This window comes from Haemaphysalis longicornis, unplaced genomic scaffold (genome assembly GCF_048455015.1).
Source record: "Haemaphysalis longicornis isolate Haplotype H1 unplaced genomic scaffold, Haemaphysalis longicornis Haplotype H1 scaffold_2, whole genome shotgun sequence".
NCBI classification, from domain to species: Eukaryota; Metazoa; Arthropoda; class Arachnida; order Ixodida; family Ixodidae; genus Haemaphysalis; species Haemaphysalis longicornis.
Genome location: NW_027526295.1, coordinates 66,086,142 through 66,158,029, shown reverse-complemented (window position 1 = coordinate 66,158,029; position 71,888 = coordinate 66,086,142). Strand labels below are relative to the sequence as shown.

General features: G+C 49.1%; 2 protein-coding genes across 2 annotated transcripts; both read right to left on the bottom strand.

Moving 5' to 3' along the window:
• Nucleotides 1-3,250: 3,250 nt before the first annotated feature.
• LOC144167156 (endothelin-converting enzyme homolog) lies at nt 3,251-28,204 on the bottom strand. Its single transcript, XM_077696517.1, has 5 exons — nt 27,823-28,204; nt 21,245-21,529; nt 13,523-13,827; nt 9,322-9,667; nt 3,251-4,778 (listed from the first exon to the last, which is right to left on the bottom strand). Exons 1-5 carry the CDS (start codon nt 28,084-28,086, stop codon nt 3,801-3,803), a joined length of 2,178 nt encoding a protein of 725 aa, XP_077552643.1. The 5' UTR covers nt 28,087-28,204; the 3' UTR covers nt 3,251-3,800.
• A 10,050-nt stretch (nt 28,205-38,254) lies between these two features.
• LOC144168027 (transmembrane protein 237-like) lies at nt 38,255-70,624 on the bottom strand. The gene is made up of 5 exons (XM_077697119.1): nt 70,352-70,624; nt 67,046-67,363; nt 63,979-64,297; nt 50,435-50,570; nt 38,255-38,392 (listed from the first exon to the last, which is right to left on the bottom strand). The coding sequence occupies exons 1-5, from the start codon at nt 70,560-70,562 to the stop codon at nt 38,255-38,257; spliced, it is 1,122 nt and encodes a 373-aa protein (XP_077553245.1). The 5' UTR covers nt 70,563-70,624.
• Nucleotides 70,625-71,888: the final 1,264 nt, after the last annotated feature.

Genomic DNA, 71,888 nt, shown 5'->3' with positions numbered 1-71,888 from the left:
AGTGTTTCGTTTGAGACAAACGGTAATAAAGAAAAAAGGCCCATCTTCCCGCGAGGGGGACTCGAGTAAATGCGTCGCATAGGGGGTGGGTGTATTGCGTTAACGTTTAGTGTTTGGGGAGTTGGTGGTAGTGAATGCGTTGTATCAGCAGCTTGTTGACGTAGTTTGAATGAGTCAAGGATATAAGGCGCGTTCGTAGCGTTCCATTCTGTGTCGGCTTTTTGCCGCGGTGGGTAGAGCACCATGTACCTTGCGTTCCGCCCTCTGGGTCGTGGGATCGAAACCAGGCGCCGGTATTTTTTTTATATATAGTGTAGGGGGAGGGGTGCGGACCTGTTGTTGAGAGCGAGGAGGGTAGCGTGATGCGGAAGAGGAGGAGTGGGGGAGAGGGCGCACCTGGAACGGCTGTTGCGGACGCCGAGGCACGCCGACAACGCTGGGTGACATCGTGAGTTAAAGAAATGCTCTGCATTTAAAAAAAAGCATGTGGCCGAGTGGTCTGAAGCGCTAGGTATGTTATTGCAAGGGTTTTGCAACTAACGAGTTCGAATCCCCGAGGGTACATTCTTTTTTTTTCTAAGTTAACTTTTTCGTTTTTCGCCGATGTTTTCTAAACTGAGTTCACCTTTTTTTGGGCCGCAACGTTCATTGCTCCACGAACTAGATCACAGAACGGGCGCAGGCTGACACTGGCGCGCTAGCGAGTTCTCGTTGGCGTGCTGTTGCCATAAGCACCGACTGCTTGCGGGCAGTGGGCACAAGCCAGAATCAACAGACCCTTGGCCTGGTGCTAACACGCTTTTTACGATATAGGCATGAGTGAGGCAAGCTCCAAATACGGGGGTAAAGCGCATGGCATTTGAGCGTCTGCGGGGACGCGGAGGGCGTTGATCCACTCCGTAGGCCTCGGCTAGTGATTGCTACGATTCCAAGCCGTCCTGGGAGGCTTATCTTATGCATTTTACAGCCGACAACATGGCAGAAGCGCGGTACGACGATTACTGAGATATTGAGAATGCCCATCGAACGATGCCGTCGGATGTCAACCATGTTGTTTTAGAGAACCGAAACCGAAACATGTTTGGTTGCTAACCTTGGGCATCGTCCAATCACGGTGCATCTCCTCCCGTCGTCACAGCCTTTAGTTGGTGCGGCCGCCGCAAACCGCGCATGGTAGTTTTTAGATGCGACGCTGAGAGCATCTCTTGTCGGCGGCCCTGTCCTTCCTGCTTGCGTCCGTCGTCGTCGGCGTCCGCACTGTCCTCCGCTCACCCCCTCTCCTCTCCGATAGCGAACACTCTCTCGCGAGGGTCATTGGATTGGATTCGATTGGATTGGCTTGGCTTGGCTTGAATTGCATTGGATTTGGATTGGATTAAAGTGGATTGTGTTGGATTGTGTTGCGTCATAGCCTCGGCAGACGCACTGGCGCCGGCGCGTGCCCAGGTTACAGCGAACATTCTCTCTCAACATCTGCGGGTGTGCGGCCCAGCGTGCTCTCACTCCGCCGGTGGGCGGCGCTGCGCGCGGTGCTGCGCATGTGCAGTACTCTCTCCGCGGTCTTCTCTCCTTCGGGCGCGCTGCCGGTGTGCCGCTCTCCGGCGGCCTTTCGGTCGACGGTTGCTCTCCGCTTGCGCTTGAACCCCCCTCAGCGTCGCATCACACCAGGGTTCCCGCGAGAGGAGGTGGGCGTAATTTTTCTTTTTTCGCGCTTTGTAAAATAATTACCGACTTGTCAACCGGATGAACAATGAAAAGTGTGCTAATTTGAGCCAGTCTACGCAGTGCAAGCAAAAACGGGAGCTCGACAAATTCACTTCAGTGTCCCTTTAAAAAAAGGTCATGACAATAGGCAGTTTTAGCATATCGTTACTGTGTTTACGTTACCGTTTACCGTGTTTGCGGGAGTAGACTGCGCAGCGCGAGAGTTACCGCGAACGGTAACTTACCGGCACAGGCTTCACCGTCGCCAGCGCTTCCGGTAACACGGTAAACGGTAACGCAAACACGGTAACGATATGCTAAAACTGCCTACTAACAGAACACTAACCGGTTACTTGTCCCAGTATAAACTAGGTACTTCGTGCTGTTACTAACTGGTCATGCATAAACCATTAAAAAGCTGCACGTGACAATTTTGATCTGCTGAGCGCGCAGCACGACGCAGACAACCAACAAATAAATTGAGAAAGAAAACCAACGAGATGCACGAGGAGAGCGAGAGCAATTTAGGTAACTTAGACATACATCTTCTCTTCTTGCTTTTATAGCCAGCAGCGGAAAGTCCTCTGATGGAGTCGGTGGTCTTGTTGCAAAAATAAAAAATTTTAGCGATACCTTTAGAATTGTGCATTTTTATGTGAGCATTAGCAAAAACTTTCAAATCGTGATTTGGAGTGGGAAAAGTGCTGTAGTTATTATGTATAATAATTCATAAATTTTTGTAACATCAGTGAATGTTATTATCTAACAAGCAGCAGTTACCAAGTGCACGGCCTTCACTAGTAACGGTTCCACACTTAGTGGCAGGACCTACGTATCGTTCGGGGGGGTAGTAAGGTTCGTAAGGAGTTAATACAGCCGTTACTACCATTTTACCAGCTTTTTTGTTAAGAATGAAGCTTCGCGTGAAAAACTGTACTGGTGCATTCAAGACATTATTTCCGAGGTGTACGATTCACGAACGTTGATACTTTTACGAACACCCTGAAATGGTCTGATCATATTTCCGATATGTGTGTCTCTGCGATGCGTAATATTTATTTTCTTCACGGGATACTAAGGCGTGCTCCAGTCAACAAGATTTTGACGCACAGCATTCTGTGTATGAATTAAGGTATGCGGAAGTTACGTGACCCTCACACATACGAAAAAGATGTGCTACTGGCACGACGGGATTGTGAAGCCATAAAGTTTGTACTTTGAAAGTACAGAAGGGTTAACTTCTGGCGCAAAAGTTAACTCCTGGTTTAATTGTATATTAGGAACCCACAGAAAAATTATTCGTATTGCCTTCTCTATAACTCCGTATTAGGAAAAATTAAATCGAAGCAACGCGAACATGCCAAAGCTTCTACGACGAGGACTCATCGTTAACAACATTATTACCGTTTATTTTCGGAAAAGCCAATAGCTATATAGAACTGTTTTCCACCTCAAACCATTCAAAATGGAAATTCGCTTCGTACCAAATTATTTTTGTGTTGTGATTTCATTACTACATTAAAAAAAATACTTGCCTCTGAGTTTAGTTCGGGGACAAATGTCCATTTCTTTTTTACTATACCTGCGTGTTTTTTTTTTTCACTTTCAAATGCGTGTTGTAGGCTATTTTCGTCTATACACACTCCTGTTTGGGCCGAAGTATTGACCTAGCACCATGGTCAAATAAAATATTCGTGCGCGCTAAAATTCACGATACTATTCTACGTCATCAGTATACTAGCACGTGATCGTTTACCAAACTTTACGTGAAAGAGAAAAATATAGCAAAAAAGTAAAATAATCACGCGAGCTCTTGTGGCCAAGCCATGCGCCGGGCGTAGCAGCCATGCACACTACACTCGCAAAGCCTTCCATACACATGATGAAGCCTTGTAAACATGCAGTGCAATTTGAAAGTATTCGTCACGTACTTATGACAAGACGTGCTATTAAAGAGTCCTCAATGCCACTATAGTCAACGTCCCATTCTGAATTCGTTCTATTAAAATTAATAAAATAATCTTTACACTATTCCGCAGGGACCAGCTCGGGAGGCGACAGCCGGCGAATTTCGCCTCCTCGCCGGCTTGTCTGCGCTACAACAATGTCACGTTCTGCGCCATGCAGCTGGCCCCGGCCGCCATCTTGACCATCTTGCTGTCTGGCTTGCAGCCGAACGCAGTGGAGAAGGCGCTTCCTCCGCCCAGCATGGCTACCGGCACGTTGCAGCGCAGCCTCGGAGGCGTGTAGCCGAGCGACGTCTTGGACAGGCCGTCGGGAGTCGCGGCGCACCATTTGAAGCACGACGCGACGAAGAAGTAATGGCTAGCCGTAAAGCCCATGACGTCGGTCGCGTTGCCGGCGTCCTCGGAAGGAGCCGACCCGTTGCCCTCACGGAAGACGGCGTAAGCAGCCTCGAGGCCTACGACGTCCGCCACGTTCTCGGAAGCCCCCTTAGCGGCCTGCTCACTGCTGGCTCCAGCGTTCTTGTAAATGCCAGCGACGCACTTGTGTCTTGCCAGCTGCTCCTCTTCCATAGTGACGTCAGACTGGGGCGCTATGCCCAGCGGCCTCTCGGCAAGGGCCGCGTGCCACAGCTCGTGCGCTGCCAAGTGGCCGAAGGCGCCCATGCCGAACGCCTCGCTGGTGTTCACGAGCAGCGGTTCGAGGAGGGCGCTGGGGGAGACCAGGATGCTCGCGTACCAGGGGCTGTAGCGGACCATGGGCCGCAGGCCGGGAAAAGGACTGTCCTCTTCCCGCACTGTCTTGGTCCCGGCTCCCGCGGTTCGGTCTAGCAGCTGGGCCTTCTCCCGGTTCCGGATGGCGGCCATTGCGTCGATGTATATCTCGACGTAGTAGCCGCGGAAGTCCGGCAGGTGCGCCAGGAACTGGTCCACAGAATCTCCCGAGCTGTTCAGTCGGGACGGCCAAGCGACCAGGCTGCTCAGGGCCCCGAGGCGCTCCTCCACAAGGCTGGGCTGGCCGGTCCAAGAGCTCGCCGCAGAGCCCGTTTTGTTCTTGAGCGCCTTGAGTTTGTTGTATGCCGCTTCAATACGACTCTGTGGAACTATATCCTGCAAAAGATCCAAGAGGCGGCGTGAGGCTCCGAAGATTCAGCCACTGTTTAAAAAAACATCGCCCATTCAAGATGTCCTGTGGACGTGGGATAGCACCTATAGTAAATAGGCGGCCCCCGCCCCTATTGTTCAATGCGAAAACATACGGATGTAGAAGATTGATTCACTGTGTAACCTAACGTGCCAAAGCTGAACCTGGGCTTTTGACGTGCGCCCGAAATGTCGACATACGGGAACTTCCGCTTTTCGCCTCGATCTGACAGGCGGTCACTGCGGCCGGGATCAAACCCGCGTCTTTGGGCTCAGCAGCACAACGCCTTAGCGATTGAGCCACAGCGGGCGGTAACGGATGGAGGAGGAGCAATAACGCCACAGACAAAGATTGCGAAGTAGATGGGCAGTGTAGATAAGAAAAGCTAAGGAGAACGCGACGGCTGCCTGCATGGCTGGTTATGGACGTGGTTCTGCATCATAACGGCGCTCATTGTTTGAAATTTCTAGCGCAAGCTACGCTACGCTACCTCGGGCAGTCTGCGCGAGGTGATTAGTTTTGCCCTTGAGCGCTGGAGGTCAAACCACACCCCTTCCGCAAGCGCCCGACACGGAGCAGCGGCCCGATAACGGGAAGAGGTAGGCGAGGAGGGAAAGGAGACGTGCGCGGAACCCGTGCGCAGGATGTGTCAGAGGAAGGAGAGGAAGCCGCCGCCGCGGCGATAAGCGCGCGCTATGATGGAAGGCCATGAGGCAACATGCGGCGCAGAACCATGTGCGATAGAGGAAGACGAGCATCCAGCGTTCGTCTCTCGTACAGCGCCGAGGTTTAAACAGTGCCGTGAGGCGAAAAAGAGGATTGATTGATTGATTGATTGATTGATTGATTGATTGATTGATTGATTGATTGATTGATTGATTGATTGATTGATTGATTGATTGATTGATTGATTGATTGATTGATTGATTGATTGATTGATTGATTGATTGATTGATTGAAGGGTTTAACGCGCCGACGCAACGCAGGCGATGAGGTGCGCCGTAGTGGGGGGCTCCTGAATAATTTTGACCACCTGGGGATCTTTAACGTGCGCCGAAATCTCGTACACACGGGCGTTTTTGCTTTTCGCCTCAATCAGACGAAAATAAGGAAACACGCGCTACTGTAGCGCACAGCTTCGCTACTTTCAAGTCTTACATTAGTGTGAGCTTCCTTCATTTTTCATACCCACAACGGTTTCTCCAAAAAAACGTCTCTATTGCATCCGTACACAAACTTTTCCCCTGTGTGTCGGTATTTTAAGCTTACTGCGATGGCAACATCTTACCCGTATGAAAGAATTAAACCTGTCAGAATTCGCAATTCCCCTCTTTCTCACGTTTAACATGAGGAGCACTGATTGTTCGTGCCTTCTCGTCTACAGTAATCTTTAATCAAAGCTGTGCAATGGAGCGGTTGCGAAAGAGTCGTTTCTGGCTCGGCTTGTACAATTTTTTTTTTACTGCGTCTGTAGCGCCTCCACTCCTCTGTGGATGAATGTTGAATATTTAGAAAAAAAAGCAATTGAAATTAGCCGAGAAGCAACAGAGGAACTCGACTGAGTTCGATAGAGTTTCAGCACGCCAAATAGCGCTGACTCAAGTGTCACTAGGAACTCTCCGCGTAGCATTGATATCAGCAATCGATTCACTGCACGGCAATGCCCATAGAGAAAGAAAAACCTTTAATGAAAGCTGAGGATGTCAGCTCCATTAACGTTAGGGCTTGCTGCTCCAGATAGGGTTGAATACAGTGAAATGACAGGGGGAAATAGAGGGAAAAAATTGTGGTTGATACGCCTGTCATAGGAATCGGTAAAACATTAAAGTGAAATGCGCAGCGAAATCTGCAGCTGAGCATGATTTGCTGATTTGACGTCAGTGCAATCTTGGTGTATCCCGGCATAAAACACTTTCGTGTTAAAATATAAAACCCGAAAACGAACAACCCTAAGTATAACGTACTCTTTGGTCCTAAAGGTTGCTTCGCCGCAAGAAGACCCTGTGTGCAGGAGTGCCCCATTTACAGGCCGCTTGCTTCGTTGTACTGGCGTCATTTCCGTGACGGATATGACGTCACTCGTATCCCGATATAAAACACGTTCGTGCTAAAAAAAATTACGCCCATCTTCCCGCGAGGGAGCCCTGGTGTGATGCGACGCATCGGGGGGTTCAACGAAGTAGTCAAAGCAAGGTCACGTCAGTGCGAGAGCGAGCGCTTGGCTGAACCGCCGCGGCGCGATACCCGCTTTATATTCACAGGGATTGAAGGAGAGGAGACAACGGAGGAGTGTCGCGCATGCGCGAACTTGCGCGCACCGGAGCAGTTGGTAACGCAGCGAAGCGCGCGCCAAACAAGCGCGCCAGCTGTGGTATGGTAATGAGCCGGAGTGAGAGTGTTGCACACAGCTGTGGGAGAGAAGAACGGAGGAGGGATGCGGACGGACGCCGCGACGACGACGCAGGAGGGACAAGCCCGAGAGCAAGAGATGCGTCGCATCTAAAAGGGGGAAATGTACACATATATAAAGCGTATATGTTCAGAGGGTTCACAGGACCTCTTCAATCCCTGCTTCCGCAAGAAAAGTACGCAGAGTCTTTGTTCCCAGCACTGCCTCGTCACGATTTCGCCAGGGTCCAAGGAAGTGTGTGAGACTTCTAGAGCACCTCCACGTCGGAGTCGCACAAGTGCCTTCGATGCTGTTGTCCGTTGACTAGCATATCGTGGGCAGCGGCTTAAAATGTGTGTAATGTTGTCAGTAGTAGAGCACTCGACACCACGGCTACTCTACCCAGCCCAGCTTAAATAAGAAGCTTCGGGTGTATGTAACGTTAAGATGCAGCCGGTGTAGCACGCCTTCAGTGCGCTTGGGCAGACCCCGAGGATGCCGGAAACAGCAGTTGGGGTCTATCGCATGGAGAGGCGCATACCTTCTCAGAGGATCCTTCCAAGCCAACAGCTGGAGTTTTCATCCTAGGTCAGATGCACCTGCTTTGCAATGCCCAAAGACTTGAGCTGTACCTTATGCGGTATAATTAAGCAGTCAGTTCAGCGCATTAAAATACCAAGCCGTAAACCTACCTGAGGTAAGAAATTCATTGATCGTAGGGTTTAACGCGCCGATGCAACGCAGGCGATGAGACGCGCCGTAGTGCAGGGCTCTTGATTAATTTTTGACCACCTGGGGATCCTTAACGTGCGCCGAAATCTCGTGCACACGGGCGTCTTTGCTTTTCGCCTCCATCAGAAAAGCGGCCGCCGCGGCCGGGTATTGAACCTCTGTCCTAGTGCTCAGCAGTACAACGCCTGAAGTAACAATTAGACGGGCAGTTTTACTCTCAATTATTGAGCGCTTCGTATCGATACACAACATGAAGATCCAAGTATTGGTCATAACAATCTTCTTGGAGCAGACGATAACCGCCAGTATGGAGGGATAACCGCTACTTTCTGTTATATACGATATGTTATTCTTGCTGTCTTTGCCACTCCCATCTACAAGCGGCCATCCATAGTTTTGAAAAACTAGAGCGCCTCCCACTGCGTGAAGAGGGGAGACCAGCGAAGATGTTTGTTTTGCTGATCACTACTTTGAGGTATTTTTTTTAATTTCTGTATTGACTGAATAGAGACACGTACACAAATTTCGTTGTTAATTTGTCGTTTATTTATATACGTGTTAAAAATTTGATCATTGGTTTATGGTCGCTACGGCAAACTGCAGTCGGTTGCACTTGGATTTTGGAATGGATATGTTCTTTGCTTTGGAAAATCATAGGTCTAAAATTGAGGGACAAGAAGAGAGAAGAGTGGGTCAGGGAACAAACTCGTGTTAAGGACAAACGCGTGTTAAGTAGAAATTAAGAAGAAGAAATGGACGTGGGCAGGGCATGTAATGTGAAGACAAGATAACCGTTGATCATTAAGGGTAACAGAGCGGATCCCTAGAAAAGGCAAGCGTGGCAGGGGGCGACAGGAAGTTAGATGGGCAGAAGAGAGCAATAACATTGCGGGGATAAATTGGTCGCAGTTAACGCAGGACCGGGGTAATTGGAGATTAATGGGAGAGGCCTTTGGCCTGCAGTGGGCGTAGATAGGCTGGTAATGATGATGGTGATGATGATGTTCTTTGCACACACAAGGGAGGCTTTCGCATACATTCGCCCCGGCATTCCTCCTATTCGGAGCGAACGACCTGGGCCCTAGCTACTAATAAGCTAGTCCAAGGATGAACTGATAAGGCGCTTCAGCGGCCGCTCGGCTACCGAGCGCGAAGCCCACTGCGCCACCAATTTTACCTGTTTTGACGCTAACGCTAACGCACTTCGGCTCGAGCTATAACATTATACCGTATACCATCCATTTTTAACACTTACACCCAGCTGTACACGGTTAACGTGCACGGACGCATTGTTTCCCCCAGAACCTATAGCCGTAGGCAGCTCCGCTGCAGAATCGTCACGCGCTTAAATTCAAATCGACGCGTATACAAGCAGGGCGTGCCGTTACCTTAAAGACGTACGTGGCCAGTGCGAACGAGGTGAGCCGACTGGCGGCGTAGGCGCACGCGTCGGCATAGTACACCGTGACGGCCGTGTGGTTCTCGGGCGCGAAGAGGGCCTCGACGAGGCGGTACGAGGTGTACGGGGCCAGGTAGCGCACCACGTGGAAGCGCACGTAGAAGTCCAGCTGCTGCGCCGGGTATCCCGCCAGGAGCTCTCGGGTGAGCGCGAAAAGGCTCGCGTCGGCCGCGTACAGCGGCTCGTCGGCGCTCACGTTTCCCTTGTCGCCCAGGGCGGCGTTGAAGGCCGACAGCCACCAGTTGTCGGCACCTCCTGCTGCGCCGTTCACGTTGCTGTCGGAGGAACTTCGGATAAGGGGGAAGAAAAGTGTGCAGGTTGCAGCTAGCGTCACTAAATAAGCTACGCTTAAGAGTACCGCCACTTCGTGCACCCGGAAGCATCTGGGGGCCATAGCATTTTGTTTTTGGCTTACAGTGTCGCCATCTCTCCCAGTAAAACCGCCGCCGGTTGTGACGGGCAGAGTGTGAACGTCTGCTCTAGCGTCCGCGCAGGAGAGAGAGAGAGCGAGAGAGAGAGAGAGAGAGAGAGAGAGAGAGAGAGAGAGAGAGAGAGAGAGAGAGAGAGAGAGAGAGAGAGAGAGAGAGAGAGAGAGAGAGAGAGAGAGAGACGCCCAGAAACGAAATGGCAGCGCCCATATGAAAACAACTATTAGCCACCAATGAAAATCCTGGCGGCACATAACAATGAGAGGAAAGAGGGCCGATACTCCGAAAGCCTTTATTTACAGACGCTAGTTACAACGGTGTTAGGGCATGCGCGAGAACGGGACGGAACGAAATAAGAGAAGGTAAAGACGGAAATACTCTAAGCGTAAATACTCCAGATAGGGAGTAAATTGCTTGTCCTCTAGCGGGCTCCGTATATGGAGTTTTATTTAGTACGCTAAGAGGGAGTATCTAATACATTCCCCTTAGGAAGGGAACTCTTTGAGGCATTTAACGGAGTATTTCTGCTCTTATTAGCAGAAGAGGGGAGCTTTCGGAGGCATTTAGCAGTGTATTTCGTGCTGTAATCCGTTGAAGAGAAGAGCGCTGAAGCTACGGTTGAAAGGATCACTTTTTATGCGAGGAGAAAGAGAACAAACGTTTATTGAACTAGCAAGAAATGGGCTTGGATTGAAGGCGGCCAGCGTCCGAGATGCCCTGAGCGCGGACGGCGCCGACAGCCCGCTGGGCCAGACGACGCTGATTGTCCAGGCCGGTGCTCGCCAGGGCTCTCTCCCATATTTCAGTAGTACAGGGCGGAGAAATCGGACATCAGAAAGGAGAATTTCTACGATAATTCCAACGCCAGTGCTTTGCTTTTTCAGACTAGAGCAGGTTGCTTGAGAACTAAGAGCTTTGTGGGGAAGTATACACAAAAATGACGGGGCATGCGTGGTCTGCGGAAAGGAAACAAACTATCCGGAACATAGTGTTGGAATGTGAGCGTATCCATCCAAAGCTATACGAGGGATATATTCAGCTTCCTGAAGCCCCTGGAATTACCTGTAGCACCGAGGGAGTAAACTTCTGTGCTGTCGAAACGACTAGAAGGAGATTAGAATAGTGAAGGATGAATATCACAGGGGGAATATTGCCCAGGACAGCTACCACCTGTAACAGACACCGTGACCCTGCCCTAAGAGCAACGCTAGAGTTAAACCAGCAGTACAACACAGGTATATTAGATTCTCTGGTGAGATTGCATGTCGTCACCCAGTAACCAAGCGGATACCATTAATAATCAGTCAATAATCAGTGCAAAGGTGCAGGTTGGTGTTAATCTGTGGGGATTGGTCACAACCGCCTACCATACTGCGTAGCGTTCGGGGTTCTGTCACAAAATCGGAATCCGGCTCTACCTTTATTCGAAAGAAGCTAACGAGATTACAAAAGAAGACCACCAAGTAATAGCTGCTATAGATAGAACTTGAACACAGCCTTTCAAAAGGCAAGCCACCCTATTCACGGGACGTTAATTTTGGCCTTGAACATGGTTGTGGTCCTCCTTTTCCTCCTCCCGCCTCCTCCGCCCGCAGTCCACGACACCAGGGTTGCCTGCAGCTCGGCGCACTTTCTGATAAGCGTATCACGAAGTAGAAAGTATTTCGATTTTTGAAAAGTTTCAATAACAATCATGTCAGTTTTAATGCAAACATCCAGGCAATGAAAAAAAAACCTGCAGTAGTGGTAACACAACGCTCCCTCACCCAGTCAATATGGCGTCAATTGGTCTCGTTCGTGCTGTTGTGCCATTCTATGCTGCCTCTAGTTACGTTTCATCGCACCGCCTGAATGCTGACAAAATGCTCAATAACTTCCGGTTCCAATAATCAGTTCATGAGGGAACTTATTTAGGCTGTTCAATAAAGAAAAAAATATGCGCCAGTCCACCCTGTGAAGGCGGTTGGAAAGAAGCTGTAAACGACACCCACAAGGATTACCCATGATACGTCACTTGAATTCACACGCGTAGCTCTACAAAGAGGGAAACCAGAGACAAGTGAAATGCACTAACCACACTAGTTATTACCTCAAAGATACACTCTTTGCTAAGGTAAAATCAATGCACGATTCATGAACTGTAGTTGGTTCAGTTGTATTGGTGAATCACATGAGTGGAAACTTTTTATAAAACTAAATGAAGCTCAAACCCGGTGTTAGACGGCCTCACTTCTCCGTCTCTGCCGCTGCCTACGGAGGCGACGAGATCGGCGACAGACACGGCGAAGAAGTGAGATGCCATGAGTTGGTGTGAGCTTCCTTTAATTTTTATAACTCATAGCGCATGCGCAAGGTGCGCACGCGGCCGCTACACGTGCCGTGGGCGGAGCGCACAGTGGCGCGAGAGGTCGCGTGACGCTATTACATGGCATTCAGTGAGAACGCAAGGGGGTAAACCCGCAGATGTGCTCGGTGAGTGCACTGTCTGTCTCCCCTGTCTCCGCGTGGGCTCGTAGCTCAATCGGTAAGACAACGGGCTCTCGCTCCGTTTCTCTATTCGTTCCGGTTTCGATTCCTGGCGGTGCCAGTATATTTATTTATTTGTTGCCGTATGTTTTCCGTTGGCACCAACGGTCGCGACTGAACGCTTGGAAGGAAGAGGTAAAAAGCTTCGCCTTAAAAGGAAATAGTGTGTGAGAGGTTCCCCCGATAACACAGCAGCACGATAGTGAATTTTCGTTCGTGGAGCGCCCCACGAGTTAATATTGAGCGTGTATACGCCTGCTGAGTTTGTGCGCAGTATGCGTGTTTTAGTTTGTGTTTGTAATCCAAGTACGATGTCATGGTGAGAAAGCACGTGGCTTTGGTCTTACTATTTACTTATGTGTGGCGTTTTCAATAAAACAAGCTGTGATTTCAACGACATCCTGTATTCTTCCCTTTCTCATGTATTTGTCTACTGCGCTGTCCCTCAAGATGTTTAACAAATGTCAACTTGTCCAAATGCCGTTTCTCCTCATTGGTACGGGGTTGATGGCTTTAATGACGACGCTAGCATGTTTAACGTAATGATGGCGCATAACCCAGGTGGGTATACAACACGGCCTTTGCGCGATGTTTTCAGCAAATACGCTGTTTTATTTTTCCAGGGCGCTGCCATATTCTAGTAGTTGCGCTACAGTAGTAGGCCACTACATAGAATATGGCAGCCGTAGTAGGCCGCTCTGCCCTTGTGGGTATTCTGACTGCTTCTCTCACTTAGCCGACTCCAGGGCATTTTGCCGGGTATGGGCACTTTTTACTGCCCCCAGATATGCATGATGCGCATGCGCGCGCGTTGATCGCGTCTACTACCCACCTAAGAAGAAAAAAGTTATTTCTTTCTCGTGTATACAGCGGGCTAAAAGTTTTTAAAAACCTTCAGACGGAGGATACGCATCTTGTTTTCACAAGAGTGGCTAAAACCCCAGGAGTCACGAACCAGTCATGTTGCATCTAGCTCCTTGTGAGCCCTGCCTCGGCCAAAACCTGGAACACATTTGATCCTGTTCAGTCCTCTCAGCACTTACAGCATTGTGGATCAGTAAGAAAAGAGAACATCGCATTCGTTTTTGAACGCTGTTTTCTTGTCTATAGGAGCACAGCCGTTTCAAAAAAGCACACTTTAAGGCGCTGCCCAGGCGAGTTTTGGTGGGAACTCACCCTGTGGCTTCCAGGGCGGTAATCTGGCCGAAGGTCACGAAGCTGTCGCTCCCGAGCGAAAGCGCGGCCGAGGCGGCCATCTTGGTGGTGACGTCGACGTCCATCTTAACCAGGGCTGCGGCCACCTTCTCGCGCGGCGCGTTATTGTCGCCGGAGAGGACGTTGACGAAGCTGCGGATGCAGTCGGCCAGGGCCTGCGGGCTCAGCAGCTGCTCTCGGTGTCGCTTCCACTTCAGCAGCGACTCGCTGTGAGCCACGCTCACAATGCGGCGGCTCTCGTTGCGCGGGTCCGGGGCCAGACGGATCTGGCGGAAGGCGTCCGTAACACAATTATTGGCACAGTGTAATTTGAAGCACGTTACACGACTTCGGGAACATAGCTTTTATTCACACAGCGAGGTTATCAGTCGGAATATATGTACATATACTCGGTTACAACTCAAGAACGGCACCACCTCATGTGGTGTATCACTCCGCCAAAGCGCCGTACCCGTGACGTCAGTGCGCGCGCGTTTTGAAAGGGGTTTGCTATGAATGCGTGATATCGTCTGCCTTGTCTCACGCAGTTTGTTTGTCGTCACTGGAGTCGTTTATAAGCATATTATGTCCAAAAAATCACGGGAACGGCTCACGCCATGTTCAAAATATTCTTAGTAACGCCCTACTTGCGCCGCGCGGAGAAACATCCGGCCACGGTGATAAGGCACAGCGGCAACTTCCGGTGCCGTTCTTAAGTTGTCACCGAGTATAAAATAACTGTGCGGCGCACAGCTGAATTTGTGTTGTAAATAAGAGAACCTCTCGGTAAGCGGCTTGAAAGGAAACGTGTATCGGTCCAACGGGCTGTGAAAAGAAGAACGCAAGGGGTTACATTTAGGGATAAGAAAACTGCGTGTATTAGGGAACATACTTCTGTGAAGACATTCGAGTTGAAATCAGGCGATTAAAGGTGGCGCAGCTTACACCGGTGGCGCAAGGCTGGAGAAACAGCGGAGGTGAGGGTTGATCTAGCTCTTCTCCCTCTGGAATCTGCTGTCGTGTGGGGGAGCGACGAGCGCGGTACTTGAGATCTTTCGTTCTCCGCTGCTGTTTAGGCGCGGGGGCTCGGTCGCGATAGTCGTATTTGGATCGTATACCCATCTCATATATTCTTGAGTAGCGAACGATGGCGTTCGCGCAGCGCTTGTTCTTCCACGGGGGTTACATACTCCTTCGGCAGACCCATATTTTGCGGGTGTCTAAAGGATGTGCTCGGCGCGGAGCTACGAGGCTATGTGTGTCGCCGACGCGCCTTCTTTTATGCCTCGCGTTCTCCTAGTGGAGTTGAGCCCGGCTGTGATGCTAGCCCTCGACGCTGCTGGAATCTAAGCCCTACGACGGGTGAGCCATCGCCTCCTGTGTTTTTTCAATGCCAAACGCATCGCCCGCTTCACAATGGGAGGAAGGTGGGGCCCCAAGCTTAACTGGCATAAGATCCTTAAAATTACTAAGGTAGCGCCATTGTATGATCTCGCCGCCTTTCGCCCTCACCCGCGCTCCTTCCCTCCGCCATGCTTTGCTATTTTCTTTTTCTCCGACCAGCGCCGCCCACCATTGGCCAACAGAAAAGTCACGTGGTAGCTCTGCCGTTTTTTAGATGCAGAGCATCTGATTCACTCGCGTTGTCCCTCCGGCGTCGTCGTCATCGGCGGCGTTGTTCGCCCCTCCCCCATTCTCCTCGCCGCGCCAGCTGCGCTCTCCGCCGCTCACACCCTCTCCTATCCGATAGCGAACACTCTCTCGCGAGGGGCATTGGATTGGATGCGATTAGATTGGCTTGGATTAGATTGGGTTGGCTTGGCTTGGCTTGGCTTGGATTGGATTCGATTAAAGTGGATTGTGTTGGATTGTGTTGCGTCATAGCCGCGGCAGACGCGCTGGGGCCGGCGCATGTGCAGTACTCTCTCTTCCGCGGTTTCCTCACCTTCGGGCGCGCTGCGCATATAACCGGTGTGCCGTTCTCCGGAGAAGCAACATCCACGCTTGGCTCAAACCCCTAGAGTCCACGCCGCTTTACAATACGCCAACGTCGTCATCGACTGGGACCGGCTTACGCAGTCCCCTCAACGTTATGCGCGCTATAAAACGGGGTCCCTTCGCCGCTCCGCCTATGCGTCGCATCTACACAGGGGTTCCCGCGAGAGGAGGTGGGAGTTTTCTTCTAGGAAAACAAGTTTTACTTCTGCCTCCACGGCCGGGACGGCTCGCCGGTTGGAACATTGCGCAACACCGCCTGTGCGGCACTATGTTTGGCTGCGCAGCTTCAGTGGCGGCTTTATTGTACGCGCCAGCGAATAGCAAAGAAAGAATTAGCTGCTCGTTTCGAACAAATATCGCATCGGTGTCGCTTTATGTTGCTTCGCGGTGCCGATGTGTTGTACCTTAGGCAGCGAGAATAGGGTAAGGGATGGCAAAAGACTTCGTTATTCCGCCCGGGAAACGCGACACAGAAAGGAGAAAAGTTAGTTTGGTTGCATATCTTTGAACGGGAATACTTCAAGCCGACGCTGTCATCAATCTTTTGCAAGGTAAGTTTCTCAACGCATGTTCTTTCCCTGTTAAATTCTGCGCACGCATGAGTGGTCACTTACAAAGAAATGCGTATTCCCTCCGCGACCGCCGTCCACCCTTTGTTCTGAGTAGGCAATGCGTGCAGCGGCGAGTTCGTCATGACGTACGCTTTGCTTTGGATAAGAAGCCGTGTATTTTTTATGTGCGCACTTGACTCCCATCATAATTATCAGCGGCATAACATGTTCAGTCGGTTGTCGTAAGGTTTCCGTGACGTAAGAATTGTTCTCCTGAATTCGCGCTTGTTTTGGCCGACGGCAGCTTGCGTCCGACCATGTAGCGTGTTCGTTCTGGGTGCGTGTCAGCTCTTTGTGGCGTGAAGTCATGTTTTGTGTTTAATCGACCCGGGTAGTATTATAATCCCGTTGTTATGATATTGAAGCGATTTGCTGCGTAACATGTACTTGGTCGGTGCGGCGCAAACTGAGGCTGTAAAGAGAAAAAAAATGCGGCCAGGTAAAATAAAAACGGCAAAGCACTCAAAACTGCGCGGAATTAAGGTAGGATGTATGTCGGTAGTAAAAGCGGGCGCAGACTGAACGCTGCTAATGATTCACAACCATCGCAAGAAAGGCGAATGTAAGGGCGCCAGCGCAGCGCTCGAACGACGGCATTCGCGAATGAAGCGCTCTTTATACTGCCGCAAACCGTGAGCAAGCCCTCTGTGCACTACCACAGTCACGCGAATGCAAGAAAGGAATGCAAGAAAGGATCACCGTAGTTGAAGATGTAGCAATTTAATTTTTTGTCATCGAGATTGAGCACTGCAGTACTCAAATGCAAACTTTTCTCATTGCATTTACAGTTCAGCATTGATATTTGTACATTAAAAAAAAATTAGGTGCCTTTACGGTTATTTCTCCTAGTATTGTTATTTCTCCTTATCCATTTTTTATTTGCTTTCAGTAAACTTTTGGCAGTCTGAATATGTACAGGAAAGAGATTCTGTACGTCAAAACTGAACAATTTCTACTAGTTGAAGTGAAAGGCTGCAGACGCAGATGCAGACCCTCTGAATTTCTGTTTCCGTGTAGTCAATAGTATACGTTCGGCTTTTAAAAAAATGTTAGTTTTCGTGCTTTATGTCTTTATGCGAACGGGTATGGTCTCTTCATTGTATTTTGTCTAAAATACCATCAAGTACAGAATGGTAAGCGTGGAGTACAACATGGAAGTCGGGAGCGCAAGATGCGCGTGACGTTCGGTATTGCATAGGTTATGCGTATCGGAACAAAACGCGTCGAAGTGTTCAGTGAGAGCTGCGAGGTATGTGCCACTCCAAGCTAGTTGCGTGCTTAGTAAAATTACACTTGCGCGTGCGGCGAACTTCTGCTGGTTTGCGCTTCCGCCGCGGACCGAGTCGTAGAGCGGGCGGCCAGGCGGGCATCTAACTACGGAAATCAGCGCCACCGCGCGCCAGGCATGAACCGGCGCATCGCTTTTGACCAGCAGTCAGAAGGGAAGACGGAACCCACGTGAGGCGTTGCTAGCCCAGACCGCCATTTTCATCACATTGGCATGGGGAGTAAAAAGGATACTGCACCTAGAGAAACCTTTCTTCTCAGGAAGGTGTTGAAACCGTGGCCCAAAGAACATTATACTCGGTTACAACTCAAGAACGGCACCACCTGATGTAGTGTATCACTCCGCCAAAGCGCCGGACCCGCGACGTCAGTGCGCGCGCATTTTGAAAGGGGTTTGCTATGAATGCGTAATATCGTCTGCCTTGTCTCACGCGGTTTGTTTGTTGTCACTGGAGTCGTTTATAAGCATATTAAGTCCAAAAAATCACGGTAACGGCTCACGCTATGTTCAAAATATTCCCAGTAACGCCCTACTTGCGCCGCGGGGAGAAACATCCGGCTACGGTGATAAGGCACAGTTGTCACCGAGTATAGCCACCTTATTCACGGGCACGCGACGCCGCGGGTGAGGGCAAAGAAAAAGAGGAGAGCGGCGGCGAAGGAGGGAGCGGTTGGCGGTACCTTAGTAATTTTAGGGACCTTAAACTGGCATCCCCCACCGTAGCTGACTTCAAGAGCGGATTGTGCCTTGTTGTTAAAGCCATCGGTGTTCGAGATTGCTGAAGTAGCGGCGCTCTGGCTACAGATGGAAAAGGGAACGCCCTGGCGGAGCACGTTTTGTCAACGTTGCCGCTTTCCACCACGCGTCGCCCCGATATTAACCGGTCACGCGACTGAAGCAGTGGGAAGGCTAGCAGTTGGGGCAGAGTGGCCGGAATATAATGAATGGGCTTGGTTGGCCGCTCGGGGCTGATACGTTTGGCATTTTAAAGGAGCCATGAAGACAAAATACAAGTTGGATTTATTAGAAAGACTGCTTAGTCCCGATAACAATTGTACCAATATCATCGCAATCTTCGAACAAATAACGGAGATATTAAAGAAAACGTGTAAAGCAGTTGCGACCCCATAGCCAATTTCCCGCAACTCTTCTATGACGTCATGGAACCTTGTTTGTGCGATTGGAGGCCGCCTAAATGACCAGTCGCGACGACACATGACTGGACGTCTGTAATGGGACCTCTATTTCCATTTGACCACATCACTTGAAATCTAACGTGCAGTTAACGCACTGAAAATTGTTTTATTGTTGGCCCGTATGACGTCATTTTTGCTCATAACACGTCACGGTGGCGCAAAATTTAAAAGTTTTTAAATACTTCTTGGTTTTACTTCGTTAAAAAACATCTTTTGTGGCTGTAATGGAGCTGAGTGAGATACCGAATCCTAGTCCAAATTAAGCGAAGTTGTATTTTCTCTTCATGGCTTCTTTGAAAATAGAGGAGGCGATGGTTGAGCCCTGCTGGAAGGCTAGGCCAGGAGGCTAGCTAGCGCATGCCCTCCGCTGATATATCTGACGCGCGCTGCTTTCGCGCTCTCCCTCGTCACTGAGGCCCCAGGTTCGTCTTTTTTCTTTGAAGTTTTTTTTACTTTGCCACCGGACCAGGCAGAAGCTTAAACAGCTCCGCTTTTAAAAATGGGCATCGGTGTGACCTGTCATTCACATGAGGACAAGAGGGGGACCATCCAATTAGCAGGGTGGCTGCCAATATACCGTAACGGCAATATGGGTATGACAAAGACTCGATGGAGGGATGACCTGCGGAAATTCGGGCGCAAAGAGCAGTGTCGCGGAATGGGCAGCATTCCAAATAAATTCCAAAGAATTGGAACTTTCCATTATTCCATTCTTTTCAATCCCGCGGAATGTCAAAATTTTGCCCATTCCCACTCCGGGAATGGCCATGGTTTAATTCCATTCCTGTAACTCCTCAACACAGGAAGTATACCTCTTGGTAACTGTATCGAGTTACCTGCAGAGTCACTAAAACGCAGATTATTGTGGCTCTAGAGTTGCGTACGAAGTAAACGCAACGCTGCCGCTATCAGACGCGTTACGAACTGAAAAAAAAAAATGCGTGCACGTCTCCAAAACCGGGGGATGCCAGCGGCGTGCTGGCATCTCGTGCCGAACCACCACCCTTCTAACTAACAAAGGGCCAGTATTCAGGACCAAAATTATAGTGTTTGCACGATCAGCGTGATTTAATGGGTTGCTCCCGAAATGCGCCAGACCAAGAACACGGTTCAATCTGCTTGTTTCATTGTGCCCTGCCCTTCGCGTGTTAGCCTCCTACGCGCTTCGCGGATCATCATATCAGCGTCGGTAGACTGCTGTAGCTAAATATTAGCTCTCCGATAGTTGATACGGTTGATATTTTGCACTCGTCTTGTGAATGTCCGCTGTCTGTTTGCTTCGTCTTCCGCAAACAGTCACGCAGGTGCACGTAGACCAACTATACTCGGTGACAATTTAAGAACGGCACCGGAAGTTGCCGCTGTGCCTTATCACCGTAGCCGGATGTTTCTTCGCGCAGCGCAACTAGGGCGTTACTGGGAATATTTTGAACATGGCGTGAGCCGCTACCGCGATTTTTTGGACTTAATATGCTTATAAACGACTCTAGTGACGACAAACAAACTGCGTGAGACAAGGCAGACGATATCACGCATTCATAGCAAACCCCTTTCAAAACGCGCGCGCACTGACGTCACGGGTCCGGCGCTTTGGCGGAGTGATACACTACATGAGGTGGTGCCGTTCTTGAGTTGTAACCGAGTATAGCCCCCATCCTATAGCATTGCGGGGAATTATCGAAGCGCTAGCGCTGGAAGACAAAATGAGGTACGCGCTCGCAAAGCGTCCACTCTATTAGGAGGTAAAAAAAATTTTTTGATCAGAGCAATGCTCAGTTTTTGTAAAAAAGATGTGCAGTCTTCGTCTGATTCACCTATATTTTTCGTTCGGCTCCCCCCTTTTTTCGGCACACTGGACATAAATAAAAGTTTATGTGGTACACCTTTGCGTGTGTTCTTTTTCTCTTCATCTCTTTGACGTCAGCTGCGCAATTCAATTTTAAACTCGGCATGCACCAGCTGGGCCAACAAATGACCCATTTCGCAATAAATACGCGGCAGTACACGAGACGCTGGACTATACGGTTCCTGTCGTTTAAAAGAATTCGGAGAGCTTTTCGATTTGCACTCAACGTGCTTGCTGTTCTGCCGTATAATTGATGACCAAAATTCAAACTTGGGGCGTTTCACGCACTGAAGCAGCACTTGGGCTATAAGCCACGTTTTTTTTTTTTTTTTTTTTTGCCACCAGGGCATTTTATGCCTGTGCTAAACGGTAACTTTCAATTGACTCTTGCCCACAACTGCGCCTTTAAATATAAGTGCTTACAATGGGGCTCTCGATAGACGATTGGCTCGACGGCCTTCGGAAGGCCTTTGAGACAGCCGTGTAGCTCAGGCATTAAGACGCGCGCGCTGGATTCTCGACCCATGGAGAACGCTTTCTCTTTTCACCTCTATACCTGCAAAGCAGCCACTGCGGCCGGAATCGACCCCGCGTCCTTGGGCTCAACAGCACAACGCCTTAGCCACTCAGCCACCGCTGCGGGCACTACCGTTGATCTTGCATCTGCCAGCAAGGTTGAATGTGGAACACCGACTTGCAAACCGCCCCCGTAGCCCGGGGCGAATTACGCGCTCCCGAAAGGCGAATTTGCGGCGGCGCTGTTACCTTGAAGAGGATGTCGATGTCCAAGTTCAGCGCCAGGGACACCAGGAGATCGAGCATCTCCTGCGGATTCCTGAGAGTTTGCGAGAGCGACGAGACGCCGCTGTGGCTGGCGTTGAAGAGCAGCTCGTTGATTTTCCAGGGGACGTCGATGCGGCGCGTGTGCACCTCCACGCACGACAGGTAGCTGATGGCCGCCTTGTCCAGCGTCGAGAGGGGCTTGTCGGGCGCCGGCAGGCTCGCCATGCGCTCGCGGAGCTTCTCGTTGGCCGTCCGGTACACCCGGCCCTGAAAGGGGTCATTCATACAAAACACAAGTTCGGTTCATTCGAACAATTCCCTTGTTAGAATAACACTGACCCCACTTATAACGTATGCACTTTGCTCAAAACACCTATTAATTTTTAAAAAAAACGAATGACCATGCGACCCACTAGCTCATTTCCCGCAGTAGAACCCATGACGTAATATGCACAACTGTGCGATTGGCTGATGCCGGCAAACGCAAACGCACGTTAGGCACGGTTTACGAGCTTGCGGTACGAGCTATTTGCGCCTAAACATAAATTTATTTATTTATTCGACACTGCAGTCCGTATACCAAGCAGAATGCATATCCATTTTGTAGCAACACGAATAGTGGGGCAAACAATGAAAGTTATGGGAGTACACTTAAACATAGAGGTACTATACTCGGTGACAACTTAAGAACGGCACCTGAAGTTGCCGCTGTTCCTTATCACCGTAGCCGGATGTTTCTCCGCGCGGCGCAAATAGGGCGTTACTGCGAATATTATGAACATGGCGTTAGCCGTTCCCGTGATGTTTTGCACTTAATATGCTTATAAACGACTCCAGTTACGACAAAAAAACTGCGTGAGACAAAGCAGACGATATCACGCATTCATCGCAAACCCCTTTCAAAACGCGCGCGCACTGACGTCACGGGTCCGGCGCTTTGGCGGAGTGATACGCTACATGAGGTGGTGCCGTTCTTGAGTTGTAACCGAGTATTGGCGGTGAGATGTTTGAGTGGCGCCCCCTGGCTCTGACGTCGGCTTAGGGACTCGCGCCGCTGTCGTCTGCTACACTCCGCTTGTGAGGGGCAGCAGTGCCTGGGCTAGAAATCGCCCACTTCGTTGCTGTAGTGCGTTAAAAAGCGTATTTCTAGCGACTAAGCTATTTTGCCAGCTTCTGACGCATCTGAATAATTTTAAGTTGTATCCCCCACAAGTTTGCAACACACGAAGAGATGGAGAACAGCTTTCTTCAGAGTATCGGTCAGAAGATCGTGTGTAACTCGTCCTTTCTTGCTTATTCGCGAGGATCAGCGATCAGAGCTTCTCGATAAGTATTCAAAATGCGTAGGCTTCCCTGCAGTATTTTTGAGATGATCCAATGAAGACTCAACAGTTTAATGCTACGTACCAAGCAACGGCCTCTACACGTGCATCGCACAGAAGGAAATAAAGCGGCTTTCTTCTGTTTCCTTCGTTTTTGTCTTGTATCAGATTAATGTTTCTTGCTTTTTTTCTGCCCAACGCATTAATTTTTCTGCGCCATCACCAACTTCTTATTAGGAGGTTTCGGGATGTTTGGGAGGCTCACAAAGGTCGTGTGGATACTTCCTTCATGTTGTATGTCATACATTCCCTTCTTCACAAATTGGCTTTCATTACGGCTGCGTGCAAGAAGGTGCATATCCACAACGTGCTTTGTTTATTCACATGCAAATACAATGACAAAGCTTGTGCTACGCCCCCGCAATCGCGCCCTAAACGACGTGGTCCACAGTACTTGAAGGCGGATTTTGTGCTCCGAATTTCTATCGTAATTATATCGTTATCATAACGAACTGACTCTCAACGTGAACAATGATGACATGATTATGTGTTGAAGGCATGATATACTCGCTAACTAACGTAATAAATATTATACCTGCATATATTACAAGAATCGAACCCGAAGAAGAATTCCAAGTAGCTCTTTATTGCCATGCAGGCGCGAAGAACAAATCCTATTCTACTCGGGATGGCGTTCTATAATTTGAAGTAAATTATTTTTACTCTCTTGTCCTGGACTGAGGACCCGTCCCACTAACCAGATCGATTTAATTGTTAAATAAAGTTTTCCCCTCCTCCTCCTCCTCCTCTTGAGTGCAGTTTTCCTATAACGCATATCCGAATATCGGGAAGATATGGCTGTGCAAAATGTTCCGAAATATCCCTCCAGGTCTTAAGAAACATATATGTGTTACTATAAATTTAACCAAGACGTGACTCGTTTTGCTCAATAAACCTCCATACTGGTTAGATGCCTGGTATAGAATCAGCACGCGCGTATATACACACTGGGTTATTTGGAACTCAACCTACAGTTTTTGCAATCTATAGTGCATGTCGGCAAATTTTTATGCCTTGACAACGTAAAGTGATGTGACAAAACACGTTCGAGCGGTCGGCAAGGTTGCAAAAACTGTTTGACCTTACATATGATTACCGGGAATCGTAATGCCTTCGGCCAAACCCAACAGCCCTGAAGGCCTAGAATTTGTTGTGGTCTTCCATTTTCGCTGTTGTCGGTTATTAGCAGCTGACTGTTCCTTTTGTTCGAATGCTTACTTGAGAAGTTGACGCCTAGCTCCGACTGTTCGCGCTCCGCTCAGGACCGGCTTCGCAAGGAATGGGGTGGCGCCGGCAATGTTTCTCCCTGTAGCGGTATCCAAAACTATACTTTAATTGACACCATGAGTTAGTGTATGCGATTTTAAGCCTATTATTATGATAAAAAGTTACCCACACGCCAATTCTGGTGCGGACAAGCATCAGACGTTGACCGAGCGCAAAGAAACAGCAGGGAGAGCGAGCCTGAGGGAAGCAGACGACAATTGCGAGAATCCCTAAGCTGACGTCACGGAGGCGGGCTTCGCAGCGCCGCCTGTGTTCGCACCAGTATATTATCTCTATGGTTCGCACTCACCGCCAATAGTGCGTACTACTGCTGGTACTGCGCGCACTGTGCTTGTTATTGGCCGCGAGGCCCACCACTGGAGAGGCCGGCGCTGCGATCGTTTTGACGTCACTTGTAGGGTCACCGTTCCTATCTTGCTGCGTAGTTGGCTTGCAGCGCGTGACACTTCGTATAGGAAGCGCGTTCTAAAAGTATTTTCGTGTTAATTTCCTTTGTTTTAAGTTAATTCTCAGTGCGTCAAGCGCAGTTCGACCTAATGGTGACTGCCGTATCAACTCCGGTAGATTATCCGCAAACACCATGAGCGTGGTGGTTAAATTACGCATGCGACCGAAGCGTAAGCAGCGGCTTGTTTCCCCGATCAACAAAGTGGACTACGACGATCGCCCAGTGAAGTTTCTAGAAAGATTTCCCTTGTTTTCAAGAAATGTATAAAGCAGGAAATCTAGAAGCGTTAACTGCTCGCAGAAGCACACGCACCCGCCGTGCCTACCCGCACAGCCGACGGTGCGGCTCGAACCGACGCAGGTCGCGGCAGCAACAACTTGTCGCCGCTTTTTAAAATCACACAAGTCGCGGAAAAGAAGTTCCAGATTGGTGAAAGTGGATGTTAGTGTGATGAAAAATTCTGATAGATAGTGTCATCAGCTGTGGCTTTCAAAGCGATGCTGAAATATCTGCCGCGATTTACGCCGACCGGCCGCGGAGGTCGGTCCCGGCAGCGCCGGCCCGTTCACGCACGGTGCGGCGAGCGGCCGAAAGGCCGTGCAGGTATCTTGATTGTCGATCGTTTCAACGGAAATCTCCGCGCTTACAGAGTTCCCAGCGCGGGGAAACGTTCTGTTAGGGACTGTCACTCGCACCTTTAACGGCGATGAAATATCTGCTGCGACGCCAAGCCTAAAGTTCCCAACATCCGATTACGTGCATCTGAAGCCGGCTGCGAGCTGTTGGAGAAGGCCCTCCCGTCGCGCACGCGCGTGTAGCGTTTGGGTTCCTCAAACTTCTTGGCGGCCCCCAACGCTGGTTTCTCCTATTCTAAATATCCCCATTACCCGAAATCATTAGCGACGTGTTTCGCCTCGTACGCAGCTTCGCCTTTTGTGAGAAGTCGTGAGTTTCGAAATTGATGCTTGAGAAATGCCGGCTTAGTGTAAACATACAAAACACGCTGCAATTATAAATTACCACGCCAAGCGCCTAATGAAAACTAAATATACCCTTGTCCGAACCCGCTCGAAGGCGTTAAAAACTCGCGTTCATACCGCTCATACATTGCGGACAAGTCGCGAAAAGTAAACATCAGCCGTGCAGAGTACAGGCTAGGGCAGTGATCCTTAATCAAATCCGGGCATGACTATAAAAACATCGTAGGGGAAATAGGCACTGATTAAGCCAAACTGCAGACCATAACAATACTTTTAAGCATGTGCGGCGAAGCAACCTGATCACCGTTCTCGCGTCATTCATTTACCAGACAATACGAGCAGTTCGCGCGGTGAGATCTTAAGTGAGCGACGTGTTTCCGTCGCTGTTACAAGGTGTTTGCTTGCACACACACACATGTCCTGTCACAAGTGTTTCATAACGAATTTACAGCGTACTCTTCTCGGCATCAGTTGCATCGTCCTTGGCGTTAGCTGGCTGCGTATGTAGGAGCTGTGGGTCGCGATGGTAGCAACTACCTAAACGCGGCGGTATCGCCGGGAACAAGCGAGTCGCTGATTTCTTGCCCGAATTATTTGGTTTACAGACAACTTTTTTGGTAATTTGCATCAAATCCACAAGGAGCGGGCGAGACGGTGGCCACAACAAAAAAAACACGCTTCCGCATACGCACGGGAAATGTGTTGTAGCAGACGACAACACGATTCGGCGTCCTACAAGTGACGTCACTCGTAGGTGGCGCCACGGTATGTCCTCGAGGCAAATAGCTGAACATCAGTCCGGGGCTTTGGGGTTGTCTCACGTGACACTGGACGACTGGCGTAAGCGACACTGCCTTACGCGACCCTGTTTGTCGAGCATACCCCATGTTTCACGAAACGATTACTTCCAGCCGTAACAAGAACAAGCCAGGTGCAAATACGGCCAGAAGAAGTAAAGCAAAGGCTTATAGCGGTGTGGGGCAGTATGGTGGCGCCATCGAGGAGGACTGACGGTAAACAAGGCTTTCCCAGTCCGCCGCAGACCAAACGGCGTAACTAACTCTCCTTGTTACGTCATTGTCGATACAGGAGGCGACAACTACGACAGACCTACAATTAGACGTAGAGGATCGGAAAGCTTGAAATAAATGTCTTGATTTCTCTTTCCCCTACGTAAGCCGAATTATGCTCTCAGGTTTCTTTCCAAGCAATGCGTGTCTATTAGATTTAATTTTATTTCCGGTGTCCCCATCGTAAAATACCGGGTGTTCCAGTGCCTTCCCTGCTATAGATAACGCTGCCAGTGAATGCCAGTCCATGGCTTCTTATAGAGTGGCCGCTGGTCGTGATGGTTGATTGATTGATTGTAGGGTTTAACGCGCCGACGCAACGGAGGCAATGAGGCGCGCCGTAGTGGAGGGCTCCGGATTAATTTTGACCACCTGGGGATCGTTAACGTGCGCCGAAATCTCGTACACACGGGCATTTTTGCTTTTCGCCTCCATCAGAAAAGCGACCGCCGCGGCCGGGAATCGAACCCGCGACCTCGTGCTCAGCAGCGCAACGCCTTAGCCACTGAGCCACCGCGGCGGGTTGGTCGTGATGGTAGGCTACGTAAGCACCGCGGTACCACTGAGGCCCTGACTCGCTGCGCCGCACCCTCGCCGGTAAGTGGCGGTGCAGGTCTTATAGTTGGTTATGTCATGGCGAAAGCGTCCATGTTTTACCGTCATCGGCGTCGACACGAGCGGCGCCAAACACTTCACCATCCCTCGCTAAAGAAAGTTGAGACAAGCACGACAGCTTTCTAACATCAACACTGCGTCAAAGTATTCGCTGAAAGTGCGTCCAATCGATCGTCTAACCTTCCAAGACCCGAATGGCAAACGAAGAACGAACGCATGCCACAATTTCTCGCGCACTATATATTAAGCAGACGCGTCTACGAACGATCTAAACGCGTAGCGATACGAGCTTTATGCGATAAAGGTGCACCATTGCACTCCTCCTTCACAATCCATGCGTGTGCTGTCTCACTTAGAACCGTCCCTTTTTTTTTGCGATTTTGAAGCAACCGTATTGCTGACGTAATGGCGGCCCGGTTTCACGCACGCGCCGCGTGTGTACACAGATCTTATCAGAGCCAGAGTCCTTCAATTCCTTTCAAAAAGCATTGAAGGAGTCTGTCAGAGCTTTTCTGTTGACGAACTTATAAGAGCTTTTCAGTTGACCAGCTGGTCTATGGGAAAATACATGTTTTTTTTGTTTTTGTTTTTTTTTACAGGACGCTGTCGATCCCACTAAAAAAAAAAGCTTTCGCGCTAAAACAGTCACGTGACCTCAGCGGCGGTCACGTGACTTCTGAGTAGTAGCTCGGTGGGGCTCCGTCGCTTCGGCGGAGTGATACACTACACGAACCAATTCATTGCCGTTCTTACCTCGTACCCGAGTGCACGTACGTACCTCGAGGTACCTGAACTGGTCCTCGTCGTCCGGGTGGCTGTCTGCCCATCGGCCGCACGCGTACAGGTAGAAGTCGTCGCAAGGGTTCAGGCGCAGGTCCATGGCCGTGTACAGCTCCATGGCCAGGTTGTAGCAGCTGAGGTCAGCGCAGCTGGCGTTCCACGGCATCCGGTCTGGGGGCACCGTGAAGAACACGTACGCCGCCACGCCCGCGATGACGACCAGCTCGAGCACCGCCAGCGCCTCCACGCGCACCGACATCATCAGGTTGCGCGTCGGAGGCTCCACGTCCTGCGATTTTCATTTAGTGTTCAGCTTTGTCCACCAAATGTAACTCAACGGTACACAAGCAGGGAGTGAATAGCAGGTGGAGCGAACGTTAAATGCGCCGTGAAGACAAAATACAACTTCGTTCGATTTGAAGGAACTAGCCGTTGGTAACTTGCTCAGTTACGAGCCAGCTGCAAAAGCGCTCTTTTGTAATTGAAAAAATGCAATTATAATTTAAAAATTCGAATTTCGCGCTACAGTGACGTAATGCGGGCAGGAGCGAGGTATTATGGGCCAGCACTGAAAACATACTGATCATGGGTGTTGACTGCACGCCTGAATTCAAGTGATACGATCAAGCTGAACTATACTCGGCGACAACTTAAGAACGGCACCGGAAGTTGCCGCTGTGCCTTATCACCGTAGCCGGATGTTTCTCAGCGCCGCGCAAGTAGGGCGTTACTGGGAATATTTTGAACATGGCGTGAGCCCTTCCCGTAATTTTTTGGATTTAATATGCTTATAAACGACTCCAGTGACGACAAAAAATTGGGCCCATCTCCCCGCGAGGGGGACTCGAGTAAATGCGTAGCATAGGGGGTGGGTGTATTGCGTTAACGTTTAGTGTTTGGGGAGTTGGTGGTAGTGAATGCGTTGTATCAGCAGCTTCTTGACGTAGTTTGAATGAGTCAAGGATATAAGGCGCGTTCGTAGCCTCCCATACTGTGTCGGCTTTGTGGCGCAGTGGGTAGAGCACCATGTACGTTGCGTTCCACCCGCAGGGTCGAGGGATCGAAACCAGGCGCCGGATATTATTTTTTTTTTTATAGTGTAGGGGGAGGGGTGCGGACTACGACTACGGACGTCAACGCGGGTGACATCGTGAGTTACTGAAATGCTCTGCATTTAAAAACTGCGTTAGACAAGGCAGACGATATCACGCATTCATAGCAAACCCTTTTCAAAACGCGCGCGCACTGACGTCACGGCTCCGGCGCTTTGGCGGAGTGATACACTACATTAGGTGGTGCCGTTCTTGAGTTGTAACCGAGTATAGCAGCCCCACTGCAATCGCGCAGTCCTGTTTCTTGGCGGCAGCTTAGGCCGGCCGCCTCCGTTCGCACAAACCAGACTTTGTGGCGTCAAGTGTGATAAATCGCTGGGGAGTAGCTTGGGAGTCTCCACTGCTGCATATGCTTTCTTTAACACCTCGAATATTTGTTAGACGCCTACGATAAAGTTGGTATCATTGTTATTCGGAAAGAGCAGTCTTTTTAGTGAATCAAACTCGTATTTTGTCTTCATAACCCCTTTAACACACCGTCTGTTTCCTATTTGGAAATTGTGATTTTATATCTTACAGGCAGCGGAAGTCGTGGTACACCTTTTAAAAAAATGGCGAGAATCACTTGCCACAACGTTTAACTTGTACGTTCGGCATGTTTTGACACCTGCCGCGCACCCTTGTTGAATTTGCATGGCACGCTGAATCTTTCTTATTCCATTAAAAAGTATTTGCCCAAAAGTATTCTTGGCCGACCGCTTGCGACCCAAGCGCAGCGTATGGCTTCAACATACCGCGTCTGGTAATATTTTTACGCCTGAGCACATATTCCCCCGCCTCGAATGTTGGCGTTTTGTATGAAGGTCGACGATAAAAGCCACGAAAAATCGTTTGTAGGTAGCGAAATTCTATCAAAAGGGGTAAACCAAAGGCGCCTGAAAAACTTTGCCAGTTAGATCAGTTCTTTTCACTGGGTTCAGTAGGGACGCATGAGACATGCCCGCTTGCGCGCGCCACACCACACGTGATCGGCCAACTCGCCGTCCTATAGGCCCTAAACACGTAGGCGTAAAACCACCACCTTGCGAAGGCTGGACAAACCCTGTAAATCGTTTCGTGTATTGGCGGTGAGATGTTTGAGTGGCGCCCCCTGGATTTGACGTCAGCTTAGGGACCCGCTCCGCTGTCGTCTGCTACATTCGCCGCGCTGCTACACCCGCGCCGCGGTCGTCCGGTTCTGACTGGCAGCAATGCCTTTGCTAGAAATCGCCCGCTTTGATGCTTTGGTGCTTTAAAAAGCGTGTTTTCAATCAGATTCTGACGGCTCTGAATAATTTCAAGCTTTGTCCCGCACAATTTTACAACACACGAGGAGAGAGAGAACAACTTTCAGAGAGCATCGCTCAGACGTAACTCGCCCTCGTCCTATCTAGCGTATTTGCGAGTTTCAGCGCTCAGAGCTCCTCGATAAGTAATCAAAATGCGTAGGCTTCCCTTAACTATTTCTGAGATGCTCTTATGAAGACTCAAGAGTCTAATGCTACGCATCAAGCAGCGGGTCGCACAGCAGGAAATAAAACGGGTGTTTTCTCTTTCTTTCGTTGTTGTTAGATGAACTTTTTTTTTTTTTTTCTGTGCCCAACGCATTCACTTTCTGCACCGTCCTAAACGTCCTAGGAGGTTTGGGGATGTTTGCGAGGCTCACAAAGTTCGTGTGAATATTCAATGCAATAAGATCTGTGCTACGGCGCAGATAACGTTGTCCACAGTACTCGAAGGCGGCTTTTGTGGACCTAATTTCTATCGAACCATCGATATCGTAACGAACTCGATCTCAACCCGAAAAGTTATGACATGATTACGGTGTTGAAAACTTGATATACTTGCTAACTAACGCAATAAATAGTATACATGCCAATTTTCAGTATAACACAATTCGAAACCAATGAATATGTCCAGACAGCTCTTTATTGTTTTCCAACCCCTTCAGTCGCAAAGAACAAGTCCTGGCCTACCCGGGATGACGTTCTGTGAATTGAAGAATGAATCTTACTCTCTCGTCTTGGACTGAGGAGCCTGCCCACTAACCAGCTCTATTTTACTGTTTTCTCCTCCTCCTGGTCCTCCCCCTCTTCAGTGCAGTTTTACTATAATGCCTGTCTGAATAGTGGGATGATATGGTTGTGGCAAATGTACCGAAATATCCCTCCAAATATGAAAAAAACATAGTCTTACTGTATGCTTGCCTTACAGGTTACTCGTTTTGCTCAATAAGCCTGCATACTGGTTAGAAGCCAGGTAGAAAACCAGCACGCGCCTATACACACAGCAGGTTATTTGGAAATCAACCTACATTATTTGTGCCCCATAGTGCATGTCGGCACACTTTCATGCCGTGACAACGTAAAGTGACTTGATACAATAGTTTCGAGTGCTAGGCAAGATTGCCAAATCTGTTTTACCTGACATGCGATTAGCTGGAATCGTAATGCCTTCTGCCAAAGCCGACAGCCCCGAAGGCCTGGAATTAGTTTTGGTCTTCCATTTTCGCTGTTGTCTGTTGTCAGCCTGCGGCTGTTACCTTTGTTCGAAAGACTGCTGAACACAGAGGCTGACGCCTAGTTCCGACTCTTCGCGCTCCGCACAGGACCAGCTTCGCAGCAATGCATGGGCGACGCCGGCAATGTTTTTTTTCCGGAGCGGTATCAAAAACTATACTTAAAATCACGCCTTGAGCTAGTTTACGCTATTTTAAGTCTTTTGTAACGAAAAAAAAGTTGCGCATTCGCGAGATCTGCTGCGGACAAGCACAAAATCTCAACCGCGCGCAAAGAAACAGCATAGAGAGCGAGCCCGAGTGAAGCAGACGACAAATGCGAGAATCCCTAAGCCGACGTCACGGAGGCGCGCTCCGCAGCGCCGCCCGTGGTCGCGCTCACCGCCAATAGTTTTCTTGAAGTGGCGTTGGCCGGCGGACACTACCAACGTCATCTCACTACTCAGGGCGGGAGCATGGGAAAAGGTTAGCCGATGCGTCGGACTGGGCTAGTTGGTACACGTTTGATTAGATGAAAAACCACCGGTAAACAGAAGACACAATTAGACGAGACGAAAATGACAGGACAAGCTAGCTTGTCGCGTCGTTTTCGTCTAACTGTGTCCTGTGTTTAGCGCTGGCTTTTCATATAATCAAACATGTACCAACTAGCCCAACTAGGCCAGTATGGGGAGTGGGAGGAGAGAGCAACATGAGAGTGGCTGTTTGGACATGCCATGGTGGGCTGACGCGACACTGGAGTCATGGTGGTACAGGGAAAAAATGCCTCCAGCATGAAACCGCGTTGCTAGGCGACGCGTGATTGGCTGCCTGGGCCGCTTCCCGTGACGTTTTCCCACGAGGATCCAATCACGTGAGACCATATGGGAAATCGACCCACCGGAAGTTTTTTAAGGTTTGCCCAGAGATAGGCTTCTGCTTTGCTACCTCCTTTCCTCTCAAAGCGGGAGATTTTATCCGTGCCTCAAATGGTATTCCGTTGCCTTCATAATTTCACGGAAGACATCGTCTCCACCGAGAACTCAGTTCAAAAGTGGTAGTTCAATGTAACGCGATGTTACGGGGTTACGCAACGCTAGAAATAGTTTTGTGCAATGGAGGGCGAGCAAACGGTGTTCGAACAGAACAGCCATTTAGGAAGGTAGTGCTTCTGAAGTAAAATTAATGTAACTTTACCGATCGCAGACCTTGCCTACCCAAAATTGTTGTGTATATTCGTTGGTAATTATTTCGTGTTCGTTAAGCGAGCCATACTTTTCAGAGTGGTGAGCTGGGCAAGTTGGTATGGCGTCCTTCTGGGCAACAGCGCGAAAAAAGACTTGGACGAAGGGAACGGACAGGACGAGCGCTCATACTTTTCATACTCATCATAATCATACTTTTCAATTGCGATACGTATCCTTCCACCTTACGGGATTGATAAATGCCTTCCCAGAATATCAACTTGCCCAAAATACTTGTAAAAACATTTCAATGCCCGTGTACTTGTATCTGTATTCACCGAAATTTTGTTTGGTATGTCTGTGGTATCTCTGATTTACTGAGATATCCCGGTGAGTCAAAGATAAATGTGGCCTCAGTATCCGTATTTTACGCTTGCAGGACATCCATCGCGAGATTTATATTACGTGGTACTTTTTGGGCATCTCTGTTCAGCCCTGACTACCAGTTCGTCTTAGCGAGAGTTCCCTACTAGGGCGCCTCGTTTAACAAAGCGTTAATTTTTTATCCCCCTCCCTTTATCTTGTAATTTTTACTGCATGTTACAAAGAGAGAATTAATAAAGCTCTGGCGGATGCCATGTTCCGCATGTAGCATCTTGATGGCGGTAAGCTTGCACACACCTCTCAGAATTGACACGCAAGTCGGCACATGCCACGGCACTCATACGACTTCGAGATTGCGGCGCACCCAGAACCTTCTTGCGCATGCGTGGGCTCCCCGCGGCGGCTCTTTGCGTCTCACTCATCGCCTCTCCGACTCAGCGACAAGCTTGTGTATGTTTGACTCTGCTTCAAATTGCGACGGCACTTGTTTTGACCGTTGCAATAGGCTCGCGTGTTGACGAGCCAGGCAGTGCGTCTTCGGGCTACGCGCGGGGCGTTTCTCTGCCCGTTCGAGTTGTCATTCTGCTGCCTGTACCGTCGCTTTTCTCCAGTCGGCATTAAATTTGGCTTTCGGCTCTGCGCCTTCGGAACGGAGGCAATCCTCCTGCAGCCGGTCGCCAACCACGCTACCGCGAGGAAACGGGGGCCGTACTTGTACGCCTTCGCCTTGTAACAAGAGTAATCTGTTGTAATAGCCGCGGTGACGTTCCGCTGCCAGGAAGTGGCTAGCATTCGTTGCGGGTGGGCAGATCACAGGCAACGAAGACTCGCACGAGAATGAGCGCCTAACTAGGCTGTACCACTCACCGAATCATCGTCGTCTCCCATAGTGCAGCTGTTTTCCCAGGGGCGATGATGCAGCACTAGTTGGGGTAGTCAGGGGGTCGGCTAGTTGGCACCGAAATAAAAGCGGTTGTGGCTTCGTTCGCCGCTTGGCCGGTCCGCGGGTGGTTTGTAGCTTCTTCTTCCTCGTCCACATGCACGCGCCACTAACCCCGATGATGATGACAGCTAGTTGAAGGTAAGACAACCAACTGTACTCAATACCGTCTTTTTTCCCGCTGAGTTGTTGTAAGACATGCGGGCCGTCGTCCAGCCGTAGGCGTTATTGACGCGAAGGGTAGGATGCCCAGCCTATAAAATGGCGTGTCCTCAATACCGTCTTTTTTCCCGCTGAGTTGTTGTAAGACATGCGGGCCGTCGTCCAGCCGTAGGCGTAATTGACGCGAAGGGTAGGATGCCCAGCCTATAAAATGGCGTGTCAAATCTGCTCTATATAGGGCGCGTTTCAATTTGCCCTTTAGACGGCTTTGTTGCCGTCTTCGCGGACAGTCCGCCATGTTAAGCCCGTTCCAATTCCAACGAAGCAGTCAAAGAAGACTGCTTCGAGGAGACAGCCATGGAGGAAGATGGAGACAGCATCGAAGTCAGCAACGATGCAGGCTACCTTCCACCTTCCTGTCTTCTGAAAAACGACGCCAGCGCCACCTTTTTCGTAATGATGTTGTTACAAATTAGCTCGTTCTCATATTGAAATATTTAGTATAATTTACTAGTGGTAAAGACGATTTTGTTTTATTTTTATATCATCATCATCGTCCCCAGCCCACTACGCCCACTGCAGGGCAAATGCCTCTCCCATTAATCTCCAATTATCCCGGTCCTGTGCTAACTGCAACCAATTTATCCCCGCAAATTTCTTGATCTCATCTGCGCATCTAACTTTCTGCCGCCCCCTGCAACGCTTGCGGATTCACTCTGTTACCCTTAATGACCAACGGTTATCTTGCCTTCGCATTACATGCCCTGCCCACGTTCATTTCTTCTTAATTTCTACTAGTATGTCTCTAACAGGCGTTTTTTTCCCTGAACCACTCCGCTCTCTTCTTGTCCCTTAATGTTACACCTATCATCTTCCGTTCCATTGCGCGCTGAGTCGTCTTCAATTTAAGTTGAACCCTCTTAGCGAACCTCCAAGTTTCTGCCCCGTATAGGTGAGTACCGGTAAGATGCAGCTGTCATACACTTTTTTCTTCAGGGACAATAGTACGCTGCCATTCATTATCTGGGAATGCCTGCCGAATGCACTCCACCCCATTCTTATCTTTCTAATTATCTCTGCCTCATGGTTGGGATCCGGGGTAACAACTTGGCCTAAGTAGATATATTCGTTTACCACTTCCACTGCCTCGCCACCTATCTCAAACCGCTGTGGTGTCCCGAGGTTATTGATAATTACTTTTGTTTTCTGAATATTAATTTTCAGCCCCACGGTTCTACTCTGTTTGTCCAGTGCGGTAAGCATGCTTTGCAATTCATCCCCCGAGTTACTTAGCAAGTCAACGTCATCAGCAAATCTGGGGTTGCTGAGGCATTCTCCATTAACCCTTACTCCCCGTGACTTGTTCCCAATCCAACGTTCTGAATACCTCTTGTAAACATGCTGTGAATAACATTGGAGAGATTGTGTCTGCTTGTCTGACGCCCTTCCTTATAGGTATTTCACTGCTCTCCTTATGGGGGATTATAGTAGCTGTGGAACAACTGTAAATATCCTCTAGTATTCTTACATAATGCTAGTCTATACCCTGGTTCCGTAAAGCCTGAATGACTGCTGATGTTTCGATCGACTCAAATGCTTTCTCGTAATCTATGAAGGTAATATATATAGGGGTTCAATATACTCCACGCACTTCTCTATCACGTGATTGATCGTGTGAATATGATCCATTGTTGAATAGCCTTTACGGAACCCCGCTTGTTCTTTAGGTTGATTGAAATCTAAGGTGGCATAAATTTTGTTAGCGATTACCTTGGTAAGTACCTTGTAGACGACTGACAGTAAGCTTCGATTTTTATATCACGTAATGTTTGTACTAATAATGGTAATATTATTTACGAAACCTACGGCTCGCGTTCCTCAACATTTCTGCAACGAGGTTGTCGTCTGCGTTGGTGTTGCGTTCGTGATCACTGCGCTGTTGCCATCCTCATTTTTTAGACGTCTAGTGTCTACCAAGCTGTACGAGAATTGGAATGCAGCCAAAGTGCACGCCTAAGCCGGTTGCGAAGAGTGGGAATAAAATTCTTCGAGAGCACTTACGTCTGCTTACGTGCCTTGGATGTCGTTGTTGTTGTTTTATCCATTTATTTTAGACAATTAAAAACTGCTTTGGATGGCACGGCAAAAGGCAAACAAAACTGCCTGACGGGGCCCTGCCGCCCGTAACAATCACACGCGCAGCGGGATCACAAGGAACAACAATTACAGGAAGAATATAACAAAAATAAACAAACAAAACAAAAAATGCAAAAAGCGAGTTACGTACGTTCGCCAAAACAAAAGGTGCACACTGGCGTAACCATACCAGATCATAATAATGTGAAAGCATTATGATGATGATTATCAAATGCGCTTCACCGCGTTTGTGTCATGCTCGTCCCACGAGGCTTCCATAAAAAGCGCAAAAACTCCCCTGCGAGTTGTTTACATGATACCTAGTAGTAGTAAACGTTTATTGGAGCAAAAGGGAAAGGGAAAAGGGTGTTGGTGAAGCATCCCTAGTCCAGGATGCCTGTTGACCGGGCCGACTCAATGGCCCGAGAAACCAAGGACCTCTGGCGGGCCGCATTTTCTTTTGTTGTCCGATGCGTCACGCGGAAGCAGGGTGGCCGCCTCGTTCGCGTCTACTGAGACGTTCACTGCTCGGACCCCGATCCCAAACTGTCCACCGTGCATCGTGAGCTTACTGGACTGAAATGATGTTCGAATAGAAACGAGGCGCTCGGTAATTTCGTCAACGGCGCCGAGGCGCGTGTCGTGGTGGTCAGAGAGAACCGTTGATGCGAGAGAGCCGACGAATTTTGCCGTCTCGCAGGGAACCTTCGCACGTACGTGAGCCACAGCAGAAAGTTTGCGACGTCTCTGTCAGATTAATGCTTGGACTAGCGCGTCAAGGTGGTTCGAATGCCCTTTTGTGACGTTGGATTGAAACCACAATCTGTCGCAGACGTTACGCGACGTTCTAAACTAGTCTTCGAAAACTCTCTCCTGAAACACAGATTGAAGGCGGGCCAGTTGGTACATAACTGAGTTAGAAAACAGCGCTGGAAACAGGACTAAAGAAAGGGCACACAGCGCCCTGTCTGTGTGCTCCTTCTGTAGTCTCGTTTCCCGCGCTGTTTTATAACTCTTCTGTAAAGTACTTGACGCGAGGGTGCTCTCACAGTTGTTGGTTGCTGATGAATAAGGGCGTCGGCGTGTTGCAGAAGGTGCTGCCATTTTCTGCGCCTTTGTCACGTTTCGCTTGTTGTTCCTCGTCCAACTGAGCTCTTCGTTGATTGGCTACACATTTGCCCATCAACAAGCCTGTGCCACTTCCCAGGCTGCTGAGAAGTTACCGGCGTTCTTTCAGGCCCATCGGTCACTTTCCACGATATCAACGCAGTATTATAGATTGAACCGGTGACATTATCGTGCCCCACAACAAAAACTTTCCACATAAGACGAAAGAACCCCCTGCCTGCATGCTTCAAACCAACACTTTACGCTCACGCAACCACCCGGTTTTATTCCACGTACCGTAATCGTTGCTCAGCAGAAAGACAGTATTGCCCACAACCAGGCAACCTAGGTGCGCACACGTTTCCCCTCTCCCCTCCCCTTTTCACAGCTGCGGGAAAGCCTGTCGACCAGCGGACAGCTGGCGACCCCGCTTCTTTAGGTATCGGATCTAAGACCGCCCGACCGTCCTATCGACATAACAGATAAATGAATGTTCCTACCGTTGCCAACATCCACCCCCACTACATTGCAATCTCAAAACCGCGAATAATAATTTCAGGCCACGTGATCTCCTTTTACATACTGATACACTACTATTCTTAACAATATGCTGGTTATGATTTCAGAAAAGGGGCTGCATGCATCGTGCACTTTTACTCGGTACCATGCCCGCCTGTGCTGCGTGTCAGCTCCGTATCTTCCGTTCCTCCGTACACAGAATGGTCACTTGTTGCGATAGCGTACCCCCGCCGAACGGCGATTGGGTGTAACATCAGTATTGCTGGACAGCCAAGCACATCAAGGTCACGTCACTCCGCGAGAATGGCAAGAACACAGAGAATGATGCAGACAAAAAGTTTTATTGTAATCTGTAAAAAGCAAAAATCCTCAAATTTGGCCTTTTGAGGGTCGTCAGCGAAAGCTCGGGCTCACGGCTTGTTGCCCCTGAGTCTCCACCCGAGGTTGAAGCCAGTCGAGAGCAGCGTCCAGGCGATCACGGGACCAGCGCTCCGCAGCAGGCAAAGAACGCGCCACGGTTGCTCCTGCGTCCGCACCCACTGCGCACGCTGCGTGCGAAAAACACGCCGAGCGTGGTGAGTAGAGACCGGAACTTTAGGCACGAAAAATCCAGGTTTTATGCGCCTATAATAGGCACTTAAAATAGCCATTTAGGCATATATAGGCACTAAATGCTCTCATTCAGGCATATATAGGCTCAGTTCGTATTTACTTCAGAAGCATATTTTAGTGCATTTTTTGTTTACTTGCAGTGATACCGCGGAGAAATCGTGTGCTGGGGCAAAGCAATTTCATTTATTCGGGAAAATAGGCCACACAAGAGTTGCCGTTTGCAAATTTACGTGAAATTCAGTGGTACTCACCACCGAAAGTAAGGACTGGAGGCCATGAAAAACGACACCAATGTCAATGATTTGCTGCTTGAAGTTGTACCCCCTTTCAGTCGATAATTCTGTGCGAGAAAAAAAAAACAACGCTCAACGTCCACGGAAGTTGGGGAGCGCTCTTGTACTTCTGGACGCTTCATGACATCATTCAATCTGGAATATGACAACGTTTGCTGATATTTTACCGCGCGTATTCCAGAAATTTTATGCCAGACAGATTTAATCAGACGGTCCTTCGGGGATGGTGGCGGATCTGTCCTGGACCTCCCAAATGAGCTCAGCAGACATAGTGGCGCCAAAGCTCTCAGCTGCTGAAATGTCGTCTGCTAAGAAAGCGAAATAAGCACACGGATGTGCCCTGTCGCGTTGGAGTGTAGCGTGAAGTGACGCTTTTGGGGATTGCAAAGCTCAGCCGAGTTCCTGAAAGTGGAATAACGGGCGATGGTGGAAGGTGCAAAATCGGTAACTGCCGCTTGAAGCCATAACTGCACTTCGAAGAAAGATCTTGACTGCAACTGCTTTGATGTAGCAGTTGCAGATCTTCATTGATGTAGCAGAACGACCTTCCCAGCTCTTCACAACACCGATGAATCACATGGATAGAACAGTGAAGGGCAATAATTCTTTAAAAATTATTCAGCCATTCTGTCCTGCAGATGCAGATCATTAGCGAAGCTGCGGGAATAATGCCATTCAGTGACTGTGCACTATATGCCGATTGTCAACAGTAGACAGCACGCAAGATTCTTTGGAACGAATTCCTTTAACGCTATAGGTTTCCAAATGCGCTAAAGGATTACCCGGCACGGAAGATGACGGGCGTCACTACTAGATTACTTGTAAAGTGCTGATATCCCCATTCCTAAGCTCCGTTTCTCGTTCATTCTTCGTGCTACACGCACTGCATCTTGCCAGCCAGTGGTGTACCTGTTGCCGGCGGCTGACAGTGCACGTGTTCGTGGCGTCACCTTAAAACTTTTGTGTCCGAGATTTTGTGTCCGTGGATTCCCCCAGGAGGCGTCTTTTCCCTTGACCGGTGTGTGCGCGGCTGTGTCGTGTTTTTTTTTTTTTTTTTTTTGGGGGGGGGGGGGGGGGGCTGCTGTTTTTTCTATTCCGTTAGCAATAGATAGGGCAAACGGCACAAGTTTTCGCTGTTGGCTTGCGGACACAGCGCGTCAGAAGCACAAAGACCAAAAGGTTTCCTGCGGAAAGGGGTGGCGGGAGAGTCCGGCGATTAATGCGGTACCACTCGAGGATGTCCCCGTATGTGATGAGTGGCTCCGTCTCCACAGGCTGGGTCGACTTAGGGGAGGAGGCCGGACTATCAAGCGCGCCGCGGCAGAAATTGACAAGAGAAGAATCAGTGACATTTAGACAGCTACAAACGAACTCGCTATTAACCCCGGTGTTAGCCAAGCACATGTGCCCTGAAGTGTATGTAAGTGATAACTGTGTATTGTGTAAAAAGGAGAGAGCCACTGCGGCTCATATCCTATGGAACTGCGAAGTGAATCCAAGCAAGGCCAACGCAGCCACAGTGATCCCGCCGCAATTTATGGACGCGGCGAGAAGCAAGGACTACAACATCCAATTTCTGGCCGTCCAGCAGGTGGTGGCTGCCCTCGAACGCCAGCGACCCGAAAGTGCTACCTCCTTCGGAGGTTCAGCATGAAGAGGTAGCAGGCGACGTGCGGCAGACCGACGCGACGTTTAGGCCACGTCTCATCTGCAGGTCTCAATAAAGTTGTTTCCTCCTCCTCCTCCTGCGGAAAGGGGTCACGTCGGTGAGCTTGGCTGCGGTGTAGCTGCCACTCGGGTTTTTCTAGCGGCTCGTCCGAGGTGGCAAGTATGAGGTGGTTGCAGTTTAGGCATGGTTTGCGCTTCTCGGCGTCTGTGGCACGACGCGCGGATTTTTTGTGCAAACGGCGTCAAACAAACACCCCGTTGCGGGCTTCTGAAGTGAGAACAGTCCCTGCAGAACACCGACTCAAACTATCCAGAAAAAAGCATGTATAACACAAAAAGGGCATTTATAGGCGCCAAAAAGTCCATATAATAAAAATAGGCACTAAAAAGCCGATATAGTCATAATAGGCACTATAGGCACAATAAAATATTGTTTAAAATTTATTTAGTTTTAATTTAAATTTAAAATTTAAGGTTTAATTAGTTCGTCCTTATATGTTAAATAGGCTTGATACGAACTGAAGAAAAACAATAGGCATTTTGCCTAAAGTTCAGGTTCTGGTGATGAGTGTGGCCACGAAAGTCGTCGATGGTGCACTGTCCATGCGAAACATTCGGCACCAGTGGTTACACGAATTTCTGGTGACTTTACGGTCACCGACCGTTTTGTCGTTTTGATGACGTCAGCTGTGACGACACTTCGAGCACTCCTTGGACTGCACCCACTTTCTCTGGCCATCCTTCTTTACCAAGTGGAAGAGCACTGTGTTTTTTTTTTTTTTTTTGCTTTTTCAGCCATGTAGCAACGTAACCTTGACAGCCTTGAGCTAACTTTTCCCTTTGGCACTTTGGACGGACCCCTGCAAGATTAGCACCGGCCGAGCTCTCAAGTTGCGTGGGGCTCATGCGAGCAATACCAAGAACGCTCAACTCCTCTCAAGTTAGCTCAAGTTCACGTTGGAGTCGTGCGTCCAAAAGCAACACCTTCGCCTTGAGCCTCACCGAACTGTAAGGAGATGGATTAATTTATATTTTTTCACATACGCCGATATTTCAACACGTGGGACTGAGTTGCCTTTTCGACGAAAAACTGCTATTGCACCCGTGACTGGTATCCCCTTGTGATAGTAAAGAGGTCCCGCCGAGTTAAAAATGCGGTCTTACACGCCTAAGCTGCCCTTGGGCTATGATAGACGCGTCGCAGGGGAGGGTACCTCAAAAAAATTAAAGCCGCTCCACTCAACGTGAAAGCTGTCGGAAGTGCAGAGCAGTGATTTGCCATAATGGGCTGCAGCACCCTTATCCGCTCACTGCTACCACCCAACGCATTTCAAATTTCCCGCCTTAGTAGTACTCGCGCGCCCCCTGCCTGAAACTGCGCCAGCGGGAGTTCTGTTCTTTTTGTGCTTGCTTTTCCACCTGCACGTGCCGGCATTGCACTGCCACTTTTGTTTTCGCTTACTATCGTAAAATTGGGCCCATCTCCCCGCGAGGGGGACTCGAGTAAATGCGTCGCATAGGGGGTGGGTGTATTGCGTTAACGTTTAGTGTTTGGGGAGTTGGTGGTAGTGAATGCGTTGTATCAGCAGCTTCTTGACGTAGTTTGAATGAGTCAAGGATATAAGGCGCGTTCGTAGCCTCCCATACTGTGTCGGCTTTGTGGCGCCGTGGGTAGAGCACCATGTACATTGCGTTCCGCCCGCAGGGTCGAGGGATCGAAACCAGGCGCCGGATAGTATTTTTTTATATATATAGTGTAGGGGAGGGGTGCGGACTACGACTACGGACGTCAACGCGGGTGACATCGTGAGTTACTGAAATGCTCTGCATTTAAAATAATCAGTCAATAAATATTTAATGCCTCTGATATTTCCTCACGGGCGTTTCTTTTTTTATCCACCTTGAATAAATGTTCCAACGGAGAAGAATTCCAACCCATTCCTCCTGCCTACAGCCCGGAACAGGAGTACTGTGCAAAGCTATACCCATCGCTTTTGGCATGAAATGTTAATTTAATGCCACGTCTTCTGTTATCGCGTGCTGTATCGTGTCGCGCGTGCCGTATACCAACGACCTTGAAACACTCAACGCTGATTATATGATAGCTTTACGCTTAGTGGTCGTCGACATCAACGCCAGGCACACCAACTCTGAAAGCCGCGAATATAAATTCGCCACTCAAACAAAAACTCCTGCGAATCGTCCTAATTTTGGTGCAAAAAAGTTTGTAGCGAAGTGTTTCGCAAAATATTGTTGCGGATTGCGAGCTGTCACAAACGCGACATTATTTCTCGGCAACTTGCCCTAATTTTTTTTTTATTTGGCTGCAATAGCGCGTGCACCTAGGACCCCCGTTCAACACATTTGTTTCGAGCTTGTGCGAAGACTTCCAAAATGCACGACTAACTCGGCGCAGAAAATAACCGCGGCTAACGAGTATAAAACTGCATTTTCACGAGCATTCGCTTTTCCTGAGCGTAAACAGAATTATATGCCCGCATGTTACAGGGTATGCAAAATTCCAATGGACGGCTATTTGAGAAATTACAAAGAAAACCGCCTAGGACGCATCTCAAACAATTTTTGTCACGAGCAAAAAAGGTTAATTCTGGTTATATGCATACCTTGCATTATTTAGAAAACCGTTCGCAAGAGAATACGTTAAGACGTATGCGCTGGCTGTACGGAGAACGACGACTGCAGTCAAACTCGGTTATAGCGAATTGTAATATGCACCGCGATTAGTTCGATACATCCAATAGTTCGATATAGCCGAACCCGTCTACAACGAATTTTCTTGTTACGACTTCGCAATACGCGTGACCCCCCGTGTCATTCCCACGTAGAGAAACAAACGCAAGAATTATGCCATTACCTTACACAAAACAATCCATTTATTGTATGCACTAAAGCTGCTTTCCGCCTTAAAGGGACACTAAAGTGAATTTGTCAAGCTCCCGTTTTTGCTTGCACTGCGTAGACTGGCTCAAATTAGCACACTTTTCATCGTTTATCGTTTGACAAATATGTAATTATTTTACAAAGCGCGAAAGAAGAAAAACTACCATGCGCGGTTTGCGGCGGCCGCACCAACTAAGGCTGTGACGTTGGGAGGAGGGGGCACCGTGATTGGACGATGCCCAAGGTTAGCAATCAAACAAGTTTCGGTTTCGGTTTCGTTTCTGTAAAACACAACCGATGGCGTTGTTGGATGGGCATCCTCAATATCTCGGTAATCATCGTACCGCGCTTCTGCCATGTTGTCGGCTGTAAAATGCATAAGATAAGCCTCCCAGGACGGCTTGGAATCGTAGCATTCACTAGCCTAGGCCTACGCAGTGCATGAACGCCCTCCGCCTCCCCGCAGACGCTCAAATGCCATGCGCTTTCCCCCCCTATTTGGAGCTTGCCTCACTCATGCCTCTATCGTAAAAAGCGTGTTCGCACCAGGCCAAGGGTCTGTTGATTCTGGCCTGTGCCCACTGCCCGCAAGCGGTCGGTGCTTATGGCAACAGCACGCCAACGAGAACTCGCTAGCGCGCCAGTGCCAGCCTGCGGGCGTTCTGTGAACTAGTTGGTGGAGCAATCAACGTTGCGGCCCAAAAAAAGGTGAACTCAGTATAGAAAACATAGGCGGAAAACGAAAAAGTTAACTTATATAAAAAAAAAGCATGTACCCGCGGGGATTCGAACTTGTGACTTGCAAAACACTTGCGATGATATACGTAGCGCTCCAAACAACTCGGCCACAGGCGATTTTTTTTTCTTTATTACATGGGAAAAAACACTCAGACGTTGCAGTACGACGAATACAAGCAAACAAAAGAATACCCTGAAGTTATGAGAAGCAAATATACATCAAAATTTAGGCAAACACACACAAGCGTTCAAAAGAGGGAACCAGTCAGGTGGTTGGTCAAGCGAACTATACACACTATGTACAAATGCCACAGTTTCTCGGAAATAAGACTTAGTTGATCTTTGTGGCTCAGCATGCCTATCACATAAGCGGCATCGCCACAGTCTGTACAAACCAATCAACACGAACATGTCATAAGGTGGCTCACCAGGATAGTCGAATGGCAAAAATCGGATAGAGAAAGGCGTAATATCCATGTCTTTTTTGAGCGTTCGCTGTAGAATGTCCCAGAAAAAGACAGCATCTCTGCAGTCTACAAAGCAGTGATCAATTGTCTCTGGTCGAGTACAAAGCCGACAGTCTGTCGACCAAGCTATAAACAGACCCCGATCTTTCATCCAAGTTTTAACAGGGAGCGTGCCAGTGTGTAATTTAAAGAAAAATGTTTTAAAGGGGCACTGACACAAAATTTTGAAGGCGAGATAACTTCGGAGATAGATTGGTGGGAACACATATATATCATCTGCAAAATATTAGCGGCGAATAGAGCCTAGAACAGATTTAAAATCAATTTTGAAGTGTGCGAAACGCAACCTAGCAGCCAGCAGAGGACCACGCGCAATTGTAAATAAACAACATCCAAACACGTCACGAGTTTGTGTTTGCCGCTTCCGCACTAACGGCGTTTTTTGCCGGCTCGCCTGGCTCGCCGCTCCAATCGGAGGGCCAGAGGGCGGAGCTTCTGCTCTCGAGAAGGAACGACCCGATCGTTGGCGGCGGAGGCGCCGTGATTTCGTCAGCTCATCGGGCAGCTGGCCGCGACCAAAGGTCTACAGCGATTCCAGGCACTCTGTTTCTAGTACTGTTTATTACCATTGGATGCGAAAACGCGGCGGAGGCACGAAAAGCCCACTGAGCTAGCCGCACGGTCGCTGTGCAGGCGGCGGCCATGGCCGCGAAGTGGCCCAGGCCGGCGCAGGTAGCTCGAGTGATAGCTTGTTACCGCTGCACGAAATTGTCCCCAAGTCCCGACCATGGTGGCTTACATGAGAAAGAAGTCAATGATGCGATGGCGGGTTGCATTAAAAATTGTCATCTGCACCGCTTACGAGAGCGGCACTCGAATATCTGCCGCAGTGCTGAACCGAACACATCTGTAGGCGGACCTGTAGGCAGACCGGCCGGCTGCTCCCAGCGCGCGTCTTGCCACCCACCGTCTCGAGCGTCGCGCGTCGTTCTTTAGCCGCGGTAGCATTTGCACTGGCAGCGCCTTCGTCACATCCACGGTCGCTTTTTAATTAAGCGCCTCACGAGATCAGTACGTGGGGGCATTCGCAGAAACTGCCGTCGATGCGGATTCGACAGTGCTACCGCGGCTCTGCTCTGTGATATCCCTCCGACGGTCACGTGGTCAGCTTTGTTCACACAAAATCCACAAAATCCATCGTTTCGCGGCACTCGCTGAAACCGAAACTGCGACTGGCCGCATTGAAAATGCCTCTAATTAAACAACCGTCGCACGCTGAAGCAAATGAGGTTTCTACAGGTTATAAGTAGGTCACTAGCTACTTATCGCAACAAAAAAAACAAGATGCAAAATTTTTGTGTCAGTGCCCCTTTAACACCTGGCGGAACACACATTTTACACACTCTATTGAGGACATCCTGGTACGGATACTGTAGGTACAGAACACGATATAAAGGTGTGGGGAAAAGCCCAGAAACCAGGGCATCAGAAATAGACTCGCGCGTAGCAGTAAATATGTACTCAAGGCTAAACCGAGCCTGTAAGAAGCGAATTGTGTCAACCACTTCTTTGAGAAAACCTCGCGGGCTTCGGGCTGCGTCCACAGACAGCGAAGACACCACAATATCTGGGAGAAAATGTGCAAGGCGTATTTGCAGTACAGCTTTCAAAAAAGGATGTTGAACATCTCGAAAGTAGAATAAACGAGAAAGAAGCTGCCAAAGAAACAGATGAACAAGCCCAAGTCCCCCTCGCACAACCGGAAGAAAAAGGTTATCTCGACGCATTGGCTCACTACGCGAACACCAAATGAAGGTTGCAAAAATCCGGTGAAAAGCCTGGATCCTGAGTCGTGAGCAATGTAACACCTGTAGGACATAAAGAAGTCGGGTCACAAGGAACGTGTTACACGCCCGAGCACGAGAAAAGATGGACAGCTGCCGTCCCCGCCAGTCATTCACTTGGCGCTGTAGCTTCACCGCCTGCTCCGACCAATGCGAGTCAGTATTGCGAAACTGCGAGAGGGGTACTCCTAAATAAGTTAGGTCTCTATTCCAATTGATTCCGGCGAAACAATCGGGTGTGGTTCCCCATTCTCCTAACCAAAATCCGCAGCTTTTCTCGAAATTCAGGGCCGCACCTGAAACCTCGCAAAATTCTTGTGTAATGGCAAGAGCATTCTCCACACTGGCCTTGTCAGTACAAAATAAAGCGACATCATCGGCATATGCTAAAATTTTCACTTCGAAGGACGATAGCGTGAACCCTCTAACATTAATGTCCTCTATTATGCGCACGCACAATGGTTCCAGATATAAGCTAAACAGGAGTGGTGATAATGGGCACCCTTGACGAACCGATGGAAGAAGGTGGATTGGTTGGGTTAGTCGATTGTTGACTATCACTCTTGTCGAGCCATTAGCATAACATATTTGAATACCTTCGGTAAGCCAAGATCCTGCGTTCACATGCTGTAGAGCACGAAACAGAAATCGGTGACTGACGCGATCGAATGCCTTTGCCAAATCTAGTTGCACTAAGGCTACCTGGGCTGACGTACCCGAAATACACTCCAATATAGACCTTGCTATGTGTATGTTAGTTTGAATAGATCGCCCACGGATGCCACATGTCTGATGGTCACCAACTAGTAGCTCAATTACATTCTGAAGACGGTTGGCCAAAATCTTAGCGAAGACTTTATAATCTACATTACATAAGGAAACGGGACGATATCCTTCTACTTTACGCAGTTTGTCAGGATCATTACTTTTGGGGATTAGAACAGTGTGGCCTTCGTACAGCGTAGGTGGAAGAAATCCAGTCTTGTAAGCCTCGCGGTAAACCTCAAGTAAAAATGGAGCCAGCAGAGAACAAAATGTGTGGTAAAATTCTGCAGTGAGACCATCAGGTCCCGGGGTTTTGCCTTTCGACAATGATTCAATGCTAGACACCAATTCTTGAATGCCGTCACTGGATTCACACTCGTCCTGGTTTAATTTGGGCAGCAAACTAATGAATTTGTCAATGGAGTCCTCGCTCACTGCTCTTTTGGGAGTTTGGAATACAGTTCTATAGTAATCGACGAAGGCCATCATTATCACAGTAGTGTCATCAGTAATTTTCTCTTTATACTCAATTTCAAGTATTTGTTTAGACAGAGCATGACGGCGCTCATCACCTAGTGACCGGCAACACGGTTTCACTTCAGCAAAGCGCTGTGATCTCGCTCGCACTAGTGCTCCCCGGTATTTCTCAACATCAAACGCCTGTAGCTGCGCCTTGACATTCCGAATGTCATCCATATATTGACCTGGACATCGGCCTTCAAGTTCATAAAGTTCTCTCAACAATTTATTTAGGTGATTTATGTTGTTTTTCTTTTCAAACGTCATCACTGTAGCCTCTTCAATTGCCGTGACTTTCACTTCCTGCTTAAATAATTCCCACCGTGCGAGCATTGGCAGATCATAGCGATTTCTTGCATTTTGCATAATTTCTGGCACACGATTTAAAAAGGGCTGATGGGATAGTAAAGAATTATTAAATTTCCACAATTCCCAATTCAGGCGACGACTCCGACACTGTTGGCTACCATGCGCAGCAGATACAAGGCAATGGTCGCTAAAAAATACCGGATGAACAGAGTAGCTATGGACACACGGTAGAGAATCTAAAGAAACATAAATACGATCTAGCCTAGCGTGAGAGGCTCCCTGAAAATGTGTAAAACGATTTTGCAGTCGGACATTTTCTCCTATGTCACAAAGGTGAAAGTCACAAGCAATGTTTTCCAATGTTATAGCGCTTAAGTCCGATCGTTGGTGCTCACATGACCTGTCACTCGGGTTACACACACAGTTAAAATCCCCTAAGACCATTAAGTGGCGGTCAGTACGCAGGTGACTCTGTAATGACAGGAAATATTCTTCCCGTTCGCGAGGTTGCGACGGTGCATAAACGACAATAAACCTCCATGACTGTCCCGCGATCATTAGGTCACATACGATAAGGCGTCCCTCCGAATCAGCGGATACAAATCCCACACAGCATTGGAGGCGCTTGTTCAGAAAGAGCATGCACCCAGCAGATAACCCTTTGGCGTGGCTAACGCACACTTCGTACTCTGATTGAAAAGGAGCTAGCGCTTCCGCAGTCCCTTCATCCGACTGAATTTTCGTTTCTTGAATGGCCAATATATCAAGCTTCCAACCCCGCATTAGGTGAAGAAGCTGGCCTTGACGCCTCTTGTTACGTAAGCCACAGACATTTAACGTTCCAAACTGAAAAGAAAGAGCTCCCACCATGACAACCTACAGCAGTACTAGTTTTACGCACCCTAGTTTTACGCTGTACAGTAAAATATCAGTTGATTTTATTTCCTTAGTACCTATATTGACTTCGCTGACTCTTCTCCCACCTTCAAGAGTCCTTATATTTTCCTACTGGCGTACCATTCAGCGATGCGTCGCATGTGCGCTTGTGCAGCGCTTGTGTGTGAAGCGACCTTGACTTGGAGCTAGATACAGTGTACAAACTAACCATGTAGAGAAAGGCACATTCTTCCATTCACAAACGTGTCCTGGCTTCGTTTCAACTGAGCGAACGAATTGCGACGACCCGTCGGCGGCCGGCGGACGAAACGCCGGTCCGACTGACCCTGTCTGAAGGCCGGGGAGCCGTGCAGTAGCCCAGCCAATTGCGAGCTCGGCTCCTCCCGACGTCACACGAAAACGCCACAGAAAATGGGCGAGCGTAAAGAGACGAGGACAGCATTTTCGAATTAATTTTTCTACTAAATAAAATCGCGTAAACGCGCCCAGAGTGGTCGAAACATGGCTTGGGGACTCCGGACTACAATTTGCGCGAGTAATCCCGCAATGTTTACATATCACTTCAGTGTCCCTTTAACTGCCCATTTCACAAAAGAGCGGTGATTTTTGTTTTCACTTTCGTTTTGGCGGAGATGTCGCTTGCGCTAGTTTATGTCTGTGTCCTTTAATATCGAAGTAATGTTGGTAGAGCACATCGACTGGCGAAAGCGTTTCATTAACCTTCATTAAAGCACCGAAGAGACTGAGGGTGCCCCTTGTGACATTTTCTTTCAGCAGCACCAGCAGCCATGACATCAGTGACTCTGTCTGTGCCTGAGGGGCTCACAGTGACGGCGAAGTCGTCGATGACACTCACGAAATTCTCAAAGGACACTCCTTTAGGCGCAGCATCTGGAACGTTGGCGAGCTCTTCGCGCAGCTCGCCGATGATGCTGTATGGTCCGGATTCGCTGGCTGGATGTGCTCCTTCGTGAACCCCGTGCGTCGGAAACAGTTGCGGAAGGTGTCAGGCGTCACGTCGCTCCATGCGAGGCTCAACATCTCAGTCGTGGCCAATCAGCATTTCAATCACCGCTCCGAGACCATGCGTATCGGTGGCAATTGCATGCGCGCCGAGTTCGATATATCCGATGTGAACTTCGTTATAAGAAATATGCTTCGCATGCATTTTCGTAACGGAGTTGCTTTTGTTCGATATATAGCATAATTAGCTCTATCCAGGTTCGTTATAATCGGGTTTTACTGTATCTGCAGACGTTCTTTTCCTCTCCGAAACCGGTGTGGCACCATTCATGCGTGTTCCTGGCGGCCGTCGGACCGGTTTCCGGAGGGGGCAAACACGTGCCGAAAGGCGTCGTTTTTCGCACATGCGTTTGTCCCTTTATGGCGCCCTGCCGCTACATCTGCGCATAAAGGGGCGGTTTCTGTTCATATAGTTCGCTTTTGTAATGGAGACAAAGTAGATGAACAACGAATATGGCATTTTTGTGCAGCGGTTCAAATTATTTAACCGAAATGTGGCAGTTGGCCTCAGTGTCGAAGTGTTGTACCGGGGTTGTACAGGCCAGGCTACTAACCGGGATTTCTTGGGCCAGCCGGTGCATGGCCAGGTGAAGCAGCAGCGACATCGTGTACAGGGCAGCCACGGTCACGTGACGGTTGCTCCACGCCTTGTTGCCCACTGACGACGCGCGTCTCAGCTCAGCGTGCTGCCTGCGTCCAAGGCAAGTAGCAGCAAAATCTTGGCGCGATCAAGCATTTTTCTTGTGGGAGGTACACTTTGAAGGGACCATGCAGACAAAACCCAAGTTTGGAATTCATTCGAAAGATTGCGTCGTTAGAATCATACTGTCACCACTCTAAACGCACACTTCACTCAAATAAGCTTTATAACTAGGAGAAAATAGAATGGCCATGTGACCCACTATACTCGGTGACAACTTAAGAACGGCACCGGAAGTTGCCGCTGTGCCTTATCACTGTAGCCGGATGTTTCTCCGCGCGGCGCAAGTAGGGCGTTACTGGGAATATTTTGAACATGGCGTGAGCCGTTCCCGTGATTTTTTGGACTTGATATGCTTATAAACGACTCCGGTGACGACAAACAAACTGCGTGAGACAAGGCAGACGATATCACGCATTCATAGAAAACCCCTTTCAAAACGCGCGCGCACTGACGTCACGGGTCCGGCGCTCTGGCGGAGTGATACACTACATGAGGTGGTGCCGTTCCCGCAACAAAACCTATGGCGTTATATGCAGCTGTGAGATTGGCTGAAGCCGGCAAAAGCAAACGCAAATTAGGCAGAGCTTATAAGCTTGCCGAACGAGCTATTTGCACTGAAACGTAGGGTACATTCTTTTTATAGCAGTAAGAACGAGAGGGGGGGGGGGAGGGGGGGGACTATGAAAGTTATGGAAACACACGTAACCACAGAAGCGCGTATGCGCACTGCTGTTGGTACTGGGCACACTATGCTTGTTTTAGCTGCACAGCAGTCCGCCGCTCTGGAGTTGTCTTTCACGACCACTGGCCGACTGGCGTAAGCGACGTTGTCTTACGTGACCTTGTTTGTCGAGACTACCACGTTTCAGGAAAAGATTATTTTCTACCTTAACAAAAGCAAGCCAGGTGCATGCAAATACGGTCAAAAACGAAGCAACGGCGGACAGCGGTACGCGACTTAAAGGGACCCAGAAAGCCTTTTGTAAAAGTTACAAAAGGCCTGTAGCACCAATATAGCGATGCAATTCCATTGGAATTATTGATCTACAATCAGTATTATCTACGCCAGAAGCAATTAAATGCACCTCTCCCCCCTTGCCGATCGATTCCTCCTCCCTCCCTGCTTCTTTCAAAGCAGCTGGAAACACTGGGAATAGCCATGTGACATCGCGACGCTCGACTTCCGTTCTGCGCTAGCTACATTCCTGCGCCTAGGCACGCGTCATTCGCTGCGGACCCGCCTTTGCCTCGGGATCGCGCAGAAAAGAGGAAGAGCAGCCGGAAGCCAACGGCAGTGACGTTGCCGGTGGCCGACCTCGCCGGCGATTTAACGAATCAGGGGGCGGCTCGCCGTTGCGTCAGCCGCGATCGCCGTTGCGTCAGCAGCGATCGGCTCGCTGCTGCGTCGCGCTCATCGGCTGGGAAAGGCTATCTTCAAAAATTGTTTACACATTATCCGTACAACGTATGGGGCTCACACTTGGCTCAAAAATCCCCCGTTGTGTGTTTTACCGCCAGAATGCATTTGATTGCTGCCTTCACAAAGCTTTTCTGGGTCCCTTAAGGTGACGGTAAGCAAGGCTGCCGAGCCGAACGATGCACTGGAAGCTCGTTTTCATAGCCACATTGTGACTGCATGGCAGACGTCCCGAAAGCACACGATTTGGCGGGAAAATCAAAATTTTAACCTAAATTGATGAAGTTCTCAGTGAATACGGCGTCGTTTGCTGCCGGTCAAGCGCTGGGGCAGTATAAAACACGCAGTCTTTTGAGTAAAACAAACTTGTATTTTGTCTGCATTGCCCCTTTAAAAATAATGTGGCCATGCACTCGGTAGAGATGGTTTACCAGCGATGGTGAGACTTGCGGCCGGTTTTTTGCGTACGACGCGTGGCCTGCAGATTTCGAAGTAATGTGCGAACGGTGTTCGCCATTGCCACGTTGGCGCTTCCCCTCCAGCCGCAATGCCGCTGCTATGGTGCCTAGAATATACTGGCCAGTATATTCTAGGCACTATACCGCTGCCGCTGCCCGCCGTTGTCGCTTGAGCTGTCAGCCTGTAATTCAAGCAGCAGCTCGCCGCGCACGCGCTCTGCTGTGAGGGAGAGACTCTTTTTGGCTCCCTCCGACGCGCCGTTCCCAATGTCCGTAGTTGCGAGAGTTCAGTTACGCCAGCCAGTCTCTCTCCGCTTACTTTCAACGCCTCTACAACCTCGTTCTTTCGCGCATGCGCACTAGGCTGCGCCGGACGAGTTGTCTGCGTTCACGGGACCGCCGGGTTCGCTTTTCGTCTAACCATATGAACCTTCGTTTTAAAAAGGAACCGTGAAACATTCTTAAGTACATTATCGAGTAGAAAAGAATCTATGAAACACCCGTGGGTGTGCTTCCCCGCAATGCACAGGGAAGGCCAATCACTACGATCAACGGTCTAAAATAGGCCAGCGCCTATTTCGGCCAGCATAAAACTTGAGCCGGAAAATGTGATACGGGCTGTGACATCCCGCAACGCATGCATGACGATTTTTTACGTTATGTCAGAGCGCAGATCACATTTTTGCGAGTCAGATCTTACGGCGGGCCTTTTTATTTGCTATATTTGTTCTTGAGGACACCGCTGTTTGTCATTCAGGTGCACGTGAGGCAGAGCAAAACCATGGGCATTTTTAGAACGTAATTTCTACTTTCACGACATCGGCACAGCAAGTAATCACAACTAGCGGGTGTACACCTCCCAATGATAAGGAATAGCCTCTGTTTTATGACGGTCTGGAGTGCTACCAGGGCCGGTAGCAGTAATACATAACATCCTTTACCAATAGGGCCACACTAGAAGGGAGCAACGCAATGCTATTTTCAACCAAATTGCCTTACTTTGCTCCCTACCAGCCGTCGCCTTTTTTTATGTGCCATTGTGCCATTTATGTGCTTGCGACGGAGGACGTCGAATTTTTCACCTAGAGAGTCGTCAACCAAGGCGTTCGCGTTTTAAAAGAGGTGGGTTTACCGCCGTCGAATATATATATAAAAAAAAGGAAGCTTGCACTAACGCCAAAGACTTGAAGGTAGCGAAGTTGCACGCAACCTTCACGACCAACACAACGGTTTAAATCCCCGATTACAGCCTATTTGCTTCTTCTGCGCTGCCGCAACGACTTTTACTTGTTATTTGTTGCTATAAGTGTGAGCTTCCAAATATTTTTTTTTTTTTGAAGTGATAATAATTGAACATCACCTTATAAGGGCGTACGCTGTGACGCGTCTTTCTCGTTCCGAGGAAGTGTGGTCACGATTACGATTACGGCGAACGCTGGAGATTTTTTTTTTAAACGAATCTTGTCCAATCTTCCGAAGTGTGTATGCTTGGCTTGGCAAACGTGCGTCGGGGACGCTGGGAAGTCACCGCAAGACACGCACACAAGAGCGCTCGGAATTTTCTTAGTTTTTTTAACTGCCAGGCGGTCGCCGCGAGACACGCGCTCACATGCGCTCTGTATGTTCTTGCGGACACCAACTCTGACGATTTGCTGAACAGCTTCGCTATTAAATAGCGAAGAGTAATCGCCTGGCCGAGCAAGTGAGTGAGCAAGGAAGCTACAATTCCTGAAATTTTGGATGGAAATTTTACCCACTTTTTGCCAATACCTTACGTGGGTATGTGTAATGTGCCCGTGGGGAGCAGCTTCCGGGTTCCTCACCAGATTGACTTAAACGCTTTTCTCTTGATAAGACTTGACCCTCCATGTCTCTCTAATTGACTGACGCAGCCGATCCATTAGCCATTATCGGCATAAGCCTGTGGCCGTTTTCTTTTTCTACGCAACATGCACCGGCGCATTGAGGATGATGTTTGAACGTTCTTTTTTCCAGTTGAGGCAAGCTGCACGAACCATATCGACTATCTCAAACGTCTTCCGATCCACGTAACTACGTGGTACTTCTGTTTAAACTTTGAAAATTTGTTCTCATGAGTTAAAGAGCTGTAGCCGGGGAGTAGTTGATTCCTGCTCCGGAGTTCATTGAAGTAAGTTACATCTCTGATGCTGGCGATCTCTAATGCTGACGGTTTAATCTCCAGGCGTAAAAATGCACATCTCCTGGGAGCAGGAAAGCGAAAAAAGAAGTGATCGTTGCTGTGGCGCCTATATTCTCTTCCTGCTCGCGGCGCACCTTATGTCACGTGGTGTCATATAGGCGCGTTTTCTCAGTGAAACATTCCTTCTTGATTCATTGTTTTCTGGCCTGTAAGTACGTAGACTTCTTTTTATTTACGCCTTTTCCTCGCCAAATTCCCCGTCATTGTTTTCCTTTCTTGCTTTTCCACATTTATGCGTATTTGTAAGTTCCCGCCATTAGAAACAAAAACACAACCGCAAGCTCAAACTGCGAATAGCGCAGCTGACTAAACAAGCTGAGGAATATGCAAACACCCTCAGCCGACAAAATTGGAACCAGCTTTGCGATCAGTTACAAGGTACCTTAAGTAATCGCCGCACCTGGCTCATTCTCCGGTCGCTACTCGGGCGCACGGAAAGCAAAGCAACTATAGGACACCCCCTCCAGCGGCTCATCCACAACTATACCGGTACCGATGAAGAACTCCTCCGCGACATCACTACCCACCATATTGGCGCCTCTCTTAGCGCTTCTTCCCCGAACATGGGCCTACCCGATTACGCTGGAAGACCCAACCCGGACCTAGATGCCCCTTTCACGACGACGGAAATTATCGCTGCTATCCGCAAACTGACCCGCAATACAGCACCAGGACACGATCGCATCAACAATAAAACACTGCGAAACCTTGACTATAAAACCATTGACAGCCTCCTACAATACATCAATGAAAGCTGGGAGCGAGGACAATTACCGGCGCAGTGGAAACATGCAGACATCACCATGATTCCCAAGCCAGGCAAACCCATTAACTTCCGCAACTTGCGCCCCATCTATCTTACCTCTTGCGTGGGCAAACTCTACGAACACATGGTGCACGAAAGACTATCGCCGTACTTGGAAGACAAGGAGTACCTCCCACACACCATGTTTGGCTTTCGCCCCGAACTTTGAACACAGGACATCCTTCTTCATATTAACGAAGACTTATTGGATAATCTTAGCAACAAAACCAGAGCGGCATTCTCGCACTTGACGTCAAAAGCGCGTTTGACAATGTCACCCATCAAGCTATACTCGAAGGCCTGCAATCTACCCACTGCGGAGATAAAGTCTACCGTTATGTGCGCGACTTTCTCACTGACCGCACGGCCACGATTGGCGTGGGACAACTCCGCACGGCAACTGTAAAAACACCACCAAAAGGCACCCCCCAAGGTTCTGTCATTTCTCCACTGCTTTTTAACTTGGCAATGCGAGGGCTACCGCCACTCCTGAACAAGATACCAGGAATCAGCCATGCGCTGTACGCAGACGACATCACTATCTGGACGCGTACAGGCTCAGTAGGAGAACAACAAGACGCACTCCAAACAGCAATAAACATCACGGAAGAATACCTCCGCGCTGGCAGGCTTTCCTGTGCCCCTGACAAATCGGAACTTTTATTGCTCAAGAAACGCAGCAGAGGTCGCCCACCCGCCCCCATACCCGACCTTGAACTCTCAGTCAATGGTAACCCCATACCCCTGGTTAATACCCTACGGATTCTCGGCTTAAAATTACAGAGAGACGGAGCAGGCCTTGCAACCATCCAAAAAGTTCAAGAAACAGTAATTCAAGTCACCCATCTCATTCGCCGCGTAAGCAACAGACGCCATGGTCTCAAAGAGCACGACATAATACGCTTGACCCAAGCCCTAATCATCAGTAGGATTATTTACGGCACTCCATACCTCAGTCTCAAGAATAGCGAGCGCGACAAACTGAATGTCCTTATCCGGAAGGCCTACAAGCTTGCACTTGGTCTACCTCCGACAACTTCTACCGACAAGCTAATGAAACTTGGTCTGCAAAACACCTCGGAGGAACTCGCTTAAGCTCACAAAATCAGCCAACTCGAAAGACTTAAACTCACCAAAACGAGCCGTCATACGCTACGTCGGCTTGGCTACGATGCACAGGAGACATCATATAGTAAACAGCGCATCCCCCTGGTTCTACGCCAACTTATAACCGTTGCTCCAATCCCCAGAAATATGCATCCCGTATACAATGCATACCGAAGAAAGGCCAGGGTCATCACCCTCAGAAAATCCTACGGAGACAACAAACCAGCGGTCCGCTACACAGATGCTGCCCGGTACCCTCGAACGTCTGCGCATGCCATCAGCGTTGTCAACAACCATGGCAAAGAACTCACGTCGGCCACAATCGCAGTCCCTGACACAGAGTCTGCAGAGGAAATTGCCATCGCCCTCGCTGTTACCTCGGGCTCAGACTACCTCACTGTCATCACAGACTCCAAAACCGCCTGCCGCAATTACCAACTAGGTCTTGTTTCTGGTCAAGCCATCCGCATCCTGAACAATCTACAAAGCCCACCCGAACTCCGCATAGTCTGGACCCCAGGCCACGCATCCCTCGAGGGGAATGAAGCGGCACACGCCGCTGCCCGCGAGCATACCTTCCGGGCCTTCCCCTCGTTGGCAGACAGATCGATGACCTCCAGCGATGACATTCCAAGAAAATGTGAGCTGTGCCAGGGGGACCACCTTACAGCGAGCAAGGAATGCAGGATGCGGTTCCGGGAGCCGTACCTTCTCCGCAAGAAGAAATGGGAACGCGACCACCCCTCCACTCAGACGGAGTCCGCCCACCGGTCCCGCAGTGCCACCCGGGGAAACAGTGGGCCAGCCGGGCGCTCAAAGTCCCGATCAACCGTCCGACTACAGGGGAGCCGCTCACGGTCCCGGTCAAAGTCCAGACAGCAAGGGGAGAAGCGAGAGCGGCAGGACAACGACACTGACCGCAACAAGGTGAGCTGGGCATCCGTTCTCTATCCCACTGCTCGTCAGTCTACTCCACAATGTAGTGAGTGTGATAAACTGCAACAAGAAATCAGGACATTCAGGGCCGAAATTCAATCACTCAAATCCCTCATGACACAACAACTCGAGAAAGCGTCCGCAACAACCCCACAATCACAACCGGGTACACTCCCTGGAGCTGTCTCAGTAGAACCCATCACGACACCTCTGACACAACAGCTTATGGAAAAGAAACGAAGGCGACAACAAGCGTCACCCATGCAGGAGGAAAACGACCCAAGCTACATAACTAAAGAAGAATTACAAACCAGTCTCGAGCAACTCACCACCCTTGTTCAGGACGAGCTGAAGTCCATTTCTATTCAGCTGGGACAAGTTGGGAGTCAAGTTGCACAGCTGTCGGGACAAATGCAGGGCACACAAGCCAGAATCGAGCGCCTAGAGTTTCAGCACCCGGCAGGCACCGGCCGACATCCAAGAAGGGAGAAACCATACCTCCGCCCAGGACAGAACGACACGATGGCTGAAAACTACACCACCACTCATGATGACTAACTTCAAGCAGAACGCACGATCCCCACTACTAATCTGGCAATGGAATTGTCGAAGTTTTAAGCTTAAGAAGGGGGACTTACAACAATATGTAGATAGCCAATCTGATCCCCTCGACGCAATAGCGCTACAAGAAACAAATCAACATGCAAAAATTCCCGGCTACACAACCCACATCACCCCATACGGGAACGACGTCTGCACCCTAATTCGAAAAGACATTACGGCGATTCAACACCATCTGGCAACAAGTACTCATCATAATATCCTAACAGAACTGGTTCCACAAAACATTAAAAAATCTCGAAGCATTTTCATTCTGAACATCTATTGCCGGCCGAAAAGCAAGGCCTCGGGGCTGGCGGATATCATTCGGCGGGCGAAGAGTCTTGTGGGCTCTAGCCCCTTTGTCATTGTAGGGGACTTTAACGCCGCGCACCCAGCCTGGGGCTACACTTATCAAACCAAACGAGGCAGAGGACTTTCAGATATCCTACATGAAGAGAATCTCACCCTTATTAATGACCCATTCACGCCTACTAGGATCGGCACAAGCACAACGAGAGATACCTGCCCGGATCTCACGTTAACAGCAAACCTCTCCAATGTCAGTTGGAGGAGCCATGAAGAAAATTTGGGCAGTGATCATATGATCATCGAGACCAAAGTGTATGGGCCATACTACAGAAGAAAAATAGGAGAAGCGAAATTAACAGACTGGGATGCGATAAGGAAAAAGAGAAATCAGGCACAGACCAACACGATAGAAGACATACGCGCATGGACCGAAGAATTATGCAACGACATTATGAACCATACAAAGAAAATTCAAATGTCTAATCAAACACCGGCGGTAGACAATCACTTGCTTCATCTCTGGCAAGCCCGGCGCAGCCTACTCCGGAGATGGAGAAAGCAAAGGCATAACAGGAAGCTTCGCTTAAGAATCGCCAAACTAAACAAGGAAGCGGCCCAGTACGCGGCGGACCTCAGCCGTCAGAATTGGCTAAACATGTGTGAGAGCTTCAACGGAAGACGCACCACTTCCAAGACCTGGAACATTCTTAGATGCCTTATAGATCCCACCAAGAGCAGGGGAGAAAGTAAAAAGACGATGCGGACTATCATACATCAATACCCAGGCTCTGAAAAAGACCTCATGTGTACCCTGAAGGATAAATATTTCCCAGCCACCCCCAAGGATCCTGCTCCGCCATACACTGGATCTCCGAACTCCACTCTTGATCAGCCAATAACAACGGTTGAGGTGCGGGCGGCCCTGGCTAAGATCCGGCGGAACACCTCACCGGGTATGGACAAAATAACGAACAAGGCTCTGGCAAACCTAGACGACGCTTCCATCGGTGCTCTAACTTCCTACATGAATGAGTGCTGGACTGCCAGCATCCTCCCGACTGCATGGAAGGAGGCAGAGGTGAGATTTCTACCAAAACCGGGCAAGACGCCATGCGTCGACAACCTCCGCCCGATCTCCCTCACCTCCTGCGTCGGGAAGGTTATGGAGCACGTTGTTCTAGACAGGCTGCAAATATATTTAGAAAGAACTGAACAAATGCCACATACGATGTTCGGGTTTCGTCCTCACCTTTCAACACAAGACATCCTACTTCAACTGAAAACCGACATCTTCGAATCGGCCAGTAAGACCACGCCCAAGGCCATCCTCACGTTAGACCTCAAGGGGGCCTTCGACAACGTTGCTCATGCCGCCATCCTAACGAACCTCAGCTACCTCGGCTGCGGCAAAAAAATGTACGGATACGTCCGCGACTTTCTTACGGGCCGGCAAGCTGTCATCAAGGTGGGCGACCTGCGATCCGACCCCTTGATATGCGGAAGTAGGGGTACGCCGCAAGGCGCTGTCCTGTCTCCAATACTTTTCAATATAGCCCTGATAAACCTGCCAAAAGAGTTGAACAAAATCCCGGACATTAAGCACGGCATTTACGCCGATGATATCACTATCTGGGTAAGCAAAGGGTCCGCAGGAGCCATGCAGGACCGCCTCCAACAGGCTGCAGACGTGGTGAATGCCTACGCCAAAGGGTGTGGTCTCACCTGTGCGCCTGAGAAATCGGAACTTGTCATGGTGCAAAAACGCCGCCGAGATACAACCACGGACATCTATATCACAATGGATGGGACCAAACTCCATCCCACCCCAACCATCAAAATACTCGGCATGACATATCAGGCAGATTGCAAAAACACCCAACTAATAAAAAAACTGGACTCGTCCACCACCCAAATTGTCAGGATGCTTCGCCGCATTGCCAACCAAAATCATGGCATGAAGGAACAGGACATGCTGCGTCTGGTCCAAGCCTTCATAATATCGAGAATAACGTACGTCGCTCCCTACGCCACCCTCCTGGCAACAGAACGCCGGAAGATTGACACCATCATACGCAAGGCCTACAAACAAGCCCTCGCACTTCCTACCAGCACTTCTACCGCTCGCCTGATGGCTCTGGGAGTACATAACACCCTAGACGAACTTGCGGAAGCGCACCTGAATGCCCAAAAAGCGCGACTAAGTACTACGCCCACAGGACGCCAAGTACTCTCGAACGTGGGGCTCATGTCGCCAACGGAAGCAGATACTGCGATAGACATACCCTGGGATATAAGATCCAAGCTATACGTTCCCCCACTTCCAAGAAACATGAGCCCCCAGCATCACGAAGGCAGAAGAACGGCCAGGGCGCTGGCCCTCGAAAGACAATACGGCGACTCGAGTACGACAGTCTTCACCGACGCAGCGGACTACGCGCGTGCAAACACTAAAACAGCGGTCGTCGCCACCCCCACTTCTCTCATTACAAGTGTCACCCTTCGTAAGTCCAGCATCCTCGAAGCAGAAGAAGTGGCACTTGCACTAGCCATAACGCAGACCCAAGCCACGACCATCATTACGGACTCACAAGCGGCGTGTCGAACGTACACGGCTGGAAGAATTTCTAAGGTAGCCGCACGAATTATAACCCAGAACCCCCCCAAGAGAACAGTCAAGATTATCTGGACACCTGCTCACTCGTCTCTTTGCGGTAATCAAGCGGCGCACGCTTACGCCCGAGAACTTGCTCGCCGGGCACCGCAAGAGGATGATGAGAGGACCCGTCACTCACTCATCACATACAGCGACATCACCCAACACTACATGCTCACACGACGCACCTTCCCGCCGCCGGCCGACCAGCTAACAAAAGAACAACAAGTCACCCTTCGACGGCTTCAAACCAACACATTTCCACACCCCACGCGGCTACACACCATCCACCCCACGTTATACTACCCCCTGTGCAAATACTGCGGCAGCCAAGCTACGCTATACCATATGGTTTGGGCCTGCCAGTCAAACCCAGACCTTGATCCAATCCCTGATGCAACTCACGAGCAGTGGGAGAGTGAGCTTGCCAGCTCAGACCTGAGTAAGCAGCTTTGGCTCGCTGAAAGGGCGAAGACGGCAGGCCGCACCAACGGAGTCCTGGAATGAGGACCCCGACCACGATCCCGCTCGACTTCACTGTTAATAAAGTTTGTTCCTCCTCCTACACGGATTTCCTCGCCCATTACCGACTGCAGCGCCGCATTTACCCCCACCACACCCCAACATGACCAGAGAGGACGCCATTACCCTCAGACAGCTGAAAACTAACACCTACCCCAACGGAACACTACTCCATGCCATCAACCCAACAACATACACTCTGACTTGTCAACACTGCCCCACACCCAACACTCTCTACCATATGGTCTGGGAGTGCCGACAATCACCATCATTAACCCCCCAACCAAACCCAACACTGGAGCAGTGGGAGGATCAGCTGACCAGCTCACGCCATCAAGACCAACAACGACTGGTGGACAGGGCCCGCCGGACAGCCAAGGACCAAGGCTTCCTGGACTAAGGAGGCCTCCCACAACGGAACTGATACAGTTGAATAAATGTTTATTCCTCCTCCTCCTCGATACGTTGCGGCGACTTTTCTCGTTCATTGTCTGCACTACACGTCCTTTCTGTTCGTGTATAGTAATGAAGCCGATACCATTTGAGGGCTACAAGAGAACTACAACCGGCTGAGGGCTACAACCGGCTGACCAGCTGAGACCTTGTGGCTCAATAAGACTCGTCGCGTGAGCTCTCGTAGACAACCAGGACTAAGGCATCCCGGACTAAGGACGCCCCCACCGTGCTGGTACGTCTGCCGGATAGCGCCAAAAGCTCGTTTCGGAAAATATTTATTTCTTCACTCACTCACTCACTCACTCACTCACTCACTCACTCACTCACTCACTCACTCACTCACTCACTCACTCACTCACTCACTCACTCACTCACTCACTGATCCCTTTTGATAACCATTTTCTTCACCTGCGTGGTTCTGGGCCTCTCTTGAGGTTTTATTTAACTCTAAGCTTATGCGGCTTCACAGGATGACCGGCCCATGGCTCCCTGCTCTGCTTCGTGTGTAGTTTCGTCGTAAGCCCTTGGAGATAACCTGCATATCACCCTCTAGATTACTTCTACATCTGACTGGATCTCTGATTTTATGCATATATTAAATTTTAGAACGTGAGCCCCGGTACCACTAACTCTTTCCAGTTTCTCCGTAATATATACTTCACATTTTGTATAATCCCGTGCGCTCTGTATTTCGTTATAGGCGCATTCCATCTTATTTTTTTCACAACCTTCACAGTTAGGAAGTCTAAAAGGTGTGTCATGGAGGTTTGTGCCGGAAGCGGTGCTCATAAAACCGCGTTATTTTACCCCTGGTATTATTACGTTCTGTGCACTCAAACAAAGTCTTGGATACGTCACTTCTTCACGGCGTATATATCCGAATCCCTGCACATATAGCTTATCATCAGCGAGTAGAACCCGATGTCATCCTCATTTGTTAGTCCTGAGACTCGCCGCCAAACCGCCAGCTAATTTTTTTTATGCAAGGGTAAGTCAAAACCCGGCTACCTAAAATGGGGCCAGTGGCCGTGTCTTCGACGTCAGAAAACACCGCGGTAGAAACCCACAAGCAGTTGCAAAATATACAGTAGACTGTCGACAAACGGAACTTGAAGGGACCGCCGAAAAAATTAGTTCCATTTAACAGGAGTTTCGTTCACTGAAAGAAATGTGCAAAAGTGCAAATTTATGTGCGTGCACACTATTAAGGTGTATACTCTAATGGAACTCTATTTCATGGAATTCTAATGGAATTCATAGAATTTCTAATGGAACTCTATTTCTATGGATTTCATGGAACTCTAAGCACTGGAAGGTGAACGTAGCTGTTAGTTTTTCAAAAAGCAAGAAAACTACAAGACGTTTAGGCACACCAATCACAAAGTTTATTTGGCAACAATTAGTCACTGCGCAATAAAAACGCGTGAAGGTGCATCAAAGAGCCGCTTTCGAAGTCAAGAATGGTGTCCTTTCTTTTCTAACGTAAGCGCAACAAATACTAATCAGCCGGAACCGGAAAAAGCTGATGCTATTGGCCATGGGTTCGACAAGATCGAAGTTCCGGCCGGAACCGGAAAAAGCTGACAAGAAGTTCCGAACTTAAGTTCGGAACTTCTTTTCAAACCCATGGCCAATAGCATCAGCTTTTTCTGGTTCCGGCTGTTTAATTGCCGCTTAAACGGATCTGCAGCCTGTAAGTTGGTTGGTTTCATATTCAGATAAAGTAAAAAAAAAAAACTCTCGATAATCGGAACTAAAATTTCCGCCTCACCATGTAAACGGAACCGGCAATGATACAAAACCAACCAACTTACAGGCTACAGATCCGTCTAAGCGGCAATTCCGTTTAAGCGATTTCCGTTTATCGAGATTCCACTGTACATACATGTGCACACACGACCCCCTCACCTGTCGAGGGCGGACATGAGACTGACTGCCACGAGCACGTAGAAGAGTATTCCGTAGACAAGCGGTTCGAGGCCCTCTTCTTCGTCCGAGCCTCGCCTCTCTGGGTGCTGCGGCGTGTTGGTCGCCAGCAGGACCAGCTGCCAGAGTGCCAGTCCTGCCAGCAGGCCCTGCGCCCAGCAGCCAAGGCGCGCCCAGCCCCGCTCCAGCCTCGCCGCCGTCGAGGGTGTGCGCACAGCTCCAGCCGTGAGCGCCTCCCGGCCGCCTCGGGCCGCCAACAGCTTCGCCTCCAATGCGGCCCGGTCCACCGCGCAGAAATGACCTGTTGCGCAGCGCGTGGCCAGTCCGGGTCGGTTGGTGACCAATGCAGGACTCTCTTCGACGCCTCAACAACAGCAGTACATATACGGCGTGAATCTGATTCGTTGCGTCGGGTGCACTGGATTACAATTTTTTTGCTTTTTCTCACGCAGGCCTATAGGTTGTGTACCCGCCCATTTTTATCATTCTGTTTCGGTAATTGAGAAAAGTATACGGACGACGGAGAAAGGCAGCCGAGTGCTTCAATCAAACAGTTCATTTATGATGGCAGCTTCACGTATGTTTGCGGTTTACTACAAGAGCTGAGTTAAAGATAAAGCCTACGCTTACGGAATTGGTACATACGGATCGGCGGGTGCTATCTTAGCCCATTTTACAAAAAAAAAAAAAAAAGACTCGAGGTTTTTTTACTAGTAAAGGATTTCGGCGACGGAAACGCACTGAGCCTACCGATTATTAGAGAGAGAAAGAGAGCGTCATTTTAATAAATGGAAAGAAAACATTCGGCCTGATCACGTACGCTCTGGCCTGCTGCTGGGAGCGTTGTACAGGTGACGGGTATGATGATAATGGAATAGAGGTGAGGGAACGAATGCGCGCACACACACACACACACACACACACACACACACACACACACACACACACACACACACGCACACACATACACACGCGCGCGCACACACACGCACGCACACACGCACGCACACACGCACACGCACGCACACGCACGCACACGCACACACACACACACACACACACACACTCACTCACTCACTCACTCACTCACTCACTCACTCGCACACACGCACGCATACGCACGCACACGCACACACGCGCGCACGCACGCACGCACGCACGCACACACACACACACACACTCACTCACTCACTCACTCACTCACTCACTCACTCACTCACTCACTCACTCACTCACTCACTCACTCACTCACTCGCACACACGCTCACAAAAAAAACGAATGTGAACTATACCGATTATTAGGCTTCGAAGTGGGCTTCGAAACACCGCGCGAGGTTTTTCCCTCGTTTCACTGCCCGCACCGCTTTATTCATTGCCGAATTGTGGGTTTCAGAGGAAGAGCGTACATGTTACCGCGAATCGTGATTTCTTAGCAGAGTTCAACCAAAAAAACTGCGTTGAACAAACTCAAAATTCTATCGAGCTTAAATGCTAGAAAACTAACGGAATCATGCTGCTATTCCTCTACAGAGCGGTGCTCGTAAAAATGCACTTTTTTGTTGCTTTCTGTTTTTGCCATTCGGCATATGCAATGAGGTTAAAGAACGTAAGAGAAAATAACGGACGAAAGTAAGAGAAAGCGGCGGTATGTTAATCACAGATAGCATCTCAGCTGTAAAATGTCTGCTATGAATGCAATTTTACCGCTCATTGAGGGAAGGAAAGCTGTAACAGCTTCACGACTATGAAGACAAAATATAAGTTTGTTTTACCCGAAAGATTTCCGCACCAATACATCCTAATTCTAACACCAACTTGAAATCAATAAAATAGATTATAATAACCATGGATGATTGAGTAATTAGTCATCAGCTATTGTTTCGACAAAAATTGCCGCGTAACAAACAACTATTGTTCCATTGCAGTGGTGCCAATATACTCGGTTACAACTCAAGAACGGCACCACCTCGTGTAGGGTATCACTCCGCCAAAGCGCCCGACCCGTGACGTCAGTGCGCGCGCGTTTTGAAAGGGGTTTGCTATGAATGCGTGATATCGTCTGCCTTGTCTCACGCAGTTTGTTTGTCGTCACTGGAGTCGTTTATAAGCATATTAAGTCCAAAAAATCACGGGAACGGCTCACGCCATGTTGAAAATATTCCCAGTAACGCCCTACTTGCGCCGCACGGAGAAACATCCGGCTACGGTGATAAGGCACAGCGGCAACACACCACCTGATACTATACTCGGTGACAACTTAAGAACGGCACCGGAAGTTGCCACTGTGCCTTATCACCGTAGCCGGATGTTTCTCCGCGCGGCGCAAGTAGGGCGTTACTGGGAATATTTTCAACATGGCGTGAGCCGTTCCCGTGATTTTTCTGACTTAATATGCTTATAAACGACTCTAGTGACGACAAACAAACTGCGTGAGGCAAGGCAGACGATATCACGCATTCATAGCAAACTCCTTTCAAAACGCGCGCGCACTGACGTCACGGGTCCGGCGCTTTGGCGGTGTGATACAACATGAGGTGGTGCCGTTCTTGAGTTGTAACCGAGTATAGCATGAAGTTTAACACAGGCATTACTCTACCTTTTTTTTAATTTCCTCCATGGCGACTAGTGCTAACGTTACTAGCTCGAAATATTTGTCAACATCTGCGATTTTTAAGGTATAAAACACCGCCTGTTAAGGGCCGGAATGGAGTTCAGCGAGATGGTTATCAAATTCATCAAAAGCTAGTAGTTCTTCTGGACAAAACAAGGATGTGTGCTTGTTTTATGGTCATTTAGACTAGGGACATTTGGCTATACTGTACAATTCTACGGTCAGCATATTTTTGCACGACAGAATAAAATACTCCAAAAGGACGGGAAGACGTCACGGGGCTGAGACACTGCACCAGACACCAAAGAAGATAGCACCTGCGCTGTGTGGTGTCTTCTCTCTGCCCGTCCCGTACTTTTCGCGCATTTTATTCTATCCTCAAAAGACCAAGTATCCCGTCAGATTGTTTTTATATTTGTGTAGCATCTCTATAGTTACCCGGTGTCTCGACGTAGACCTTTCCCGTGTCCTTCGAGGGCAGCAGCTCGCCTGGCCGGATGAGCACTTCCTCCGTGGTACCTGGTTCACCGTCTGCAACGTCGTCTTCGTCCGCAGCTCCACGCGCCTGGTCATCCGTTTCGCCTGAGGGTTCTTTCCGTCGACTCGAGAGGAGCCGTATTCGGCGCCGCTTTCGCCGAGCACCCGCGCGACTCTGCGTTTCTGACGACGCCTTTGGTGGGCTGTGGTCGTCTGTCCCGGCTTCTCCTTTGCCAACATCTTCGGTGGCAAGTTGCGGTTGCGATCCGTGCTCGGGACCTGCATGACCACGAACGCGATGTGAGAAGTCTGTGAAGCCAGAGGAGGAACGGCGCCTAGGACCTATTTCTCGGAGCACGAAACAGCGTGATAAACACGACGACGGAAGACCACACGGACACAGCGCTAACAACTGGAAAATGTTAGTCTGCGTGTTTATTTTAGTCAATGTTTCAGCTGTTGCGCTAAATTTGTGTGCTCTTCTGTCGCCGTGCTTTTGCGCTGTTTCGGGCTCAGATACGTAACAACTGGCCCACTTACAATAAGCATTGCCGCTATTTTGCGGGTCCGCCGCAAGGCCTGTGGCGTTGTAGTAGTTGAAGCAGTTAGAGCACCGGGTACGGGTAATCTAAACAATGTTACCGGATAATAATAATAAAAAAACTGTATTTGATTTGTCTGATATAGGAATCGGCAAAACATGAAAGTGAAATCTGCAGCGAAATCTGCAGCTGAGCATGATTTGCGGGTCGGCGTCTGTCTTGTGGGTGTGCTTGGCGAGCGACGTCCTGCTGGCGGGTCGCTTCGGCAAAGGTGTACTAGCGTCATTTCCGTGACGGATATGACGTCAGTGAAATCTTTGTGTATCCGGGAATAAAACACTTTCTTGTTAAAAAATTAACACGCCATGAAAAAGAAGTCACACGTGCAATGGGAGAGATTGAAAAACCTCTGCGAGTATATTCAGAGGACAGTAATACTCTGCAGAAGCGCTATGAACACAGAACTTTGCTTGTGCATTTGGCGACCACCCACAAAAGCCACCGCCGAGAAACATGACTGGGCGATTGGGGTGGGGTTCTTACCCAAGCAACCATGGACGTCTGTGGGATGTTCGGCCAGTACAAGCGCATGTACATATCCAAATGACATCCGCCAGTGGACGTTGAAAGTTACTACGGAGCATTACATAACGGCTTAAATTGAATATAAAAGCTAAAACGAAAACGCTACTTTGTTTTCAATTAAAAAGTTTTTTTACATCCACACCCTGACTTGTATATTGGACGTTGCATCTGCATATTTCTAATATAAAACTAAGTCAATTTTTCACTTTAATGAAGCACTCCACCGACTCCAACGACGATCTCTTTGGGGAAGGATATATAAGACTTGAGAACCGCTAACGAAACATCTGAGGCAAGTTCCCTGTGTTCATGTATGCCTGTCTGCCCGGTAGCGCGTTGGTCTTGTGTGGTGTAGTATTTATTGTAGGAACACAATCTTCTCGTTATGTGTTTCTGGAAATTTTCACTGAACACCCAAAATACATCCAATTTTGGACGTCCGACTGGACGTACAGAAGTGATAAATCCGGACGTCCCACTTACGTACATGGTACGTCCATCGGCCCTAAAACGGACGTAGTACGGACGTCCGTTACAGCCGGAATGGACGTACGTTAAACGGCCGACGGACGTCCGGTGGTTGCTTGGGTAGTTCCGTTTGATCGTATCACTTGAATTCTAACCTGCAGTTAACGCGCTGTAAACTGCTTTTTGAATGCTGGCCTGTATTACGTCATTACTGCATGGAACACGTCACTGCAGCGCAAAATTTGAAAGATTTTCAACATTCTTAGCGTTTTCTCGGTTTAGAAAATGTCTTTCGTGGCTGGGACTGAGTTGAGTGAGTTACCAAACACTTGTCCTTTCAAATGAAACAAAAGTTGTATTTTGCCTTAATGGCCTCTTTAAGACGCCCGCGGGTGCACCTCACCGCAACGCTCCTGAATGAACAAGCACTGAGGTCAGTAGGTTAAAGTAATCCGGTAACGAGACCCGGAATTCGAGTCGTACAAGTTAATTGCGCGAAAACAGAATATAATACAATACATGCTGCAGCAGCGTGTGCTTGTTGTTGGGCCTCTAGTTTTGTTTGATAGTATCACGTGATTCCTAAAGTGCAGTTAAAACACTCATGAATATGTTTTAGTGTTCCACTGAATTGCGACAACGTATGTTATATGCGTGTGGGTGTGGGTGTGTGTGTGCGTGCGTGCGTGCGTGCACGTGTGCCTGTGCATGTATGTGTAACTGGCCCCACTTGTTCTTAGCGCAATTTAAAAATCTGTTTTAAATTGCGTTCGTTAGAAGAAACTGCGAAGTGCACTAGAATTCCCCAACATTTTTACAAGTAACGCTGTGAATCAACAGTCAATCACAAATTCGCGAAACTCGATCGGTGCCGTTATGAAGATCCCTTATCGATCGTAAGCGCATTTTTTTCTTCTGGTGCGTGTATAGGAACTAATGTAAGTCGCCTTCCGCAACTATATACTCTTTCTTCACACGACCATGTATATAAAGACGAAAAAGCATGAAAACGGTCACAACGTCAATGAACTACCTGTAACCGGTAAAAAAAGAGAAGCTTGGTAAAGTTGTGAACTTAGCGGATTAACATTGTGTTCTTTTTTAAGATGTATGTACGTGCATTAGAACGGGAGTTCAAAGAGTCTTCATAAAATGGGCATAAAAGGCCAGGTTCGCGAAATATATAGTACTTCCCAAGAAAACCCCAGGGTGTTTCGCCTCCATCGCATGTGGAAAACTTCATAACGATTAAAGTATAGTCAGATGTTGCTTTCACGCTCAGCGCACTTCTTTCAGAAGTGATTACTCTGGAGTTATTAAAAGTAAAATAAAATTAATATGGCAGAGACAACATTAAGGGCAAAAGACATTTGTACGCAGTTTCAAGTCTAATACGTTGTTCTTCCACGTTCCGGAGCCTTGGAAACTATCCCATTAAAAAAATGTATTGGGTGCGACTTTTGAAAAACAATTACACAAAAGACTATTCGGTTTTCCGCAAAATATTTTGAGCGTTCAAATCAATTGATCTATGAGGTACACATTGCTTTCCTGCAATGGTTTCACCAGGTTTCCGAGCGGTCAGAATTTTGAGCTGCTGGAATGAGTGTCAGTTCGGACTCGGAGAATTCTCTCGGCAAAAGCGAGCCGTTAGTCGGGTTACAGCTCTCACCTGCTACTGCTGACGTCGGTGAAGGCGGGCGCTGGTCTCCGTAGCCTGCAATCCCCGTAGTCCCCCGCTGAGCCTCGTCTTCGGCGTTTTCATTGTCACCGGCAGAATGTTCGTCAGAGCTGCCACCCCCTGCGACAGCGTCGGCGTTTCGTCCGTGGTCTCTTCGTATGAGCCGTCGAGGCGCCAGAGGCGGCGGACTGGGCGCAGCCATCACGCAAGGAGCAGTCCCTACTACAACAACACGCGCGCGAACCGTCGCCGTGGCAACGCAAGCCGGTATGTTGTTGCTTCGAACGCCACGCCGGCTAGCGAAAGGGAGGGGATGAGGGGGAGGGGGAGTAGACGGCCGTGCATTAAAAGCAGACGGGAGTTCTGTAACGTTTACAACTTCACTCTTAAGTAATTATTACAACTAAATGAAACTCGCCGTAATGATCGAGTCGTGTTCGAGGCCAACGGTCATGTGATTTGCTTCGGGATAATTTCGACAAAGCACGAGTTACAGCCATTTTTTGTAACTATACTCTTTGTGTAGATGGCGATGTGGTGACAGCAGACGGGAATTCTTCATCGCTTAGAACTTCACTGTTAACTATTTAGGACTAGTAAATGAAACACGACGTGATGATCTTAGAGTGGTCCTAGCGGCCAATTTCAGCAAGATTTTTTTTTTTTTCAAAATACCTACATTAGGTTAAGACCAAAAGTGCATTCAACAGAAAGTTGGCTTCGCCACAAGATTCGAAATTCTTTGTAGACGCAACTCCGTTTGAGGACGCAGAAATCTTCAGAAACTAGCCACACACCGGTTCTCTGTAAAAAAAAAAAAAAAAAAAAAACAGAATAGCCATTCCACTCTGTGGAGGTAGATGTCCAGTGAAGCAAGAGCACGAGGACGCTGCGGAGCACGAGGACACGGGTTCGATTCCTGGCCGTGGCGGCCGCTTTTCTGATGGAGGCGAAAAGCAAAAACGCCCGTGTGTAAGAAATTTCGGCGTAGTTTAAAGATCCTCTGGTGGTCAAAATTAATCCGGAGGCCTCCACTACGGCGCCCCTCATCACCTGCATTGCGTTGGCGCGTTAAACCCTACACTCACTCACTCAATCACTGACTGACTGACTGACTGACTCACTCAATCAATCAATCAATCAATCAATCAATCAATCAATCAATCAATCAATCAATCAATCAATCAATCAATGTCCATTGAAGCTTTTTAGCACACGACAGAGAGGTGATCGATAATTAAGGTGAGAAGTATGAGCAAATGTTATATTTCAACCCTACCGCTGTTTAAAAAAATTACACCATCTTCTCGTGGGGAACACTGAGATGCGAAGCATAATGGGGGTTCCGTGTGGTTCTATTGTGTTGTTTCATTTATCGGAGCACGAATGGGAACGTAATGTGCACCACCATGATGCTTCACATCTACGCTGACGGGACTGTTGGTTCCGGTCGAACTCATCATACAACGACGTAGCGGAACCGGTGCAGGTGATCTCTCCGAGAAGACTGAACGGGCGCGCTCAGCGC

Bases quoted from the DNA above. Each gene is read 5' to 3' on its own strand.
- LOC144167156 (XM_077696517.1), bottom strand. From the start codon at position 28,086: ATGATGTCGGTGCGCGTGGAGGCGCTGGCGGTGCTCGAGCTGGTCGTC. The intron at 9,668-13,522 runs GTGAGTTCCCAC...TTCCTCCGACAG, and splicing joins ACCGCCCTGGAAGCCACAGG to CAACGTGAACGGCGCAGCAG. The intron at 4,779-9,321 runs GTAACGGCACGC...GATCTTTTGCAG, and splicing joins TGGCCACGTACGTCTTTAAG to GATATAGTTCCACAGAGTCG.
- LOC144168027 (XM_077697119.1), bottom strand. From the start codon at position 70,562: ATGGCTGCGCCCAGTCCGCCGCCTCTGGCGCCTCGACGGCTCATACGA. The intron at 50,571-63,978 runs GTGAGGGGGTCG...CCTTGGACGCAG, and splicing joins CTCATGTCCGCCCTCGACAG to GCAGCACGCTGAGCTGAGAC. The intron at 38,393-50,434 runs GTTAGTAGCCTG...TTTCGCACGCAG, and splicing joins GGCTGGCCCAAGAAATCCCG to CGTGCGCAGTGGGTGCGGAC.